Below are 72,089 nucleotides of genomic sequence, written 5' to 3'. Positions count from 1 at the left end.
GTCCTTGCTATTGTACGTAAGTCTTAAGGTCTTATTACCAAATGACTAATACTGGAGTTTATATAAGAATTGGGAATTAACTACGCTCCTGGTAACAGTTAAAGCAATTTTATTCTATATTTAATTGGAAATCTCAAGTGACAGTGTACTAAGAGCGAATTTTACTTAAAGCATGAAAATATTGATTGCATTTATGCAATCAGTTTTAATAAATTGTGAGTGAACCGAAAAGGATAATAATATACGAATGTCCCTGTAAACAATGACATCTCCTATTAAAATATGATCTTGGAGTACTTCTTAGAACATTATTTTTATTCGTAATTTTATCAAGTCATTCAATTTTAATGAAATTGCCTCCATTATTTGTAACTCTATGTAATAATAAGCACAATATACTCGTTGATAGCAATCATTTACTGATGTTTCAAGAATTAGTAGGAATTATTTTGTGAAGCCTAATCATCTAGTCATCATAGTTTTAAAAAGATTAAAATACTTTAATATGATGCACTTGGCCAACTAGTGTTGAGTGGAATGTTGGAAATAGATTGATCTTTTTGATATATTTTATTCATTCATATAAATAAACATTTTTCAATCGATATCTTTTATTTTAATAAAAAAACATGTAATTAAGAAATTTTTTCTCTCATTTTTTGTGAAGAGTTTTTTTATATTTTTAAAGCTCAAAAACTAAAGCTTCTATTAAGTTTGGTAGCTATGACCCTATTTAAATAGTTGATAATTTCTACTAAAGGCTGTATAAAGCTCCAGTTCATTATGCAGCGTTTTTCTTATAATTTTTTCTAGGAAGTTAGTACTGGTATATCCAATGGAAAATAAAAATTTCCCAATAGTAATATTTTGTCAATTTTAATAAATTTCTCCATTGATTGTTTTTAGAGAAATCTCAAGGTAGAGAGGGAGTCGAATGATGCTTCCAATGATAGTGATGGGGGCATTGCAAATTTGCAGGTGGTCACTAGAGCATCAAGCATTCTAGGAGAAAAGCACATTCCAAGATTAAACAATGTAAGTACTCATTGAAATTCTAAAATTGATACCTTTATGTTCTGGAAACTATGGAAATGAATTTTGATAACAATTTTGAATAAATCCATAAAATTGAGGAATTAACTTTTTATTCAGTGACTAAAGAGAAACTGAGTGTTATCTGATTCCTTCATACATGTCAATAATGGTCTGATATTATGTATCTAATCTCTTAAAATTCTCGGTTTTAATGCTGAAATCAGCTATCAGGTGGTGTGGTTTTGCATTTTCTAATCATATCCTTTAATATCTGCTTTTGCTGTCATATCTTGCTGTGCTTCAGATATAAATTATCCCCCCACAGATTAACATTGTTACTCTCATATCATATCCATAAGATATCCAGAAAAAAGCACTGGTGTGTAATTTTGAATTACATTCATGCAAAGGAAATATATATGCATAAACATGAAATGGAAAATGTTTATCAAGAATTTAAAATTCAATTTTAATGTTCATTCTCTTTTTTAAATCTTTTTCATTGCTTATATTTTGAACAATTAGGTTCAGATCACAGTTAAAAGAGAAACTTCAGATTATGAAGATCAGGAAACTGTAGAAATGATGGCTAGGCTGAAAAAAGTGTACCATATTATGGGAAATCATGAAGAAGATTCTCATCAGGTAATGAAGAAATTGAAACAGGTTGACATTTCAATTTTTTCAGCTATTAGTTTAAGATATCAACAAAAAACCATGCTGATCCAAAGCTTTGGTAATTTAGATTAAACATATTCATCTTTATTTTAATATACTTTAGTCACTGATTTTTACTTAATTTAAAAGGTTTAACTGAATATAATTTTAAAACAATATCTGAAGTTTTTCTTGTTATTCTGAAATTTTCACTGTTTTGCCATTATTCAATTAACTTAGGAGATTATAGTGAAGACAGAGGAAATGGATGCTGAAGAGCAGGAGACCAATGAAATTCTAGCTAGCCAGGGATATGTGGACCATAATGTTAAGAATCTGGTGGGAACTACTCTTGAGGTAATTAATAAATTGAATCTGTGATATTAGTGCCGTTATGGCTCATGTTTCTTTTTTCAACTAATGAATACTTACAGTAGAAAGATTTCTACATGTCATCTTATAAAATACAATACTTTTACTAAATCTTTGATGTACAGATAGGTATTTATGGAAACCACTAATTTTTTTGGCTTGAATGGTTATCATGACCACACATCTGTGTAATTACCAGGGTCATCCGGAAAGTAGTACCCGTACGTGCCGCATGAAGTGCTGACGACGCGAGTAGCCGCTGGACGAGGTCAGATAGTTTCAGTGGCTTGTCTGCCTTCTCTGAGCCAAGTTGCGTGACGCTAGCATTGCCTGTGTTGTTTCTGTGATTGTTTACAATGTTTAAAAAAATTGAGAACGCCGCCAGTTGTGAAGTGAGGGCAGTGATTAAATTCCTCAATGCAAAAAACGTTCGCCCATGTGATATTCATCAAGACCAAATAGTTGTGTAATAACTTGCTAATCAAAAAGACAATAATGTTATATAATTGCTTATTATATAGAGGATGTGTTTGTATTGTATGTGATTTCTACGTATCTTGCAATGCAAGAAGGTATATCTAGGAATAAATATAGAAGTAAAATAATTAATGAAACGATTAATATGGTATGACATGGCATTAAAAAGGTTTTGTATAAAAGTTATCAGACCATATTGGTGGAAGTTTAAGTCAATGAGAGTTAAAATTTGCTTAAATGATAGTGTTTACCACATTGCCAATCTTCAAGTCCTCATAAGAAAAGCAGGCAAATTGCAAGAAAAAGGCATTCATAATATAAGTGATGTAATTACTTATTTAAATTCAAAAATAAATAACTTGATCTTCGGGAATCATTTGATGGAATTTTGATGATAATTCTGATTAAATTCATAATATAGAATAATTCTTGTTCAGTGATACTGTAGATTCTGACATTTATCTGATTCTTTCATGCATGCCAACTAATGGCCTGATATATTTATCTAAAATCTTTTATAATTCTCATTGTTAATGTTTAAATTATCTAACAAGAAGTTTATTTTTCATTTTAAATATGTTTCCATCATTTATTGGTTTTGTTTTGATACTTAGTGATGTTACGCATAAAAATAATTGCTTAAGGTAAATATTGAAAATTGAATACCAAATGCATCATATCTTAGGAAAAAGTTTTGAAATCCATTTATCCTAAGGAAATTCATAATTCCTTAAATTATACCTAAATTCATATATTTTTACTGTTTTCTCACTATTTAACTAACTTTGCGGATGATTGTAGAAATGGATAAAGTATCAGTTGAACAGCAGGGGACTGTTGAGATTCCAGCTGGGCATAGGGATATGGACAACCGTGAAGAGAATCAAGAAGGAAATTATTGTAAATGCTTCATTTTTTAACTCGTGAATACCCCAAAATAGAACAGATATTTGTTTGGCATTGAAGAACCCTATTAAAATGTCTTTTTAAGAGTTTAAATTTTGAAGGAATAGTAATAGGTGACATGGTAAGGCTAATCAGAGGTGTCATAAATGTTTTTTAATATAATTTCATGTATTTCCTTTGGTTATATTAACCTTGTTGACACTTTTTCTTAGCCCATTCAGCACTTAGGTAAAAAATATGAAATGCAGTTCCTTCCTCAGGTACAAAGTTCTGAATGATAATGTCCTAAGCATAAAATAAAATGACAGATCTTCCTTTCACTCTTAAATTGCCTGATGGAAATCTTTTTAATTAGGAAGAATATTCAATTATTTTACTTAATTTTCATGTTTTTCAATTACATTCTTAACTGTTATCCTCTTTTAAATGTTGCAGAAGGCCATAGCTGCAGACCTTACTCTGTTTATGTTGACCTTAAAACTTTCAAGACAAAACAATTACAGTCTTTGATGTAAGCAAATTTTTTAATAAAGGTCTGCACTGTCATATTGCCAACAAACATAACACTGCCATCAAATTGACCAGTACCTGTTGGTTCAGAATTCAGCATCTCACTAATTTTTTGCACATGGAAATAAGTTCCATGCCTTGATGATTTAAGATGAAAGAAAAATAGTGACCTTACCTTAGATGTGAATATTTCAAAACTGAAAGTTATATTTTTGATATATCATGTTAGAAAAAAGTCTTACAAGTCTGTAAACATTTAATTATCCAATGTTTACTTATATTCCCTTCCCATTAATGTTCTAGATTAATATAAAACCTTTAAGATAATTTGACAAATGGCCATACAATTGAAATGGCCATATTTCCTGGTTTTGATGGCCTAGCAAATATTTCTGAGAACCATTCAAAACTTGCTATTTCTGTGCAAACAAATGATGCAAAATTTCTCATTCAGAAAAAATATGTAACCTAGGGAAAGTATATTATCTTTTTTCAATATGATATGCCTATGAATGTTATAGTTTTAAGTAATGCCAATATAGGTCTTATTTTTAAGTGAACTTTATAATTACTTATCAAACATCTAGGTGTTGATTATGATTATTCATGTTTATTAAGGAGCTGTGTGTGCTCCCAAACCTTCAGAAGGATTCAGAGAGCCATGGTGTTGATTTGTTTAATGGTAAAAGAAGAAATTTTATGGTGTTGAGAAGTTCAATGAAAGCTATTAACCATTCAGTACAAAATTCATCAATTGAGGAAGAGGACAATTTTTCAGCCAACATTAATATGAATTTGATGGATGATGATAACTGTGAAGAAGTTGAGATTCAGTTAACGGAAGAAAGCTATTATGTTTTCATAACTAATCCCCTTTCATAACAATTTATATTATGGTATATCCTGAGTGCAGGGCTTTTCAATCATAGGTAATGTTATGAGATGAAATTGCCTGCTATGGGGTTCTGCATGGCTAAATCCTTCTTTAAATGAGGACTGACATAAAAAACTCTTTAATAACTTCATTGAATAATACTTTCATGGCATTCAAATATTAACAGTATCAAATGTTCTGTGTTTAAGAAAATGAAGGACTACCAAATGATTTAAGTATCAGAGTAACTTGAAGAAATTAGCTCCCAAGATGTTTTTTCCTGATAAAATTATTTTGAAAATTAGATCATCTGTCATAATAGATAAAAATGGATATCCTTGGCATTAGTATCATTATAGATAAGGAGAGCTTTAGATAGTGTTCTTTGGTGATAAATTGGGGCTTGCTAAGTTCAAAATGACCAGGTGGTATTCTTGAACAAGATCATGATTCCAATTAGACAATGTGATGACTTCTTATAGTTAAAGAAGCTTATTGCTCTGAGAAAAATAAGCCGCCAGACCTATTCTCCGTATTTCATATGTTATATAATTTAATTGGTGCACCAAAACTATTATTGATAATGTTGAGGCATTTTCTTGTTAACAGTATTTAAATATTTTCATTTTATATTTTTAATCCATGGATATCAAAGGTTTACTTATATTTTAACAGTAAGCTCTCCTATAATTTACATTCTCTAAACTTGAATTGAAACACTGGCAATATCATTTGATGTTAAATGTTAAATGATTAATATTAATGCTTTTGAAGAAATTAAGACAAATGTTCTGTATAAATGCACGCAAAAATTATTAATTTAAACTGAAATGTAAAATTTTAAACCTTGTGTAATTTTATACATTAGCTTTGAAAGTTTTTTGGGCATTTTATTAATGATTTACATGGATGCAATCTACATTGGTTATGTTGGTATTTTTCAGGATAATTCGGAAGACTTAGAATTGCATATATCCTCTGTAGAAGTAGACAATAAGGAAGAATGTGATGTTGATACTTTGCAGGAGATGGGTGAAGTTACATTGGAACAATTGAAGACACAAGGTGAGGGGAGCTGGAGGCTGTTGTCTTCCTTTTGCATTTTCAATATGTTGGAAATACCTAAAATGTCAAATACAATGTTATGACTAATTACAAAAATTGATGGGTTAATATTTAAAACAGAATAAATTTGTAACAGAATTATTATTATCAGGTAATATACCAGTCAAAGTAGGTTTATGGATAGACATAAATACTAATTAAATAATTTGTTACCCCTAGAAAAAACACAACATCCTACACTATATCAGGTCCCTCTTCAGCTCTGAGTACTGTCTTCCTCCCATCATCCAGTCTAACATCCCAATTCTGTTCCTTCACTTTCATCATTTGCCTAACATTCTACCCTCTATTAGTCTTCAACATCCGGCTGCAAGTCAATACCCCCTTCAGAAACATTTCCTGCCTCCATAAGATATCTCCCAGCAAATCTCTTTCTTTGCCCACTATACCAAGTACTTTCTCATTTGTTTTCTTCTCTGTCCATTTTACCTCCTCCATTCTTCTCCACACCCACATTTAAAAATCCTGCTGTCAATGTCTATCCTCCTGCTTCAATGACCAAGTTTCTGCACTGTATATAGCTATCCTCCATATCAAAGTTTCCTAAAGAGTCTTTTCATAATGTCCTTCCTCAACATTGCTTTGCCTAATGCAATTCGTATCCTTCTGTCCATACTACTTTAACTGTGTTGGTCCAATCAATAGTGAGATACATAAACTGTTTTTCCAGTTCTAGTTTTTGCCATCCTATTTTAATGTTAAGCTTAGCTTTTTTCATTCTAGAAAATTACATACCCTTTGTTTTATCAATATTGACTCATCCCATACCTGTTATACTGAATTGCAAATTCACTAAGCAATGCTTGCAGCCCATTGGCTGACTGACAAACTAAAGCTTGGTCATCAGCATACCTTACTTATTTTACAAAGTCCCCGCCCACTTTCATTCCTACCTCGAGTTCTTCCCATGCCTCTTTAATCACTTCCTCTGCATACAGGTTGAACAGCAACAGTGATAATGGGCAACCCTGCCTTACACCTCTTCTTAACACTGCCCATCTGGACTCCTCTTTCCCTACTTCCACCTGAGCAGTCTGAGATATGTACAGGTTACAGAGTAGCGTCATTTCCCTCCAATCTATTCCTTTTTTCTGCATTATACTCATTACTTTTTCCCGATTCACTCTATCTAATGCTCTTTCAAAATCTAATAAACAGGCAAATATATCCTGGATATGTTCTATATTCCTTTTGATTAATAATCTCATTATTGCAATGGGATCACATGTATCTCCCCCCTTCCTATGCCCAAACTGATCATCCTCTAAGTAATTGATTGCCTTACTCGCCATCCTTTTGTTTATGATCCCAAGAACAACTGCAACAGAAGATGTTGCAAAATAAAATGCTCTCTTTCAGGCATTGGCAGGGCAAAAATCCTAAAAATAAACAAAATAAAATGCATATAATAGATTTTATTTCACTGCCGCAGGTGGTTATTTTCTAAGTCCCTCTTGTTTTCAAACTTAAAGACTTAAAGTACCAATCTGATACATATGTTGAAATACAATTCCATGGTTGTCTTTTTTACATTTCATACTAACAGTTAAGGATCTTTTCTCCTTTCAGCCAAGATTGTAATTGAAATTGTTGAATATTCTTGCTCAGTTTGGAAGTTTCCCTTGTCAAGGTTTTAGTGCACTAATCAATTTAACTCCAGGTGTATTTACTATGGTCTTAACTTCTAGAATGGTTTGTTCAAAAAGTATTCCAACTTTTTTGTTTTGAATATTTAACCCTTAATTATTCTCTTTAAGGATTTTGGGTATAAAATTAAGCAGGATCCATACAATTACTATCAATGTTGGCTCTAAAAATCAAAAGCCAATGCAGTTATCCTCACAGCTACCTAAATAAATTGAAAACCTTTTCATCTTGCATCAATATACCTAGTTGGTTTATCTCCCACTTGTCAAAAGTCCACTGGAAATCATTTTCCTGCCTGTCCTCATCACTTGATCTGTCTCATTGGAGTAATATTGACATCTTTTCAGCTTCCTTTAATCTCAAAAACAAGACAAGGGGAAGAAGATCCATGTTAAGGCTTACAGTAGCATTTCTATGGCAAATTTTGTCAGCAGTTTCTTTCTATTTTCTTCCTTGCTCAAGACTTTTGTCACCAACTTGGCAGATACCTCCCATGATACAAGATTCTCATTAAATTGTTAACATTGGTTCTACCCAAATGGCTGGATTCTCTACTAATAAAAAAGGTTTTTAATGCATATCAGAGTGAAAAACACAGTTACATCTTTGGCACCTGAGAGTCAGTTGGACTGCTCATCAGGTAACTTACGTGGCCTTTATCTTTTATAAGTAATCACTCTTCCTTTAATATTTTGTGACACTCAAAAACTACTCTGGCTAAAGGCATTATCTGCATAAGCCTGTTTAATTAGTTCCAGGTCCCCAAATTTAAGATCTGGAACTAGAGAATTTCCTACATTTGCACTCATTGCTTGCATGAAAAGAAAAAAAAATCAGTCATAACTAATATCCAGCATCTTTCCCAATACATGCACAGAGCCAAATAAACTAATTTATATTATTTTTTGGGAAAACGTCTACTAAGCCAATCAGTAAGACATCTATCTAATGCTCTATTTAGGCTACAGCAAGCCAGTCCTGATACCTATTATACTGACCCTGTAAGTGCATTCACACGAAAAATTCATCATTTTCCATAAAAAGAGTCTAAAGCCTTTTGTTTAAGTAGAGCCTTATTATCATGCCATAGTTGTCAATGCTATTTAATTGCTAATTTATTAATTGTACAGATCCAAAATTTGCACTTTCAGTATTTTCTTAGTTTTGTTTATAATTCCTTAATAATGCAATTTTTTCTTGTAAATAAAACAATAGTTTCAGATATTGTCCTTTTATAGAAATGGCTTACATTCTTAATTTTATATATCCAATTGCTTATTTAGTTTCTAGTTTTTTTTGGAAAATAACCCCGTAGTCCCTATCAAAGTCCCTGTGAGAAATAATTACCTTTTAAAAAGTTAGCACCTTAATATATTATATTTCATTTCTTGAATTCAGGAGATAGGTCATCCTGGAATTAGTTCAAATCTATCCATAGTTCCTAATTTCATAATTGAACCAGAAAGCCAAATAATAATGTAACATGATGTCACAAAAAATCAAAAATATTATCCCTACTGTTGTAATGTTTGTGTGATAAATATTATTGCTGCTAAAAGTTGGTTTAGTAGCTACTAAAATATTATTAATTCTAAGGTCCTAATGAGTTATTTTGGCATGGTTTAATATACACTGAGCTTGGTCACTTTAAGGTTGTAATTTTGCCAATTGGTCCTATATTTAATTCATTGCTAGGTGGTAAAGTTTTAAAAATATCAAGAAAAAGAATATTAAATCAAATGTAAATTATTCTTTAGAATTATTTTAGTACATGTTATTGAGTCAGAATCATCTGTCTATGATTAAAACCAGATCATAATCTTTAATTCTTATTTTTTATTAAAGTACAATTAATGCTGGCATTTGAAATAGTCATGACACAGCTGTGCCTAATAATTGATCTTGTAAAAAGCTAGCAAGCAGCTAGCAATAGCTGTTCAGCATAACTTTTTGTGACAGATTGATTTCTCTTAAACCCAAAAAAATTGTCACATATTATACCATGATACTTTTCTTTTGTTTAAAAGAAGCATTATAAAATTTGTTTAAAAATTTCCTTTTTAAGTGATAAATATGTTTTTAAATCAGATCGTTTAAATCAGTCAGCAATAAGGTGCTCATGGAATGTGCAAGCTTGTTGAAACAAGCCATCATTTTAGTAAATTGGTGAACTCTTGTCCAAGGGTCACAATTTTAATTGCTTGGTGTTAAAAGTTTTTAATCATCATTTGGATTAAATAATTTTAATGGAATGTGAAAATAATTGTTAAAAATGATTTAATAAAATCAGGGAATGGAGCAACAACTATCTGTATTTTAGATTTGTTTATTTTAAATAGAACTTCAATTGATGATTTGATTGTAAAAACTCAAGGCAACAATTTCCTGGCCAAATTCTTCTGAAAAAGGTATTATGGAAGCCAATTAGTATTCTGCTAAAATTTTTGTATTGAGTACAAATATTTTCAGCAGACTTTCTGAGAAAAAAACTTAATACATTATTTGGGTCAGCATCAGATGATGACAGATGCTTTGCCCCTGGCTTTTTAGCTTAACTGAAGATGGCACTATGAATATCATCTGAAGTAAGCACACATGCCCTAGTACAATTATACTCTATGATTTATGTATGTACATAAATGTTTTAAATGTCATCTGGAGATAACAAATGTCTTGTCCATTACAGTTATATAATTTTTCATTGATAAGATTTCTTTTATTCAAATCTTTCAGATAATTACAAGAAACAAGATGGTGCAGGGAAGGATGCAGGAGGCACTCCATTGCATGCTTGTCAAATTTGCTACAAGGAATTTGCACAAAGGGACCTTCTCAAAGATCATGTCTTGTATGTGCATGTTAGGAAGGCAACACAATTCAAGTGTGACTCTTGCTCAAAAGCATTTGAGAGAAAAAATGACCTTGCAAATCACATCAACTTGGTGCACGTGGTGAAAAGGAAGTACCAACGTGAATTCTGCACCAAAAACTTCCTATTTTTGAGTAAACGCAAAATCCACAAGTCATCACATAATGCAGAAAGACCATTTAAATGTGCAATATGTTTGAAAGGTTTTGTCCAAAAGATGCATTTAAAGAGGCACATTTTCACACATACTGAAGAAAGACCACATAGATGTGAAATCTGCTCAAGAGCATTTGCACTGAATAGTAATCTAAAGAGGCACTTGTTGACGCACACTGGAGAAAAGAGCCACAAGTGCAAGATATGCTCAAGAGCATTTGCACTGAATAGTACTCTAAAGATGCACTTGTTGACACATACTGGTGAGAAGCCATACCAATGTGGGGTCTGTTCTAAAGGATTTACTTGGAACAGTTGTCTAAAAGTTCACTTGTTGACACACACTGGGGAAAAGAGGCACAAGTGTGGGATATGCTCAAGAGCATTCGCTCAGAAAGGTGATCTAAAAAGGCACATGATTACACACACTGGAGAAAAACCACACAGGTGCAACATCTGTTCTAAAGCATTTGCACAGAATTGTAATCTAAAGATGCATTTGTTGACACACATTTGAGAAAAGAGCCTCAGGTGCAACATATGCTCAAGAGCATTCGCTCAGAAAGGTGATCTAAAAAGGCACATGATGACACACACTTAAGAAAAACCACACATGTTCAACTTCTGTTCTAAAGCATTCATTCAGAACAAAAATCTCAAGTCACACATCGCAAAATGATCAGGGAGCAGTGTAAATTATATTCAATGAAATTCACTCATTCTCATAATTTATATCTTATTCACAGCCACATACTTTTGAAAACCCACATAAATGGGTTACATATTTTTCCGAATCTTAACAACAAAGCATCATCAATGAATAATGGCAGGCTTAGAACCAAGTAAAAAACTAAAGTGCTCTAATTAAACAAATCATTCTCTAAAGAAGTAGAGGCAATGTATGAATGACATGCATAATTTAGTTGATATGGATTATTTGCTGCTCATAAACTTCCAAATATTCATCATTACCAAAGATCAATATAGTACATTAATTTCAAGCTTGTAAAAATGTGACATCATTCTCCGGTTTTGTGTAATTTCTTTGATTAAAAATTACCAGTTATGAAAAATTTTCTTTGACTCTCATTCATTTGAATATTATTAAGTATAGCAATAATAATAAGTATGTTGCAATTTTCCACATTTAAAACTTTTTCAACCATAGTTTTAATACACTATGATTAGGTGAGGAAAAGTACAAGAGGAAGAAATATATATATATATATATATATATATCAAGCTACAAAAAGGGTAGGCAGGGGAGGAAAGAGCCGGGGGAAGGGAGGGTTTGTCATGAAGAGAAAGGCAGGGAAAACCAATGGAATGCCCAATGTGCAGGCGGCTCACTCTTGGTGGGGAGGAGGAGGGGGAAAGGTGTTGACATAAAGGGCACTAAGAGAAGTTAATGGACAAAAGTTGGGAGGGGCAAGAGAGGAAGTGAATGTCATTAAGGAGTTAACTCTTCCAAATACTTATATTACTACCAAGGGCCATCAATGCATTAATTTTAATTTTGTAAAAAGTGACATCATTCTCCTGTTTTGTGTGACTTCTTTGAATAAAAATTAACAGTAATGAAAATTTTCATTTGACTATCATTCATTACAATATTATTAAGTATAGCAACAATGGCTTATTATGTTCCAATAATTTGATGACCTATACATGAATCAAATTTAAGGCTTCTATAACTGTGAGTAAATATTAAGATATGTTTTTTTATATGGAAGAGGAATAGTGTAGGACATTATGAGAATATATTTTTTACTTGGGCTTATCAGTGAAGGTGGATTTTTCATTCAGAGTGCTCTCAAGTTTGGCAGTGCATCAACAACCCTGATGTGATGCAAAACCAAGTGTTGCATGACTTCATTGAAAGAAAGAAGATACTAAAGAGATCCATCTTCAATTGCACAGCATTTAATTAGGGTTGAGTAGAAATATCTATATATCTGCCTTTATATGTCAATGCTGAAATGCTGCAAGGGTATTCCCCAGCTCTTGGTGGACATTATGAGGATTGTATCCTTAACATTGTCTGGTGGGGAGAGTAAATTAGGATTTAAGGAGTTAGGAGTATGTTTCCATACAAAAATAGAGATAAGAAGTTTGCTACTTTCTGTGAAATGATCCTTCTGGATAAGGAGGTTTTGAGGTATTTCAGTCCAAAGTACCTTATGTTTATGTATTTAGGTCAATTGAGGGGTCAATAGTGAAAGCTTTTCTCATCCAAACATTTCCAGCTTGATTATCCTTAACACTCCCACTGCTATTGAAGAAATGTGACTCAATTGGGATTATAAATGAAGTTGTTTATACTTTGGGTTTTTAATGTATTGGTTTAGTTGTATTTCCACTTTGCCTAATCATATGTTGTCTTTGGGCAAGTGGGACAGGATGTTAGGATTTGTGAATATATGTTTCTATAAGAAAATAGATTTGAATGCAGGTACTTTCTGTGGAACTTTCCTTCTGGATAAGGAGGCGTTGAGATATTTCAGTCCAAAGCACATGGTTTAAGGAGGAGAAAAATTTTTCTTTTCAAAACATTTAAAACTTGATTAACCCAAATACCCTGTTATTAAACCATTTTTGTTCCACTTTGGTTACTTTGGCACTAAGCCACCTGATATTGTTTAGGTAACGTCTGGAATCTGTCAAAACATTGTTTGGGAAATTTCTTTCAAAGGGCTTTTAACAAATGCGGCACTCACTTTGCCAAGAGCCCACCCATCCATATTTCTTAGTGCAAGTTATTTTGCAACTTTTCTTTTGCTATCCTCATGGTCTTAGGTATCTCATGCCCCTTTAATCATCTAATGTGGTACCTGATATTTTGTATATTTTTTGATATTGTTCTGTATTGTAGCACTTGATGGCTCTCCTTCTTGTGGGTCATCTTGAAGGGATATTAGAACCCTGTTCAATTTCAGCATCTCAGTTTTTATCAGATGAAATTGAATGAGTCTCCCTAAACATTTATTAACTTCAAGTGAATTTCCTAAGGAATTAATTCATTTAAAAAGAAGAATTTCACTACTGCAAGAAATTCAAGTTTCTCCATTTTAATCAGAAACACAAAGGACATGTACTCGGACAATATGTTTAAAAAAACTATTTGAGAGAAAAATTTGGAACTTGCCTTTCAAACTAAACACACATGCATCCAGGAAGGAATCATAATTTGTAATCTTACAAAGGGTCCTGTAAGAAAAAAGACAAACATTTCACATGCAGTTTTTTCTAAACATTTCCATATGACTAAAAATATTAATGGAACAGTTTAAATTCTACAAACCACTACAGTAACGAGAACAATAGCAACTGCAGTCCTTATGGGTCACATTTAATGAAAATAAATTATAGATTTAAGAAAAAGTCAGGTTTAGGGAGATATTTCAATTTGAAATAGCAAATTGAATCCTTAAATATCACTGGTTTCAAAGCACAGATGGCAAATAATTCAAACTTAAAAATTCACACTCCCCAAATTGAAAATTTCTCCATTGCCAGTCAAAGTACAGTCAACTTTTGGAATTTATTTGACCTTTGACAAATCTACATATTTTAATAAAGCATCAAAGCATTAGCTAGAAGGGTCAATTTGGTCATTGACAATGATAAGGCAATCTCCATCATACACAGCACTGCTGTTAATATTTTTAGACATAATTCATTCCTTATCAGTCTCTCTTGTACTCCCTTGGAAACTAATGCAAAACATACACACTTTAGAATTCAATAAAGGCATGATGATAAACTCATTTGAGGGGTTGCAGTATAGCTGTTTTCCTTCTCAACTGTTGCTGGTCAATCTATATGATTAACAGATTCCAAAGAAGTACTGAATGCCTAATCTTGCATGAGGTGTCATCAACCATATGCCTTCCTTGCCTTTCTCCACCCTTGTTTCTTTGCTCAACACACTACTTCTTCCAAATAATGCAGTAAGCAACAGGGAGGTTGGTTAAGTAATTAATGTTAGAGTTAAACCATTACCAAGCCTTACACAGTGTGGGAGTGCTGGAAATGATTTTGGTACAGGCGGTGCTAGGAAATACTAATAAAGCATATATAAAGGGTTTGAATGAACAGCAGATTTAATTTGAGTTCTTTTGATAAAAGACCAAGGTCAACACGGTAAGTTATATGCCAAGGGTGTAATGTGCACAAGAGGGATGAATGCTTAGCTGGGGTTGAGATGTGACTGGGTCCATGTGGGTCAAAGTACCTCCTCGTGGATAGTGCCTAGGGTGACACCTCGTGGCACACTGCAGAATTGCATAAACAAATGAACCGCCACACCACCTCCCTTGGCAAATGCAAAAGATACTCTTGCAAAGAGGGAGAAATTCTAATTGGCACTTCACAAAGTGATTGTAAAATACAAAAAATATTAATCAATGAATGCCAGGTGCGTAATAGCACATAAAAAAAAACAAAAAACTGTTATGCAATACACAGCAGGAACTACAAAGTAACATCAGATAACATACGGGAGAGGGAATGAAATTTAAATGACCGTAAGTCCCAAAGTCAGTTAAATGTTTGGGAAAATGCACACTTCTCTGTGATTGTCCAGGTTGTGGTAATATGGGAGGCTGCTGAATAATGGCAGAATTAGTCGCCCTAGGTATGGTAACAGCAGGGCAATACTATGGCAGTAATCATGGAGTTTCATGAAAATGGGCACAAGAAATGTCATCATTAATGACATATGATGGTTTGACATGGTCAATTGCCACAGATACCTCTCTGCCCTGGATTTTCAGCTTGAATGTCTTGGGATCATGCTAGATTACTCAAAATAGCCCATTGTTAGAAGGATCCAACAATGGCTGGATCATGGAGTTTGATTAAACTCCATGATCCAGCCATTGTTGGCCATAAGGCGAGAATAAAAGGAGGCACCAGAGATAACTTACACTTGATCATTGCTGGGAGAGGCAATGGTGCCCTTAAACGATAAGGTCATCACATTTTCCACCAAATGTTTATGAGCAATACACACGAGGAGACCAAAATGGCAGAGAAAACTGCCCTTATTATTGGCTGCGGCACATTGGCGATGACAAACTTCAACAAAAATTCTCACCAGAGGCCAAGGGAAAGGGAGAGAGTGGCAGTTCCGTATGTGGTGATTACAGTGTCATTGGCAGAGTAAAGCTGAAGATCTGACTTCCCTCTATGCTCATGGAGCATGTGACTGGGTAGACACAGATATCAGCACCAATATCCATTAAGAATTGACACCAGACAAGGTGCCAATGACAAAAACATGGTTGGATAGCCAGGTAGGAGGTTCGGCCTTGGCTGAGGGAATGGGACTGTGAGTGCATACCATGGTCTTTGGCATGCACTCCCACTTGTTTAGAGAGGTTTTCTATCTTCTCTATCGGTGTACTAATAACTTGGTTAGGGGCCACTGCCACAAATAAATGAACAGCCACACACAGCATTATGTGAGGCAAGCATGCTTCTTTTTTCTGATTCTTTTCCTATGCTCACCCTAGGTTTTCCAGGTCAATATTTAGTATCCTTTTTAGGATCAGGCAGCTCAGATCAACAATAAAGGGGGACCAGAGAGGTGTGTGAAAAAAATCCAACCAAGGTTTTCTTGGTATGCAATCCTAATATCTACTACATGAGTCCTGGTTCTGCATTTATTAATTATTATTCCTTTACATCACATACATAAAGTAAATAAAATCCAAATTCATTATGTTTCATTCAATTTCTATTAATTCTTTGGAAAACCTTTGCCAGAAGACTAAGTTCTAGATAAACCCTTGCACTAAATAATACTTAAAGAAAAACTCTAAATGTTCTCGATAGTAGATCATTGCACACTTAGTTTGGCAAAAATATTATTGGAGATCTTAACTAAGCCATATTTAATATAGACCAATAATTGATAAAAAAAATGATAGTACAAGGACACATAAAAAACTTGCACTTTTATCATTGTCCATAATAATCGTTTCATGTTTAAAGAACATCAGAAATAGCTAAATATGATATTATTAATGAGCTATTCATTCATTTCGAAGATTCGAGTCAAAACGTACCTTGCTGTATTATTTACGATGTTAATATTAAAAAAAACCCATAAATATTTGGATGCATTAACAGTTATAGGTATACGGTTGTTAGAATATATTATCATTCAAGTAGGATGTGCTTCTATTGACATCCTTTTTAAATACAAGTCAAAATTATTCCTCCACCCTTTAGACACGACTGCTGCTATAAAATTTTATATATATATATATATATATATATATATATATATATATATATATATATATATATATATATATATATATATATATATAATTGAATGGTTTGAAGTTAACGAATGATCATTTTATTATTTATTTGTAATTTTGACCACCATTAATTGCCTTTGAACAAACATACAAATGTAAATTCTCTTTATGCATCCCAGTTATTTTGTCTCAGTTGGAAAGAAAATCTGTAATTTTGTAAAGTTCATTTTGAGAGTTTTACGCCGAAAAGAGTAATTACACAATTTTCACTTCCAGTAATTGTTCTTCGAAGAATAATTTATCCCGAGAAAATATCTATGTAAACATAAAATCACTTTAACGGGATTAAAATTGTTAGTTTACGTACAACATAAAATATACTCGGATTAGGTAATGTTGGAATTAATGCCTCGCATTTCAAAACAGAATCAATTTTTTAAAAATATATTGGTAGTGAAAAAGTATTATAAGTTCACTGAAATGACCACAATGTATTAAGTAGGAGTTTAAATAATTTTCGAATATGGAAAAATATTTAAATATGGTGATCACTTAGCGCCGAAATGAAACGAAATCGATTCTTGAACTCGCACTTAGTAATCGATTCAGGACGAACGACCCATCGATATGTAGTCGGCCATTTTGAAATTTACTGTTTTGGTGTAGTTAATGTTGACAGTGTGAAGTGCTCCAAAGATGCCTCGACACGAAAGTTTAAAGTGTAGATTATGTCTTAGCCGTGGTGGACGGTATACAAATATTTTTTATGAAAACAACGATGCTGAGAAATTGGTGCGGGAAGCAATAGAAGAGTTATTGGAATTGGAAGTAAGCTACCCGTAGTATGTTTACGTATTATTGATAATGATGCTTTTATAGTAAATTTACCACGAAATGTGCGACAATGCCCTATTTTAGCTTAAAATAGCCTTTAAGTTATTCGGATAATGATTCGAGCCCCATTGAGAGCGAATGTTTAAGGTTTAATACTTTGATAATTATGTTTATATAGGTAGTCAGGGAAAGGAGCAACCCGTGGTTGCTGTGCTACAAATGCTTTAAATTGCTGACGGATTTCTACATGTTTAAGCAGCAGTGCCATGAAAACCACCATCTATTGAACAGTCAAAGGACAAAGAAACACGCGGAGAGAAAAAACCACCGCACAACGGTGAGTCGAGCCCAACTATGGTTGGTATTTTGTAATGTTAACAGGAATGTTTTGGATAACGTTAAGCGTAAACGGAAGTTACTTAAATTGAATAATGAACATATTTATTTTTAATAAGTGTCCTCGCTATTGTACGTAAGTCTGAAGGACTTATTAGAAAATGATTAGTACTGGCGTTTATATAGAAATTTGGAATTAACTATGCTCCTGGTAACACATAAAGCAATTTTATTCTATATTTAATTGAAAATCTCAAGTAACAGAGTACTTGGAGTGAATTTTACTGAAAGTATGAAAATATTGAATGTATTTATGCTATCAGTTTTCATAAATTGTGAGTAAACCGAATAGGATTATCATATATGAATGTCCATGTACAGAATGACAGCTTGTATTAAAATATGATCTTGGAGTACTTCTTAGAACATTATTTTTATTCGTAATTTTATTAAGTCATTCCCGTTGAGGAAATTGACTGAATATTTGTAACTCTATGCAGTAATAAGCACAATATACTCGTTGATAGCAATTATTTAGTTATGTTAAAAGAATGAGTTGGATTTATTTTGTGAAGCCTAACAATCTAGTCATCATAGTTTTAAAACAATTAAAAAATAATGCACTTGGCACACTAGTGTTGAGTTGAAATAGATAAATAAATGAATTCCATTGTTAATTTATTTGTAGAGGAATCTAAAGGTAGAGCGGGAGTCAAATAATGCCTCCAGTGATAGTGACGTGGGAGTTGCCAATTTGCGGGTGGTCACTAGAGCATCAAGCATATTAGGAGAAAGATGCATTCCCAGTGTAAACAATGTAAGTACTCATTGAAATTCTAAAATTGATACCTTCATCCCCTGGACTCTTAATAAAGGAATTTTGATAACAATTTTGAATAAATCCATAAAATCAAAGAATTGATTGAAAGAATGAGAATCTGAGATTTATCTGAATCCTCCATACAGGTCGATAATGATTTGATATTTTGTATCTAATCTCTTAAATCAGCTATCAGGTGGTTTGGTTTGGCATTTCAAATTATATCCTTAAATAATTGCTTTTGCTGTTATATCTAGTTGTGCTTCAGATATAAAATATCCCCCCACAGGTGAACATTGATACTCTAATATCATGTCCATAAGATATTAAGAAAAAAGCACTGGTGTGTAATTTTGAATTGCATTAAGAATAGGAAATATATATGCAGAAAAATGAAATGGAAAGCATTTATCAATTATTTAAAATTCAATATTGATGTTCATCTGCTTTTTTTAAATGTTTTTCCATGCTTATATTTTGAATAATTAGGTGAAGATCACAGTTAAAAAAGAAACTTCAGATAATGAAGATCAGGAAACTGTTGAAATGACAGCTGGGCTGAAAAAAGTAGACCATATTATGGATAATTATGAAGAAGATTCTCTTCAGGTAAGGAAGAAATTGAAACAGGTTGATATATCAATTTTTTTAGCTATAAGTTTATGAAATCAATAAAAAACCTTGCTCATCCAAAGCTTTGGTAATTTAGAAAAAACATATTCATATTTATTTTAAAATACTTTGGTCACTGATTTCTACTTAATTTAAAAGGTTTAATTGCATATAATTTTAATACAATATCTGAATTTCCATATTTTCACTGTTTTGTCATTATTCAATTAACTTAGGAGATCATAGTGAAGACAGAGGGAATGGATGCTGAAGAGCAGGAGACCAATGAAATTCAGGCCAGCCAGGGAGATGTGGACCACAATGTTAAGAATCTGGTAAGAGCTTCTCTGGAAATAATTAATAAACTGAATCGTGATATTAGTGCCGTTATGGCTTATGTTTCTTTTTTCAACTCATGGATACCTACAGTAGAAAAGATTTCTGTATTTCATCTTATAAAATACAATACTCTATACTAAATCTTTGATGCACAGATAGCTATTTATGAAAACCACTAATTTTTTTGGCTTGAAGGATTATCATGACCACACAGCTGTGTAATTACTTGCTAATCAAAAAGACAATAATGTCATATTATTGGTTATTATACAGAGGATGTTTTTGAATTGTATGTGATTTCTACCTATCTTGCAATGCAAGAAGGTATATCTAGGATAAATAAAGAAGTAATATAATAAATGAAACGTTTGCTATGGTATGACCTGGCATTAAGAAGGTTTTGTATAAAAGTTATCAGACTATAGTGGTGGAAGTTTAAGGTAAAAAGAGTTGAAATTTGCTTAAATGATATTGATTAGGACATTGCCAATCTTAAAATCATCATAAGAAATGCAGGAAAATTGCAAGAAAAAGGCATTCATAATATAAGTGATGTTTAATTAAAAATAGCAATTTTCCACAAAAATAAAATTTAATGCGACCGGTTTCAATGTTACTACATCATCATCAGGTGATAGTTAAACCTCAGAGTCCAGTATATATATGATTAAAGGCAAGTAAGGGGAGGGTGGAGGAAAAGAGGGGGGAAGGTGGAAGGCAGAATGGGTGACTATGTGAGTGGGGTGGGGGGAAGAGGGTTGGGGAAGACAAGGTGCAAAGACCCTAGGAGTCCGGAGAGCGCGTCGTGGCCGAATGGAGGGGGGTGTCTCGTTGAGGGTGTCCCACGGTGCGCCGCAAAGCTCTTCGGGCCGCGGGGGAAGAGGACGGGATTGGGGGTTTTTCCCTATGGTCGTGGTCTGGGAACAAGGTATCAATACACAAATAAGCACTGAGTTGAAGGGTAAAGATTGGGATCACTGTATAGTTTTAAGGGGGCGCCCTAGCGAGGTTTTAGGGAAAGGGTGTAGGAGGGAATGTTATCACTAGCACATGCCGAATAGGGGGGGGGGTTGGATTGTCCCGCAGCGGTGAACCTTCCCTCCTCGTCCGTGAGGAAAGGGGTGGGGACTCGGGGTTTCCCACTTGTCCGGGAAAGCATGGTCTCCGTCTGCAGAGGGGGGGGGGGGAAAGGAAGGAAATATCCAATGAGAAGGGGCAAGGGATCACTGGTCACATGTACGTCTTGGGAAGGTGATGGAGAGGAGGGGGGAGGGTGAAGATAAAAATTGGACTTCGTTGATCAGCTCCAAGTCCTTGCGATGTAAGATTTCCAGCTGTTCCATGGCATCCAGCTTCCTTCCTTTTTCCAAATTGTGAAGCACTTTGAATTCGAAATTGCTGAAATGGTTAGAATCGAGAAGATGTTTGGCAAATAAAGAGTTGGTATGACCTGTTATGTAGCCTTTCCTATGTTCCCCGATACGTGTCGAAAAACTCCTGCCAGTCTGACCAATGTAAATGGCCCCACAATCACACCGAATTTCATATACACCACTTTTGGTGTTGCAGTCTATAGGATCTTTGTTTGAGCATAGGGCTTTATATAGAGTATTGGGGGTATAAAAAGAAATGCGGAATTTGTCTTTGGGAAACCTGTTCGCGATTTTATATGACACAGAGTTATGGAATGGAAGTTTGCACCATTTGCGCTCAGAGACTGTAGTGACTGCAAGGGAGATGTTTAATTTCAGGGCCTGTTTCTTAAGTTTTTCCTTCAGTATATTATCAATTATGCGGACATGGTAACCGTTCTTAAAGGCTATGTGCTTGATCGTATTGAGCTCTCGTTCGAAGTTGGATTTGGACAAGGGGATACTGATTAATCTGTGGATCATGGAATTGAAGCTGGCTAGTTTGTGGGTGAAGGGATGGCAGGAGTCTGAGGGTATCACTTGGTCTGTATACGTGGGTTTCCGAAATATTGAAAAATGATGTGTGCTTCTTTTTATTTCAATAGTGAGATCCAGGAAATTGATTTTATGGTCCACTGCCGATTCCATGGTGAAAGTTATAGATGGGTGGATGGAGTTTATGAAATGTAAGAAAAGGTCTAACTGTCTATCACTGCCTGTCCAGCAGCATAAGATATCGTCCACATATCTAAACCAGTATAAAATGTTATTCTTGAATCTATTTTCACTTAGGATCTTGTCCTCTAAATTATCCATAAAAACTTCTGCGAGGAGAGGGGAAAGGGGTGACCCCATAGCCAGACCATCCTTTTGTTTATAGTAGGTGCCACAGAATAAAAAATAATTTTGGTCTACACAAATTTTGAGAAGTGAACTTAATTCATTAATGTGATGTTGGTTCACATTAGCGTTGATTAATATATTTTCAGCGTAAATTAAAGTTTCATTCGACGGGATGCAGTTTTAGTGTCCTCGATGATCGTGTGAGGTCCCTCGCAGTGGCAGTTGCTGATAAAAAACGTGCAGTGATTAACCATAAGCTCCTTCGGCTCACTAGTGTTAGCCAAGAGTCTTCCGTCAGTGATCCATCCCCCCAAATTCATTGTGAACACCAATTCGCCACGAGAGTTGTAAATCTATCCAAGTGTGAAATTTCCCCTGACGCTCTTTCACTCCTTAATAAGGGACTGAAATTTGCACCGGCCATCCCGATTTCTTCCAAAGGTTATAAAAACTTGGCAACGGACTGCGAAGTTGCTCTATCCAATCAACCCCGTGGTATCAAGCATCTGGTCGCCGATACCATAATAACAGACATAAAGAACCACTCCATCCCTGCCCGAAGATCATCCGAAGGTGAGATCTTAAAGTCACTCCGAGATTTGAAGGCAGAAAACCAACTAGTGCTCAGTAAAGCTGACAAGGGAAACTGCACTGTCATCCTAGATAGGGACGATTATACCAGTAAGTGCCTAAAGTTCATATCCGCCAACGCCTTTGATGTACTCCCGAAAGATCCTACTCCCAATTATCAAAAGCGTGTCAAAGAGGCCATCGCTTCCTGCGTCCACATATTCAACGATAAAGAAAAATTCTTCTTAACCACCATGAACCCTTTACCCCCAAGACTTTATGGTCTACCTAAACTACATAAAAAAGACGTGCCCATTAGACCAGTCGTATCTAGTGTCAGTGCTCCAGTGCAAAAATTAGCAGCAAAATTAAACTCGATCTATCGACAACTCTCAGGCTTCAAACCCAGATTCTCAATAGAAAACTCCATTTCCTTAACTGAACGTCTTCTGCCCTTCACCTTACCACCCAACGCTAAGCTAGTATCGTTTGACGTGTGTAGTCTCTTTACTTCCATTCCGACGCATGAAACTTTAATTTACGCTGAAAATATATTAATCAACGCTAATGTGAACCAACATCACATTAATGAATTAAGTTCACTTCTCAAAATTTGTGTAGACCAAAATTATTTTTTATTCTGTGGCACCTACTATAAACAAAAGGATGGTCTGGCTATGGGGTCACCCCTTTCCCCTCTCCTCGCAGAAGTTTTTATGGATAATTTAGAGGACAAGATCCTAAGTGAAAATAGATTCAAGAATAACATTTTATACTGGTTTAGATATGTGGACGATATCTTATGCTGCTGGACAGGCAGTGATAGACAGTTAGACCTTTTCTTACATTTCATAAACTCCATCCACCCATCTATAACTTTCACCATGGAATCGGCAGTGGACCATAAAATCAATTTCCTGGATCTCACTATTGAAATAAAAAGAAGCACACATCATTTTTCAATATTTCGGAAACCCACGTATACAGACCAAGTGATACCCTCAGACTCCTGCCATCCCTTCACCCACAAACTAGCCAGCTTCAATTCCATGATCCACAGATTAATCAGTATCCCCTTGTCCAAATCCAACTTCGAACGAGAGCTCAATACGATCAAGCACATAGCCTTTAAGAATGGTTACCATGTCCGCATAATTGATAATATACTGAAGGAAAAACTTAAGAAACAGGCCCTGAAATTAAACATCTCCCTTGCAGTCACTACAGTCTCTGAGCGCAAATGGTGCAAACTTCCATTCCATAACTCTGTGTCATATAAAATCGCGAACAGGTTTCCCAAAGACAAATTCCGCATTTCTTTTTATACCCCCAATACTCTATATAAAGCCCTATGCTCAAACAAAGATCCTATAGACTGCAACACCAAAAGTGGTGTATATGAAATTCGGTGTGATTGTGGGGCCATTTACATTGGTCAGACTGGCAGGAGTTTTTCGACACGTATCGGGGAACATAGGAAAGGCTACATAACAGGTCATACCAACTCTTTATTTGCCAAACATCTTCTCGATTCTAACCATTTCAGCAATTTCGAATTCAAAGTGCTTCACAATTTGGAAAAAGGAAGGAAGCTGGATGCCATGGAACAGCTGGAAATCTTACATCGCAAGGACTTGGAGCTGATCAACGAAGTCCAATTTTTATCTTCACCCTCCCCCCTCCTCTCCATCACCTTCCCAAGACGTACATGTGACCAGTGATCCCTTGCCCCTTCTCATTGGATATTTCCTTCCTTTCCCCCCCCCCCCTCTGCAGACGGAGACCATGCTTTCCCGGACAAGTGGGAAACCCCGAGTCCCCACCCCTTTCCTCACGGACGAGGAGGGAAGGTTCACCGCTGCGGGACAATCCAACCCCCCCCCCTATTCGGCATGTGCTAGTGATAACATTCCCTCCTACACCCTTTCCCTAAAACCTCGCTAGGGCGCCCCCTTAAAACTATACAGTGATCCCAATCTTTACCCTTCAACTCAGTGCTTATTTGTGTATTGATACCTTGTTCCCAGACCACGACCATAGGGAAAAACCCCCAATCCCGTCCTCTTCCCCCGCGGCCCGAAGAGCTTTGCGGCGCACCGTGGGACACCCTCAACGAGACACCCCCCTCCATTCGGCCACGACGCGCTCTCCGGACTCCTAGGGTCTTTGCACCTTGTCTTCCCCAACCCTCTTCCCCCCACCCCACTCACATAGTCACCCATTCTGCCTTCCACCTTCCCCCCTCTTTTCCTCCACCCTCCCCTTACTTGCCTTTAATCATATATATACTGGACTCTGAGGTTTAACTATCACCTGATGATGATGTAGTAACATTGAAACCGGTCGCATTAAATTTTATTTTTGTGGAAAATTGCTATTTTTAATTAATCATGATATTCCACCATATCACGCCTGAAACGTCTCTTTTTATATAAGTGATGTAATTACTCATTTAAATTCTTAAATAAATAACTTGATCTTTGGGAATCATGTGATGGAATTTTGATTGTAATTCCGATTAAATTCATAATATAGAATAATCCTAATTCCGTGATTGTATGGGATCCATTATTTATCTGAATCTTTTATTTATGTAAACTAAAGGCCTGATATAATTTATCTAATCTCATCTGTAATTCTCATTTCTAATGTTGCAATTGGAAAACAAGAAGTGTTTTTTTCATTTTAAATATGTTTCCATCATTTATTGGTTTTGCTTTGATACCTAGTGCTGTTATACAAATAATTGCTTACGTTAAATATTGAAAATTCAATACCAAATGCATCATATTTTACGAAAAAAGCACTTTTAATTAATTTTGAATTCCATCTATACTAAGAAAATTCATAAATATTAAAAATTATACCTAAAATCATTTATTTCTTCTGTTTTCTCACTATTTAACTAACTTTGCAGACAATTGTAGACATGGATAAAATATCAGTTGAACAGCAGGAGACTGTTGAAATTCCAGCTAGGCATAGGGATATGGACAACAACGTGAAAAATCAAGAAGGGACTTCTGAGGTATTTAAGAAACATTCTAACCATAATGCCACAAATATAACTAAATTATTTTGGTGATATATGTGCTGTTATTGTAAATGCTTTATTTTTCAACTCATTTATACCCCAAAATAGAACAGATTTTTGTTTTGCATTGAACACCCCTATTAATATGTCTTTTTAAGAGTTTTCATTTCAAAGTAACGGTAAAAGGTGGCATGGTAAGGCTAATTGAAGGTGAAATAAATGTTTTTTTATATAATTTCATGTATTTTCTGTTGGTTGTAATAACCTTGTTGACACTTTTTCTTAGCCCATTCAGCACTTAGGCAAAAAAATATGAAATGCAGTTCCTTCCTCAGGTGCAAAGTTTTAATTGACCACATCGTAAGCATGAAATAAAATGACAGATACTTCTTTCACTCTTAAATTGCCTGATGGAAATCTTTTTAATTAGGAAGAATATTAAATTATTTTCCTTAATTTACATGTTTTTCAATTGCATTCCTAATGGATATTTTCTTTTAAATGTTGCAGAAGGCCATATCTGCAGACCATACTCTTTTTATGTTAACCTATTAAATATTCCAGATAAAACTATTAGTCTTTGATGTTAGCAATTTTTTTAATAAAGGTTTGCACTGTAATATTGCCAACCAACATAACCTGCCATCAAATTGACCAGTACCTGTTGGATCAGAATTCAGCAGCTCACTAATATTTTGCACATGGAAATAAGTTCCATGCCTTGATGATTTAAGATGAAGGAAAAACAGTGACTTTATCTTAGATGTGAATATCTCAAACCTTAAAGGTATATTTTTGATAAATCCTGTTAGAAAAAAGTCTTATAGGTCTATAATCGTTTTAGTTATCCAATTTTTGCTTATATTCCCTTTTCATTAATGTTAAAGATTTATATAAAACTTCAATATAATTTGACAAATGGCCATACAGTTAAAATGGCCAAATTTCCTGGTATTAATGGCCTAGCAAATACTTCCAAGTACCATTCAAAATTTGATATATCTCTGCAAACATAAATGATGCACAAAATTTCTCCTTCAAAAATAATATGTAACCTAGGGAAAGTATATTATCTTTTCTCTCTATGATATGCCTATGAATATTATAATTTTAAGTAATGCCAATATAGGGCTTATTTTTAGGTGAACTATATTTACCTATCCAATATCTTAGGGTTGATTATGATTATTTATGTTTATTAAGGAGCTGTGTGTACTCCCAAGCCTTCAAAAGGACTCAGAGAGTAATGGTGTTGATTTGATGAATGGTAAAAGAAGAAATTTGATGGTGTTGAGAAGTTCAATGAAAGCTATTAACCATTCAGTACAAAAGTCATCAATTGCAGAAGAGGACAATTGTTCAGCCAACACTAATGTGAATTTGATGGATGATGATAACTGTGAAGAATTGGAGATTCAGGTAAGGAAAGAAAGCTGTTATGCATTGATTTCATAACCAACACTCTCTCATAACAATATGCATTCTGTTATATCCTGAGTGCAGGGCTTTTCAATCTTAGGTAATTTTATGAGATGAAATGGCCTCCCATGTGGTTCTGCATGGCTAAATCCTTCTTGAAATGAGGCCTGACATAAAAAAATCTTTAATAACTTTATTGAATAATACTTTCATGCAATACAACTATTAACATTATCAAATGTTCTGTGTTTAAGAAATGAAGGACTACCAAATGATTCAAGTGCCAGTGTAACTTGAAGAAATTAGCTCCCAAGATTTATGTTCTGGATTAAATTATTTTGAAATTTGGACCATCTGTCATAATAGATAAAAATTGATATCCTTGGCATTAATATCATGATAGATGATGAGAGCTTTAGATAGTGTTCTTTGGTGATATATTGGGGCTGGCAATGCTCAAAATGACCAGGTTATATTCTTGCAGAAGATCATGATTCCAATTAGACAATGTGATGACTTCTTATAATTTGTTAAAGAAGTTATTGCTATAAGAACAGTAAGCCGCCGGACCTATTCTGTGTATTTCATATATATTTAATTTCATTGCAGGGCCAGAACTATTATTCACAATGTTCAGGTATTTTCTTGTTAACAGTATTTAAATATTGTCATTTTATATTTTTAATCAATGGACATCAAAGGTTTACTTATATTTTAACAGTAAGCTCTCCTATAATTTACATTCTCTAAACTTGAATTGAAACACTGGCAATATCATTAGGTATTAGAAGGTTCAATGAAAGATGTTAATGCTTTTGAAGAAATTAAGACTAATGTTCTGTATAAATGCATGCTTAAATTATTAATTTAAATTAAAATGTAAAATTTTAAACCTTGTATAATTTTTATAGATTAGGTTTGAAAGTTTTTTGGGCATATTATTAATGTTTTACATGGATGCAATCTACATTTGGTTATGTTGGTATATTTAGGATGATTTAGAAGATTTAGAATTGCATTTATCCTCTGATGAAGAAATAGAGAATAAGGAAGGATATGACGACAATACTTTACAGGAGATGGTAGGAGATACATTGGAACTGTTGAAGACACAAGGTGAGGGAAGCTGGAGACTCAGTTGTCTTCCTTTTGTGTTTGAGTATTTTAGAAATACCTAAAAATGTCAGAAACAATGTTATGGACTATTTTAAAAAAATTGATTGGAAAATATTTTAAAAACAGAATAAATTTGTAACAGAATTATTATTATCAGGTAATCTACCGGTCAAGGTCGGTTTATGGATAGACATAAATACTAATGAAATAACGTGTCCTAATTAAATAATGACCCCTAGCCAAAACACAACATCCTATGCTATATCAGGTCCCTCTTCAGCTATGAGTACCTTCCTTCTCCCATCATCCTGTGTAACATCCCTATTCTGTTCCTTCCCTTTCCTTATTTGCCTAACATTGTACCCTCCATTAGGCTTCAACATCTGGCTGCAAGTCAATACCCCTTCAGCAGCATTTCCTGCCTCCATAAGATGTCTCTCAGTAAACCTCTTTCTTTGTCCATTATACGGAGTGCTTCCTCATTTATCTTCTCTGTCCATTTTACTTTCTCCATTCTTTTCGACTCGTACATTTAAAAATCCTTCAGTCAATGTCTATCCTCGTGCTTAAATGACCACATTTCTGCGCTATATATAGCTATCCTCCATATCTAAGTTTCCTAAAGAGTCTTTTCATGTCCTTGCTTAGCATCCCTTCACCTAATGCAATTCTTATCCTTATGTCCCTATTTTACTGTGTTGGTCCAATCAATACTGAGATACTTAAACTGTTTTTCCAGCTCTAGTTTTTGCCATCCTATTTTAATGTTAAGCTTAGCCTTTTTCATTCTAGAAAATTGCATATTCTTTGTTTTATCAATATTGATTCTCATCCCATACTTGTTGCACTGAATTGTTAATTTACTAAGCAATGCTTGAAGCCCATTGGCTTACTGACAAACTAAAGCTTGGTCATCAGCAAACTTAACTGATTTTATGAATTCCCCGCCCATTTTCATTCCTATCTTCTGTTCTTACTATGTCTCTTTATTCATTTCCTCTGCATACATGTTGAACAGCAACGGTGATAATGAGCAACCCTATCTTACACCTCTTCCTAACACTGCTCATCCTGACTTCCCGTATTCCACCCATACCTGAGCAGTCTGAGACATGTACAGGTTGTGGATTAGCCTCATTTCCCTCCAATCTTTTCCTAGTTTCTGCATTATACCTTGTGGTAATGTTCTTTATTACTTTTGATTACAAATTTCATTACTGCAATGGCATCATATGTACCTCCTCCCTTCCTATACCCAAACTGATCATCCATAAAGTAGAAGCCTTACTCTCTATCCTTTTGTTTATGATCCCGAGAACAACTGCAACAGAAGATGTTGCAAAAAAATGCTCTCTTTCAGACATTGGCAGGGCAAAAATCCACCATAGAGTCAGTTAGAGTGGTCATCAGATAACTTACGTGGCCTTTATCTTTTACAAGTTGTCACCCTTCTTTTAATATTTTGTGCCACTGAAAAATTTCTCTGGTGTAAGACATTATCTGGATATGCCTGTTTTATGAGTTCCATGTCTCCCAATTAGAGACCTGGAACTAGAGCATTGCTCCCATATACACTAATTGCTTTCAATGAAACCAAACAAAATCAGTCATTACTAATATCCACCATCTCTCTCAATAAATGCAAAGAGCCAACAAAACTAATATTTATTATTTTATGGAGATGTCCTCTACTAAGCCAACAAGTCAGACACCTATCCACTGCTCTACTTGGGCTATAGCAAGCCAGTCCTGATACCTATCATACTAACCCTGCAAAAGCATTCACAAGAAAAATCCACCATTGTCCATAAAAGAAGTCTGAATCCTTTTGTTCAAGAAGAAGCTTGTTATGATGCCATAGTTGTCAATGCCATTTATTTATTAATTGTGCTGATCCAAAATTGGCAGAATCAGTATTTTCTTAGTTTTGTCTACAATGCCTTTATAATTTAATTTTTTCTTGTGTATAAAACCATAGTTTCAGTAATTGTCGTTTTATATAAATAGCTTACATTCTTAATTTTATATATCCTCTTTGCTTATTTCATTTCTAGTTTTTTTGGGAATTAACCTCCTAGTCCTTATCAAAGTCTTTGTGAGATATAATTACATTTTAAATAGTTAGTACCTTAATATGTTATATTTCATTTCTTGTATTTATGAGATATTTTAGCCTGGAATTAGTACAAATCTTTCCATAGTTTCCTAATTTCATAATTGAACCAGAAAGCCAAATAATAATGTAACATGAAGTCACAAAAAATCAAAAATATTATCCCTACTGTGAAAGATATTATTGTAGTTAAAAGTAAGTTTAGTAGCTACTAACATATTATTAAATCTAAGGTCCAAATGAGTTTTTTTAGCATGGTCCTCTTGGAGTGGCGTGCTGATATATTGGCTTTTGTATCTCTGGCAAAAATTGCAGCAGGTTCATATATTGGCTCTTGCATAGGCTTTTGTTTAAATTGTTGTAACTTATGGTTTTTTCTTTAATAATTTATGGTTTTTGTGCTATCAATAGGTTGAATTCCATAGAATTATGTTACTATTTTTTAAAATTTTTATTAGCAATTTTAAATGCTTTTAAAAAAGTATAATTCTTACCATAATTTTTCATTCAGTTTTGTACATTTCGGGAAGCTCTGCGTAATTGTTTGCTCGTTTTTTTTCTGAGTAGTCTTTCTACTATGAAAAACCACTGAAAGGCTACTAATTAATCTGTGTTCATCTGTAATCTCTTGAATGTGTTGTGGTGTTGTGGTGTTGATATATAACTGATTATTCAGACTTTGTTAAGATGGTGGAAATGAGAGCACTGCTTTGTATTCATTTTGGTTTCTCTCTCCATTCGTCGTATCTAATCAATTGCGCCCTGTGTAATGGATTAAAATGTCAGCAGTTCTCTAGGAGTTAGAAATTGGTTTTTTTCTGCCTTTAGATTGTAAGCACATAGCCGCAGTCTCAAGGAAAGGGGAAAAGTCCCAATTTGACTCAATGAGATCAGCATTTTCAACAAAATCGAACTATGCAGGGGCTGACAAAAAAATTTCCAATTCACTTTTTTCTCTTTATCTAAAATATTTTCTACACGTCTCTCGTGTAGAAAACATTATAGATAAAGATTTTAGATACAACATTTCTTTTTGATTCTTTATTATATTTAAATATCATAGTGTAATTGAAAAATGTCTTTAAAAAATATTAGTTTTGTGCCTAAATATCGAAATATTATTGCTAAAAAATTGTCTCCAAATTTATAATACTGTAATAATTACATTCATTATTCAGATGATGTAAATGCATTACATTATTATTAACTAAAATATTATATTTAAAAATAAAAAAAAACTGCATATGGATATCTAAACAAATATCTTCATTATGTTTTTTTCCTAAGGTTATACATTTTCTTAAATTACAACTCCCACTTCTCCCTAGTACCCCTGAAATCCCAGCCGCACTAAGAGGTTTAATATCCACTTAGCTTGGTCACTTTGAGGTTGTAATTTTGCCAATTGGTCCTATATTTATTTCATTGCTAGGTGGTGAAATTTTAAAAATATCAAGAAAAAGAATATTATAGTAAATGTATTTTATTCTTTAGAATTATTTTTGTAACCAATGTAATTGAGTCAGAATTATCTGCCCATGATTTAAACAAGATCATAATCTTTAATTCTTATTTTTTACTAAAACACAATTAATGCTGGCATTTGAAATAGTCATGATACAGAAGTGCCTCACAATTGATCTTGCCAAAAGCTAGCAAGCAGCTGGCAATAGCTGTTCAGCATAATTTTTTGTGACATTTAAATTTGGTAATAATAACTTGTTTCATTATAATTTTCTCTTAACCCAAAAGAATTGTCACATATTATACGCTGATATTTTCTTTTGTTTAAAAGAAGCACCATAAAATTTGTTTTTTGACCATAAACCTAACAATAAATTTCCTTTTTTAGTGATAAATATGTTTTTAAATGGTTTTATTGATATAAAAGTTAAAGGAGGGGTTTTATTTTCTTTCTTAAATTTCCCGTGTAAAATATATTTGTTGTTAAAAGACCTAGCAATCTAAAGGACCACTGTAGGAAAAGTTATGTTAGAAAATGTGAAAGGTCTTTTTAGATAAATTGTAACAAAATAATGAATAAAAGTAATTTTAAGGGTACCATATGTGTCAGTTGGAAATCCGAGATTGCCATACTAAAAGTAGTTTTAGAAAATTAAATAGAAGTAATAAATAAATTTAGTACTAAACATAAATTATTTGAGGTGAGTGACTCTATCCCCCACTAAATTGATCATTTTACCTGATAAGTACTTTGTCCTTAAATGAATTGATGAATTAATCAATCAATAAATATTGTCATTCTCTTCATTCTTGTCATTCATTTAAAATTGCTAATAAAAATTTTAAAAAATAGTAACATAATTCTATGGAATTCAACCTATTGATAGCACAAAAACCATAAAATATTAAAGAAAAAACCATAAATTATTAAAGAAAAAACCATAAGTTACAACAATTTAAACAAAAGCCTATGCAAGAGCCAATATATGAACCTGCTGCAATTTTTGCCAGAGATACAAAAGCCAATATATCAGCACGCTGCACCAAGAGGACCATGCTAAAAAAACTCATTTCGACCTTAGATTTAATAATATGTTAGTAGCTACTAAACTTACTTTTAACTGCAATAATATCTTTCACAGTAGGGAATATATTTTTGATTTTTTGTGACTTCATGTTACATTATTATTTGGCTTTCTGGTTCAATTATGAAATTAGGAAACTATGGAAAGATTTCTACTAATTCCAGGCTAAAATATCTCATAAATACAAGAAATGAAAGATAGTCATACTCTTCGTTCCCATCTTACATTTTGTAATTTTGGTATTTTATTGTTGGACTTTGTGCTTTTGATAAAAAACAGCCACACATAGTTAATTCAATTTAATTATCTATTCCCTAGGAAAAGAATTTCCTTTCTTTATAAATTTGTCTTTTCTCATATTCCATTCTTTCATGACAGGAAATATTCTTATTTCTTCTCAAAATCCTTTTACAAATTGAATTTTCTAGGCATTTTTGCATGCCAAGTAAACATTTGTAGAAATGTATTGCATAATGGCATTGAACCCTTCCCCATGATAATTTTTTATGCAAATTAGTGAATTTACCACAAATTGGAGATAACAACCTTTTTCATTGCAGGTATATAATTTTTCATTGATAAGATTCCTTTTCTTCAAATCTTTCAGATAATTGCAGGAAACAAGATGCTACGGGGAAGGATGCTGGAGGCATTTTATTGCATTCTTGTCAAATTTGCTACAAGGAATTTGCACAGAGGAACCTTCTCAAAGTTCATGTCTTGCATATGCATGTTAGGAAGGCAACACAATTCAATTGTGACTCTTGCTCAAAAGCATTTGACAGGAAAAATGACCTTGTAAGGCACATCAACTTGGTACATCCTGCAAAAAATAAGTACCAATGTGAATTCTGCACCAAAAACTTTCTATTTTTGAGTAAACTCAGAGTCCACAAGTCATCACATACTGCGGAAAGACCTTTTAAATGTGAAATATGTTTGAAAGGTTTTGTTAAAAAGCAGCATCTAATGAGGCACATTTTGACACATACTGAAGAGAAGCCACACAGATGCGAAATGTGCTCAAGAGCATTTACCCAGAATAGTAATCTAAAGAGGCACATGTTGACACATACTGGTGAGGGAAGCCACAGGTGCGAGATATGCTCAAGAGCATTTGCTCATAATATTGGTCTGAAAAGGCACCTGTTGACGCATACTGGAGAAAAGAGCCACAAGTGCAAGATATGCTCAAGGGCATTTGCACTGAATGCTAATCTAAGGAGACACTTGTTGACACATACTGGAGAGAAGCCACACCAGTGCAAGATCTGTTCTAAAGCATTTGCACAAAGTAACAATTTAAAGGTGCACTTGTTGACACACACTGGAGAAAGGAGCCACAAGTGCCAGATATGCTCAAGGGCATTTGCACTGAATATTAATCTAAAGAGACACTTGTTGAGACATACTGGTGAGAAGCCACACCAGTGCAAGATCTGTTCTAAGGCATTTGCACAGAGTAGCAATTTAAAGGTGCACTTATTGACACACACTGGAGAAAGAGCCTCAAGTGAGACATATGCTCGGATAGGTGATCAAAAAGCTAAGATCAATTGCTCGGATAGGTGATCTGAAAAGGCATAAAATAACACACACTGGAGAAAACCACACAGGTTCAACGTCTGTTCTAAAGCATTCATTCGGAACAATGATCTCAAGTCACGCATGAAGGGACACTACTAAATGATCAGAGAGCAGAGTAAATTGTATTCAATTTCATGCACTCATGCTCATAACTGGAGCCTTTTTCTCAGCCACTTGCATTTGAAAGCAGAAATGAGTGGGACATGTTTGTCAGAATTTTAAAAACAAAGAATCATCATTAAACATAGGAAGGCTTAGAAACTAGTGAAAAACTAAAATGCTCGAATTAAACAAATCCTTCTCCCAATAATTACAGTGGCAATGTATGAATGACATGCATAATTTTGGTAATGACGATTATTTAATGATCATACACTCTTCCAAATAATTATATCACTACCATGGACCATCGTAATACATTTATTTCAAGTTTTTAAAAAAGTGTCAACTTTGTTTTGTGTAACTTCTTTAAAAGAAAATTAACAGATTTGAAAAATTGTATTTCACTATCTTTAATTTGAATGTCATTAAACCTACTAAGAACCCATTATCAATTGCATAATATTTCGTTCGAATGAAATTAAGGTATATCTCCATAGGTTCCTTTGTTGTTTATTGCTAAAAAGCAGCAAGGGATTTCCCTAGTTCTAAGTGATCATTATTGGGATTCTATTGCAGATGTTGTCTTTGAGACAGTTAATTGGGAAGTTAAGAGTTTTAAGTATTTGTTTCTAAATAAAAAAAGATTGGAATGCTGTCACCATTTGTGGTATTTTCCTTCCAGATAAGGAGATTTTAATGTATTTCAGTCAAAAGCACAGTTTAATGAGCATAATAAGGGGTCTACGAAGAAAGTTTTACTCATCCAACCATTTCAAACTTAATCATCTCAAATACTCTTGCTTCTTTTGGGGAAATGCCACTTAGTTGGGAATATAAATGAAATTGTTGGTATTCTGGGATTAAAATGCATGGGTTTGGATATGTTTGCAATTTGCCAAAACATATGCTTTTCACTTTGGTTTCTTTGATACTGAGTGGCAAGGTTGAATGTTTTGGTAACTTCTGGAATCTACGGAACTTTGCTGGGAAAATTGCTTTTATAGGGTTTTTAAGAAATGCAGCACTCACCTTGCCCAGAGCTTACCCATCCATATTCCTTACTGCAAGTTATTTTGCCACTTTTCTTTTGCTATCCTCATGGTCTAAGGTATCTCATGTCTCTTTGGTGGCTTAATGTCATACATGATATTTTGTATCTTTTTGATATTTTTCTGTATCGTAGCACTTGATGGCTATCCTTCTGGGAGGTCATCTTCAAGGGATTTTGGTCCCTGTTGAAAATTCAGCAACTCAGTTTTGGTTGGCCGAAATTAAATGAGTCCCTCTCTACTTTTGTAAACTTCATATGAATTTCCTATTAATCCCTCTATGATGAGGAATTTTATTACAGAAATAAATTCAACTTCTTCATTTTAATCAGAAATCATGTACTGCCTTAATTTGTTTAAAGAAACTATTTAACAGAACCATTTGGAACTCTGCTTACAAATTAAACACACCTTTACCCAGGCTAGAATCATAAATATCTCTCTGATTGGAATACCATTCCTGTGTCAAGTTGAGAAATTTTGAAGTTATCCCTTTTTATTATCATGCCTTTTCATTCTCTCAGGAGAATTTTCATCTTAATGAGGATTTTCCTCATTAAAGGAACTGGATTCTTTCACCATCAATGAAACAACTTCAACTTCTATTCATCAACTCTTTAAATCACTGAAATTTGATAGCAGCATAAGGTTTAACTTTTCTTGCTGTAGCCCAACAATATGTTTTTGTCAAAGATACTCCTCAAATATACTGGATGAATGCAATGACTTAAAAAATATGCATGCATATTAAGAAAAAAGGTGACTTCCAAATATTACAAGGAATGGTTATAAAGGGCATTTTGAATGTGGTCTACAGACATGTATGCATTAATTTGTAACCTCTTCTCATGTATCTAATTATAAATGCACCTAAAGATATTTAAAAATCCACCAGGAATAAATTTATAATGAGAACACTTTATTAGAGTGTTTTACCAATTGAAAACTTTTAATTTTTAGACATCTATCATATAAAAACGTTTTTTCAGGTCGAGTCGTTTCTCCAAAAACCTCAATTTTTTAAAACAACTGTAACTGTAACAAACTTCAGCATTTCATTATGATAACAACATTCTTACCTTTTTCAATTAATAAATATTATACATTAACAAGTGTAAAAATCTATCAAACCTTTTCCTTCTTAATCAGAACATTCCTATGCTAGGGGTTAGACATAGGTATACTCATTCTTTTCTTAAATCGGTTTTTGAACAGAGTAACCTTGAAAAAGAAGCCTTTGAGACAATAAAAAAAGTTTTTAACTAGATAAAATAGAAATTAAAATGTTTGGTGTAAAAACGACCACTCTGGTAATGGCAGATGGAATTTATTTATTCTGATATTTATTGAATTTTATTATCTTTTATGTTTTTGTTCAACATCAGTCGCTGAGTTTTGAATTAAAGTTTAGCAAGTTATTAAGATATTTGCCTGTTACCCAAGCCTGTTTTTTAAATGGCACTTGATAAATTCTCTCAAATCTCTAGAAGCATTTATTAAAGCTTAAAAGGAGCTTAATGGTGAATTTTTACACTATTATCATTCATATTTTTTTGTATAAAAATGGTAGGCTACCTCTCTTTTGCTCATATTTTAAACCTAATTAAATATTCAGGTTTGGAAATTATTGGCTTAATTAAGTATTAATTGTATCTATGTGGAGTGGCAAAATCTTCAATAGTATAGAGAAGGTTGCACCCAAAAGTGGAAGGACTGATTTTGTAGAAGAATTTTATTGACGATATACTTACATCAGCTTAATAATCCTCAAAGTATGCTCCTTGAGCTGCTTCACACTATGTATAACATTGCTCCCATTCCACATATGTCCATTGGCATTGATGACCCTTAGAAGCCTCTTGAAGGTCTTTATTGAGTCTAAACGTCATCCCCTGAGCTGTCTTTTAATCATGGGGAAGAAGAAGACTGGTGGTACCAGATGGGGAGAATACGGCGGGTGCAACAATGTGGCAATGTGGTGTTGCCCCGGAGCTGTCTGATGACAAGTGTGCCATGGAAGAATTTTCAGCACCATCATGGCACACGCCTTGTGCATTGCCAAATCCTGTGAAATAATGCATTGGACGTTGGATGCAGACAGACCCAACTCGTTTGCAATTCTTTCACTGGTTCTGGTTAAGCATTGGTCTGTGTTCAGCAGTGTCCTCACTCTGTCCACATTCGTCTCAGTTGTCGCATTTGACAGCCGTCCGTAATGATGGTTGTCTTCAATGAGATCCCCACCCTCGTTAAATGACTTGTGCCACTCAAATACAGTGGAATGGCTTAAGGCAGTGACCGCATAAGCCTGCTTGATCATATCGCGGGTCTTAGTTACCATCTTTCCAAGTTTTGCACAAAACTTTACAGAATAATGTTGCTCTAAATTCAGAAACAATTTCTTTTTTAACTTGAACAAAAAATTTGCTTCACTAAAAATGGTTTCCTCACTCAATCAAGCAAATGAGGTTTTTGTTGGTCTATTACTTTTAGCCCCTTCCATCTTACCCTGCCAGGCAGACCCCCCTCCACCCCTTCATTCCTGCCAGAGAAAATCAGTCCTACCACTTTTGGATGCAATACTGAATATATTGCAGTTTGCTGCTGCGTGTAATATTAAAACAGAGATGCAATGATAACCTGGATTTATACACATGTTTTCTTTTAAAACTAAGGTTAAAAGAACTAAGTATTTAAAGTTTAAATTCCTAAGCCATGTTTATTTATGTAAATGAATCCTCTTCTTTTTACCTCCCTTTACTGATTTTCAGCCATAGGTAGTGTTTGTCCCTGATGGAAGTGAATGTTTAATGGTTATCTTATAATTATTTATTGGTATCAGGTTAATATTCAAGTACACTTTCAAGGCAGGATCTAACAGGTCAATTCAATAAGTACCCAGGTTAGAAATAAAGAAACTATTTTTTCAAAAAATTTTTATTTTATTTTTCAACATGGTTTCCTTTTAGAAAAATAGAGTTCTCTCATCAACCTTGCAATTTTTTAACCCCCTCAAAGAAAAGGATTTGCCCAACTCCCTCAATTATACCCCTGTCTTGGCAATAACTTCCTTGTAGGAGCTATTTTTTTCAATGAATGGTGAATGGCAGCAATTCATAATGTAGTTCATGCAGTTGGGTGGTAACATTTCCAGATGAATATGTTTGTGCATTATTGGTGTGTAAAATCACCTTCTTCTTTTCCAAATGTAGCCATGTCTCCAATTTTTTGTAAAAGTAGTCCAATTACTCACTGTAGTATTTCCCAGTAATCATTCTTCCTTTTTCTAAATGATCCACCAGGTTGATGCCTTTTGCATCCCAAAAACCATCCGGATGAATCCAGGTTTCATCAACATTGATAATTTAACACAAAAACACCTTTGGATCTTGCTTTAATTGCTGCAAAAAATGTTTCTAAGTTGACAGGTGAATCAGCTTATTGTCAACCATGAGCAATTGCAGCATCCATTGGGGTTACAATTTTTTGATGATATGTATTCTAATATAAACAAAGCTTCATGAGGTCTTACCTCTATATTGGTGGCTCAATTGGGATTCTAGGATGGTAATAGAAGATCACTGGTCCAAGAAATGGTTGTTTGGTTGTAAAGAGATTGGAAAAAAAGAGAGGAAGGTGGAATTACAGAGTTTGTTTATTTGATTGAATAAGTTGGTAATGCATTCCCTTGCGTAAAATGAAGAGCATGACAACAAGTTCTTGACAATCACAATATTTTTGCTCTCTCACTTTCTGCAGTCCACCGATTTATAACATCACAGTCACCCTCAGCAAACATCCCATAATCTATTCAATATACTCCATAGAAAGGTATACCCAAAAAATCTCAAAGAGAATAAAATAAACCATTTCACCCAGCATAACAAATTACAGAAAAAAGCCACTCATCTAAAATAGGATTCAATCTTTTCTATCACCTTTTTCCTGGGATCCAATAGACTTAAATCCTTTCTGAAAGATCTATTGCCTATTTCACACCGTAATGATGGTACCTCATTTTTAAAGCTCCCATGTTCATCTCTCACCTATAGATGACCTGCCAATTAAAAAGCCTTGAGAGATCAACTAATCTGTTTGCCTGCTCCTCCCCTAATAAAAATATAAATATAAAGAGTTTGAATGAACAGCAGAAATAATTTCAGTTCTTCAGTTAGATAAAAGACCAAGGTCAGCACGGTAAGATGTATGGTAACAGCAGGTCTAGGTATGGTAAAAGCAGGACAATATGGCAGTAATCATGGAGTTTCATCTAACTGGGCACAAGAAACATCATCATTAATGACATATTCTGGTTTGACATGGTCAATTGCCACCGATACCTCTCTGCCCTGAATTTTCAGCTTGAACGTCTTGGGATCATGCCGGATTACTCAAAATGGCCCATCATAAGGAGAAACCAACAATGGATGGAGCCTATCATTTCTCTAAAATACATGGGAAAGAGTTTCCAGGTCTTTAAACATGAAAATGTTGCGGGCTCCATGTCGAGAGACTGGCTGTGGCTAGAGTTGGTGGAGGCCCTGCCACAGGGTGGTGACAAAATCTTCAGTAGCAGCAATAGCACTTGTGGAAGTGGAAAATAATTCTCCAGGAAGCCAAAGTGTTTGGTAATTAATTACCTCTGCAGGCATTGCCAAAATATCTTCTTTAAATGTGGACCTCAGACCCATGAGAATCACAGGCAGGACATTGGTCCATTGGTTACCCTAATGCAATGGCAATGGATAGCTGCCTTCAACTGGTGGTGAAGGCATTCCACCACCTTATTGGCTACAGGTTGATGGGCTGATGTCTACAGGTGCTTTGCGTCCATCAACTGAATTAGCTGCCGGAAAAAATTACTCTGAAATTACCGCCCCTGGTCAGTGATGATGCAAATGGGAGTTCCAAAACACAAAATCCTCTCCTGGAAAAGGGTCTTTCTGGCAGTTTCTGCAGTGATGTCTTGAATTGGGAAAGTTTCAGGCCACTGGCTGAAGTGGTCAATACATGTCATTATGTAGCAAAAACCATGGCTGCCTGGAAGAGGCCCAACAAAAACCATGTGAATATGCATAAGTTAAATACTGGCAATGAGAAAAGCACCAATGGGGGACAAAACATGTCTGGTGATTTTACTCCTCCTTTGTCAACATGAGCGTGCATGGCAGTCTCTCCTCATGGAAGGCCAAACAAAGTGCCCAGCTGCTACTAGATGGGTTGTCTGTCAAATGCCAGGGTGTGATAATCAATGCATGCTGAGGAATACTTGTTTATGGAAAGGCTTAGTGACTACTGGCCTGGCTAAGAAAGTGGACATATCACATACATGAGGATTTGATGAACTAGGAAAAAAACTTTTTTCAGAATTAATGAGGAATTCTGAAGGGAATTGACAAGGTCATGATCAGACTCTGGAGACGCAGCTAGTGCAGAGTAATCTATAGGGGCAGAAATGCTTTGAATGCCAGACATGGTGTCTGCTACAATATTATCTTTACCTGCTACATACATGATGTCTGTGGTAAATATGCTTGTTAAGTCTGAAGGCCTAAAGTGCTGGGAAGAACACTTCTAATGCCTCTGGGAAAATGTAAAAGAAAGGGGTTTATGGTTGGTGTAGATTCTTCCTTCCTCCATATGCCGGAACTGGATCACTGCTGTATATACTGCTAAAAGTTCCCTGTAATAAGCGCTATAAGGCCTTTCAGCATCACTCAGTTTCTTGGTCCAGAAACCAAGAGGCTGATATCCTTTGGAAGTGAGTTGTTGAAGGACAGCCCCCACCTAAAGCTCCAAAGTGTCTCTGAAAAGGGTCAGAGGAAAGACACGTTTGGATGAGCTAAAACGGAGGTATTGCACAGAGCCACTTTGCAGTCTAGGAATGAAGTCTCTGATGCTGGTGTCCCACTGATGGAGTCCTTGCTGTTTACCTTACCCACCAGAAGGTTGCTAAGTGGCTCCTGGCTATTTATGGCATAAGGGATAAAATGGTGGTAATAATTTACTACCCCTAACAATTGCCACAGCTGGTGTATGGGAGCCGGTGGGGGATCATGCAGAGAAATGAACCTTCTCGGTGAGTGGTTAAGTTCCTTCCTCCATTACCGTACATCATAGAAACTATATCTCATTCACACTGAAAGAAGACTTTGAGGGATTAATAACCATGCCGTGATTCTTCAAGCGGCCAAATATTGTCCGCAGATGCTGCTCATGCTCCAAAGAATTGCGTGATGCAACAAGGATATCATCTATGTATGCATATGCATAAGGGAATCCCTTTAACATGTCATCTATAAACATAAGAAAGGTCTGCACAGTGTTTCAAAGGCCGAGTGTTATAAATGGAAACTCAAAAAGGCCAACAGGCATTATTATTGCAGTTTTGGGAATATCTGCAGGGTTGACAGGTATTGGTTGAACACACAAACTAAATCAATTTTTGAAAAATGGTACAGCCACATAACCCCTGTGCAAAATCCATGATAAGTGGTACTGGGTAATGATCTGGCACGGTTCTGTAATTCAGCAAGTGGTAATTGCAACACAGGGGCTACTTGGTGCTCTTCTTTGGCACCAGGTGTATGGCAGATGACCAAAAGCTACATGACCTCTGTGCAGAACCCGTCTGAAGCATCAGCTCAAAGTCTTAATTGGCAAAAGCAAGCTCATCTGTTGCTGGGGCCTAGATGAAACTGGAGGGTCAATGATGGTCTCTATAAAATGAACCATGAAGTGCTTGACTCCCCAGGATGCTCCTGATGTTTTTTAATCTCTGGGATTTGGCCATAAGGTGAGAATAATTGAAGGCACCAGAGATAACTTACACTTGACCATTGCTGGGATAGGCGATGGTGCCCTCAAACGATAAGGTCATCACATGGTCCACCAAATGTTTATGAGCAATACCCACAAGGAGACCAAACTGGCAGAGAAAATCTGCCCTTATTATTGACTGCGGCACATTGGCGATGACAAACTTCAACAAAAATTCTCGCCAGAGGCAGGGGGAAAAGAAGAGAGTGGCATATCGGTATGTGATGATGGCAGTGTCGTTGGCTGAGGAAAGCTGAAGATCTGACTTCCCTCTATGCTCTTGGAGCCATGTGACTGGGTAGAGACAGATATCAGCACCAATATCTATAAAGATTTGACACCGGACAAGGTGCCAATGACAAAAACATGGTTGGATAGGTCTAAGAAGTAACCTGCTGCCTACAAGGACTGCCCAATATGTTTCCCTGCATCATACAAACAGGGAAGGGTAGACTTAGTGGCATTAGGGGTAGGGTAGTGACATTAAGGGTAGACTCCCTGGCGGTGGTACCAGCAGATGCCTTGATTGGAATGAATTGAGGGCTGGAGCCAGGTAAGAGGTTTTGCCATGGCTGAGGGAATGGGGATGTGAGTGCATACCATGCCCTTTGACATGCACTGCGACTTGTTTAGAGAGGTTTTCAATCTTTTCTATCAGTGTACTAATAACTTGGTTAGGGGCAACTGCCACATATAAATGAATAGTCACTTTCAGCATTATGTGATATAAGCACGGTTCTTTTTTCTGGATCTTTTCCTATGCCCACCTTTAGTTCCCCAAGACAACATCTGGTATCTTGCTAAGAATCAGGCAGCTCAGGTCACCAGTAAAGGGGGACCAGAGAGGTGTGTGATTGAAAAAAATCAATACCCAGGTTTCTCTGTATGTAATCCCAATTTCTACTACTTGAGTCCTTGATCCTCATTCATTAATTATTATTCCTTTACATCACATGCATAAAGAAAATAAAATCCACTTTCATAATGTTTCATTAAATTTTTATTAATTCATTTGAAAAACCTTTTCTAGAAGGCTAAGTCCTAGATAAGCCCTGGCACTATATAATACAGAAAGAAAAACTCTGAATGTTTTAGATACAAGATCTTTGCACACTCAGGTAGGCAGAAATATTAATTGAAGATGTCAACTAAGCCATAGTTAATATAGACCAATGGATTGATTAAAAAAATGTTAATGAAAGGACACATAAAAAACTTGCACCTTTATCATTGTCCAGAATAATCGTTTCATGTTGAAAGAACATCAGAAAAAGCTCAATATGATTTCGATAATGTGCTGTTCATTTGTTTCGAAGATTCGGGTAAAAAGATTAATTGCTGTATTATTTACGATGTTAATAGTATAAATTAACCATAGATATTGGGATGGATTAACTGTCGTAGGTATAGGGTAGTCAGAATATATTATAATTCTAGTATTATGTGCTTCTATTGACATTCTTTTTATGTACACGTCAAAATTATTCCTTCACCCTTTAGACACGACTGCTGCTATGAAATTTTGAAATGTGAAAATGTATATCATTGAATGTTTTGAAGTTAACATTGATCACTTTCCTATTCATTTGTAAATTTGACCACCATTCCGTGCCTTTGAACAAACATACAAATGTAAATTATCTCCCTGAGTCTCAGTTATTTTGTCATAGTTGGAAAGAAAATCTGTAATTTGGAATTAATCCACTTTTAATGCCCGTATCAAAATGTGGAAGGTCTGATTTTCGGAGTTCCTCTCATAATACTCAAAGAATTTAGTATATAGAACACATAGGGTTCATTTTCAGATTTATACGCCAACAAACGTAATTACACAAGTTCCAGTAATCATTTTTCTACGGTATATTTATCCCGAGAACATATTTAGGTAAACATAAAATCAATTAAACAGGATTACAATGTTTAATTTAGGTACGTAATTAAATATACACAATAAGGTAATGTTGAAATTAATGTGTCTGATTTCAAAACAGAAGTAATTTTTTTAAACTTCCTGGCAATTCAAAAGTGTTATAAATTCACATGAATAACAACATTCTATTAAAGTGAGGGTTTAAATAATTTTAAAATATGGAAAAATATTTAAATATTTAAATATCACTTAGCGCCGAAATAAAACGAAATCGATTCTCGAACTCGCCTTAGTAATCGATTCAGAACGAACGACCTATCGAAATGTAGTCGGCCATTTAGAAAGTCACTGTTTTGGTGTAGTCAATGTTGACAGTGTGAAGTGCTCCAAACATGTCTCGACACGAAAGTTTAAAGTGTAGATTATGTCTAAGCCATGGTGGACGGTACACAAATATTTTTTATGAAAACAACGATGCTGAGAAATTGGTGCGGGAAGCAATAGAAGAGTTGTTGGAATTGAAAGTAAGCTACCCGTTGTATGTTTACGTATTATTGATAATGATGCTTTTATAGTAAATTTACCACGAAATGTGCGATAGTGCCCTATTTTAGCTTAAAATAGCCTTTAAGTTATTCGGATAATGATTTTAGCCCCATTTAGAGTGAAAGTTTAGGATTTATTGCTTTGATAATCTTGTTGTATAGGTAGTCAGGGAAAGGAACAACCCATGGTTACTGTGCTATAAATGCTTTAAATTGCTGACGGATTTCTACATGTTTAAACAGCAGTGCCATAAAAACCACCATCTATTGAACAGTCAAAGGACAAGGAAACACGCGGAGAGAAAAAACCCTCGCACTACGGTGAGTCGAGGCCAACCAATTATGGTTGGTACTTTGTAATGTTATGAGCAATGTTTGTGGATAACGTTATGCCTCAACGGAAATAACATAAATTGAATAATGAACATATTTATTTTTAATAAGTGTCCTCCCTATTGAACGTAAGTTTTAAGGTCTTATTGCCAAATGACTAAAACTGGCGTTTTTATAAAAATTTGGAATTAACTACGCTCCTAGTAACAGTTAAAGCAATTATCTTCTATATTTAATTTGAAATCTCAAGTAACAGTGTACTAAGAGAGAATTTTACTAAAAGTGTGAAAATATTGAATGCATTTATGCAATCACTTTTCATAAATTGTGAGTGAACCAAAAAGGATGATAATATACGAATGTCCAAGTAAACAATGACAGCTCATATTAAAATATGATCATGGAGTACTCCCTTGAATATTCTATTGATTCGTAATTTTATCAAGTCATTCAATTTTAATGATATTGCCTCTAATATTTGTAACTATGAAATAATGAGCACAATATACTCGTTGATAGCAATCATTTAGTGATGTAAAAAGAATAAGTAGGAATTATTTGTGAAGCCTAATCATCTAGTCATCATAGTTTTAAAAAGATTAAAAAATAATGCACTTGGCAAACTAGTGTTGAGGGGAATGTTGGAAATAAATTGATCCTTTGGATATATTTTATTAATTCATATAAATAAACATTTTTCAATCAATATCTTCTATTTTAATAAATAACATATGTAATTTAGAAAAAATATTCTGCAATTTTTTTGTGAACATATCTTTAATATTATTAAAACTCAAAAACTAAAGCTTCTATTAACTTTGGAAGCTAATACCCTATTTAAATACTTATCAATTTCTAGGAAAGGCTGTATAATGCTCCATTTCATCATACAACGTTTTGCTTATAATTTTTTCCAGGATTTTAGTACTGGTATATCCACTGGAAAATAAAAATTTCCCAATAGTAATATTTTGTCAATTTTAATAAATTTCGCCATTGATTGTTTTTAGAGGAATCTAAAGGTAGAGAGGGAGTCAAATGATGCTTCCAATGATAATGATGGGGGCATTGCCAATTTGCAGGTGATCACTAGAGCATCAAGCATTTTACAAGAAAGGCACATTTCAAGTTTAAACAATGTAAGTACTCATTGAAATTCTAAAATTGATACCTTTATCTTCTGGAAACTATGGAAATGAATTTTGATAACAATTTTGAATAAATCCATAAAATTGAGGAATTAACTTCTTATTCAGTGAGTAAAGAGTAAAGTGAGTAGACTGAGTGTTATCTGATTCCTTCATACATGTCAATAATGGTCTGATATGACAGTTTTAATGCTGAAATCAGCTATCAGGTGGTGTGGTTTTGCATTTTCCAATCATATCCTTTAATATCTGCTTTTGCTGTCATATCTTCCTGTGCTTCAGATATGAATTATCCTCCCACAGGTTAACATTATTACTCTCATATCATTACATTAGATATTAAGAAAAAAGCACTGCTGTGTAATTTTGAATTGCATTCATGCATGGAATATATATATGCATAAAAATGAAATGGAAAATGTTTATCAAGAATTTAAAATTCAATTTCAATGTTCATCCTCTTTTTTCAAATTTTTTCCATATTTATATTTGGAACAATCAGGTTCAGATCACAGTTAAAAGAGAAATTTCAGATAATGATGATCAGGAAACTGTTGATATGACAGCTAGGCTGAAAAAAGTAGACCATATTATGGATAATCATGAAGAAGATTCTCATCAGGTAATGAAGAAATTGTAACAGGTTGACATTTCAATTTTTTTAGCTATAAGTTTAAGATATCAACAAAAAACCTTGCTCATCCAAAGCTTTCATAATTTAACAAATACATATTCATCTTTATTTTAAAATACTTAAGGCACTGATTTTTACTTAATTTAAATGGTTTTATTACATATAATTTTTATAACAATATCTGAAGTTCCATATTTCCACTGTTTTGTCATTATTCAATTAACTTAGGAGATCAGAGTGAAGAGAGAGGAAATGGATGCTGGAGAGCAGGAGACCAATGAATTTCCAGCTAGCCAGGAAGATGTGGTCCACAATGTTAAGAATCTGGTAGGAACATCTCTGGAGGTAATTAATAAATTGAATCTTTTATGATTGCCATTATAACTCATGTTTCTTTTTTCAACTTATGAATAACTACCGTGAAAAAGATTTCTACAAAGATTTCATCTTATAAAATAAAATGCTTTATACTAAATCTCTGATGCATAGATATGAAAATTAATTAATTTTTTTTGGCTTGAATGATTATCATGACCACAGCTGTGTATTTATTTGCTAATCAAAAAGACAATAATGTTATATTAATGCTTACTATATAGAGGATGTGTTTTTATTGTATGTGATTTGTACATATCTTGCAATGCAAGAAGGTACATCTAGGAATAAATATAAAAGTAAAATAATAAATGAAACAATTACTATGGTATGACATGGCATTGAGAAAGTTTTATATAAAAGTTATCAGACCATAGTGGCGGAAGTTTAAGGTAAAGAGAGTTGAAATTTGCTTAAATAATAGTGATTAGGACACATCCAATCATCATGTCATCATAAGAAATGCAGGCAAATTGCAAGAAAAAGGCATTCATAGTATAGGTAATGTAATTACTCATTTAAATTCTAAACTAAATACCATCATCTTCAGGAATCATCTGATGCAATTTTGATGATAACTCTGATTAAATCCATAGTATAAAATAATCCTTATTCAGTGATTGTATAGAATCTGACATTTATCTGAATCTTTCATGCATGTCAACTAAATCCTGATATGAATACCTATTCTCATCTATAATTCTCTTTTTCAATGTTGCAATTGGATAACAAGAAGTATATTTTTATTTTAAATGTGTTTCCATCATTTATTGGTTTTGCTTTGATACCTAGTGATGTTATACTTAAAAAATAATTGCTTACGTAATTTATTGAAAATTTATTACCAAATGCATAATATTTTAGGAAAAAAGCACTTTATTAATTTTGAATTCCATTTATGCTTAGAATATTCTTAAATCTTTAAAATTATTCCTAAAATCATATATTTTTACTGTTTTCTCACTATTTAACTAACTTTACAGACCAATGTTGACATGGATAAAATAGCAGTTGAACAGCAGGAGACTGTTGAAATTCCAGCTAGGCATAGGGATATGGACAGCAATATGGAGAATGAAGAAGAGACTTCTGAGGTATTCAAGAAACATTCTAACGATAATGGCATTAATATAACCAAATTTTTTTGGCAATATTTGTGCTGTGATTGTAAATGCTTCATTTTTCAACTTGTGAATATCCCAAAATAGAACAGATTTTTGTTTTGCATTGAAGAACCCTATTAAAATTTCTTTTTAAGAGTTTTCATTTTGAAGGAACAGTAATAGGTTACATGGTAAGGCTATTAAGAGGTGTCATAGAATGTCATTAATGTTTTTTTAATATAATTTCATGTATTTTATGTTGGTTGTAATAACTTTGTTGACCCCTTTTCTTAGCCCATTCAGCACTTTAAGGTTGAAAACATAAAATGCAGTTGATTCCTCAGGTTCAAAGTTCTGATTGACCACATCGTAAGCATAAAAAAAAATGACAAGCACTTCTTACACTTTTGAATTGCCTGATGGAAATCTTTTTAATTAGGAAGATATTCAATCATTTTACTTAATTTTCACGTTTTTTAATTGCATTCTTAACTGTTATCTTCTTTTTAATGTTGCAGAAAGCCATAGCTGCAGACCTTAATCTCTTTATGCTAACCTTTAAAAATTATTATCTGTTACACTCTTTGATATTAGCAAATTTTTTAATAAATATGTGCAATGTCATATTTGCCAACCAACATAACCTGCTGTCAAATTAACCAGTCCCTGTTGGTTCAGAACTCAGCAGCTCACTAATATTTTGCACATTGAAATAAATTCCATGCCTGGACAAATTAAGATGAAGGAAAAATACTGACTTTATCTTAGATGTGAATATCTCAAACCTGAAAGTTATATTTTTGATATATAAAGTTAGAAAAAAGTCTTATATATCTGTAATAATTTTAAATATACAATTTTTGCTTATATTCCTTTCACATTAATGGTAAAGATTAATATATAACCTTTAGGATAATCTGATAAATGGCCATATAGTTGAAATGGCCATATTGCCTGGTTGTGATGGCCTAGGAAATATTCGAAATATTGCCTAGTACCATTCAAAATTTGCTATTTCTGTGTAAACTTAAATGATGCACAACATTTCTCATTCAGAAATAATATGTAACCTGGGGAAAGTATATTATCTTTTCTCTCTGATATATGCGTATGAATATTATAATTTTAAGTAATGCCAATATAGGGCTTATTGTTAGGTGAACTTTATATTTACTTATCAAACATCTTGGTGTTAATTATGATTATTTATGTTTATTAAGGAGCTGTGTGTGCTCCCAAGCCTTCAGAAGGATTCAGAGAGTCATGGTGTTGATTTGGTGAATGGTAAAAGAAGAAATTTGATGGTTTTGAGAAGTTCAATGAAAGCTTTTAACCATTCAGTACAAAAGTCATCAATTGAGGAAGAAGACAATTACTCAGCCAACAGTAATGTGAATTTGATGGATGATGATAACTGTGAAGAAGTTGATATTCAGGTAAGGAAAGAAAGCTATTATGCATTGCTTTCATAACCAATGCTCTTTCATAACAATAAACATTATGTTATATCCTGAGTGCAGGGCTTTTTAATCTTAGGTAGTTTTAGGAGATGAAATGGCCTTCCATGTGGTTCTGCATGGCTAAATCCTTCTTTAAATGAGGACTGGCATAAATAAATCTTTAATAACTTCATTGAATAATACTTTCATGCAATTCAACTATTAACACTATCAAATGTTCTGTGTTTAAGAAAATGAGGACTACCAAATGATTCAAGTACCAGAGTAATTTGAAGAAATTATGTCCCAAGATGTTTGTTCCTGATTAAATTATTTTGAAATTTTGACCATCTGACATAATAGATAAGAATGGGTATTCTAAGCATTAATATCATGATGTATGAAGGGAGCTTTAAGTAGTATTTTTCAGTGATAAATTGGGGATATCAATGTTCAAAATGACAAGGTTATGTTCTTGAAGAAGATCATGATTCTAATTAGACAATATGATTGCTCTTATATTTTGTTAAAGAAGCTTATTGTTATGAGAACAATAAGCCACCAGACCTATTCTCTGTATTTCATATGTTTCTTAATTTAATTGGAGGACCAAAACTATTATTCACAATGTTGAGGCATTTTCTTGAAAACAGCATTTAAAAATTTTAATTTTTTATTTTTAATCGATGAATTTCAAAGGTTTACTTATATTTTAATAGTAAGATCAATAGTAAGCTAAATTACCTTCCTTAAACTTGAATACATTGGCAATATCATTACTGGCAATTACACTGGCAATATCATTTGATTTTAGAATGTTCAATGAACAAAGTTAATGATTTTGAAGAAATTAAGACAAATGTTCTATAAAAATGCATGTTAAAATTATTAATTTAAATCAATATGTAAAATGTTTTAACCTAGCATATTTTTATAGAATGGGTTTGAAAGTTTTTTGGGCATTTTATTAATGCTTTACATAGATGCAATCTGCATTGGTTATGTTGGTATTTTTCAGGATGATTTAGAAGATTTAGAATTGCATTTATCCTCTGATGAAGAAGTGGACAATAAGGAAGAATGTGATGATGATACTTTGCAGGAGATGGATGGAATTATATCGGAACAGTTGAAGACACAAGGTGAGGGGACCTGGAGACTCTGCTGTCTTCCTTTTGCATTTTGAATATTTTAGAAATACCTTAAATGTCAAATACAATGTTATGACAAATTACAAAAATTGATTGGAAAATATTTAAATCAGAATAAATTTGTATCAGAATTATTAATATCAGGTAATCTACTGGTCAATGTAGGTTTATGGATAGACATAAATACTAATATAATAATTTGTGACCCCTAGCAAAACACAACATCCTATGCTATTTCAGGTCCCTCTTCAGCTCTGAGTTCTTTCTTCCTCCCATCATCCAGTCGAACATCCCTATTCTGTTCCTTCACTTTCCTCATTTGCCTAATATTCTACCCTCCATTAGTCTTCAACATCTGGCTGCAAGTCAATACCCCCTTCAGAAAAATTTCCTTCCTCCATGAGATATCTCCAAGCTAACCTCTTTCTTTGCCCACTATACCAAGTACTTCCTCATTTGTTTTCTTTTCTGACCATTTTACCTCCTTCATTCTTCTCCACACCCACATTTAAAAATCCTTCTGTCAATGTCTATCCTCCTGCTTCAATGACCACGTTTCTGCAATGTATATAGCTATCCTCCATATCAAAGTTTCCTAAAGATTCTTTTCATAATGTCCCTGCTCAACATCCCTTTGCCTAAAGCAATTCCTATCCTTATGTCCCTATTACTTTTACTGAGTTGGTCCAATCAATACTGAGATACATAAACTGTTTTTCCAGCTCTAGTTTTGCCTTCTTATTTTAATGTTAACCTAAGCTTTTTCATCCTAGAAAATTGTATATTCTTTGTTTTATCAATATTGATTCTCATCCCATACCTGTTGTACTGAATGGCCAATTTACTAAGCAATGCTTGCAACCCCTTGGCTGACTGACAAACTAAAGCTTGGTCATCAGCAATCCTAACTGATTTTAATAATTCCTTACCTACTTTCATTCCTACCTCCAGTTCTTCCCATGCCTCTTTATTCATTTCCTCTGCATACATGTTGAACAGCAATGGTGATAATGGACAACCATGCCTTACACCTCTTTCTAACACTGCCCATCTGGACTCCTTATTCCTTACTTGCAGCTGAGCAGTCTTGGACATGAACAGGTAGCAGATTAGCCTCATTTCCCTCTAATCTATTCCTATTTTTGGCACTATACCTCGTGGTCATGTTCTTAATTCCTTTTGAATAAAAATCTCATTGCTGCAATGGCATCACATGTACCTCCCCCCTTTCTATACCCAAACTGATCATCCTGTAAGTTATTGATTGCCCTACTCTCTTTCCTTTTGTTTATGATCCCAAGAACAAGAACAGAAGATGTTGCAAAATAAAATGCTCTCAGCCATTGGCAGGGCAAAAATCCTAAAAATAAACAAAATAAAATGCATATAATAGATTTCCTTTCACTGTCAACTTTAATAATTTAAGTACCAATCTTATACATATGTTGAACCACAAATATGCCATGGTTGCCTTTTTTCCATTTTATACTAACAGTTAAGGATCCTTACCCCTTTTGGCCATGATTATAAATGAAATTGTTGAATATTTTTCCTCAGTTTTGAAGTTTCCCTCGTCTAGGTTTTAGTACACTGATCAATTTAACTCCAGGTTTATTTAATATGGTCTTAATTTGTAGAAAAGTTTTTTAAAAGGTATTCCAACTTTTTTTTTTTAATATTTAACCTTTAATTATTCTCTTTAGGGATTTTGGGTATAAAATTAAGCAGGATCCATACAATAGGTATTATGATTGGCTCAAAAAATCAAAAACCAATGATGTTATCCCCACAACTACCTAAATAAATTGAAAATATGCTCATCCTGCATCAATATACCTAGTTGGTTTATCCGCCACTCATCAAAAGTCCACTGAAAATCAAAAATATTGTTTTCAAGAGCATTGCAATGGCAAATTATGTCAGAAGCTTCCTTCCATTTTTGTTCCTTGCTGAAGATTTTTGCCACCAACTTTGCACATACCTCCTTTAATACAAGATTTTCATTAAACTGTTAATGTTGGTACCACCCAAAAGCTGGATTCTTTAATAATAAGGGAGGTTATTAAATGCATATCAGAGTGAAAAGCAGTTTAAATTTGGCACCATAGAGTCAGTTAGATTGGTCATCAGGTAACTTTGGTGGCCTTTATCTTTTACAAGTTGTCCCACTTCATTTAATATTTTGTGCCACTCAAAAACTTCTCAGGCTTAAGACATCATCTGCATTAGTCTTTTTAATTGGTTCCAGGTCTCCAAATTTAACCCCTTGAACCAGAGCATTGCTCTCATATGCACTCATTGCTTGCATGAAAACAAAAAAATCAGTCATAACTAATATCCATCATCTTTCTCAATACATACACAGAGCCAACTAAACTAATATTTATTATTTTCGGGGATATCCTCTACTAAGCCAACAAGTCAGTTACCTATCCAATGCTCTATTTAGGCTACAGCAGGCCAGTCCTGATACCTATTATACTGACCCTGCAAGAGCATTCACACGAAAACTGCACCATTTTCCATAATATAAGTCTGAAGCCATTTGTTTAAGAAGAGCCTTATTATCATGACATAGTTGTCAATGCCATTTATTTATTAAGTGTACAGATCCAAAATTTGCAGTTTCAGCATTCTCTTAGTTTTAATTATAATTCCTTAATAATGTAATTTTTTCTTGTGTATAAAACGATAGTTTCATATATTGTCCTTTTATAGAAATGGCTTACGTTCTTAATTTTATATATATTCTCTTTGCTATTTAGTTTCTAGTTATGTTTTGCGAAAAACCCCCTAGTCCTTATCAAAGTCCTTGTGGGAAATAATTACCTTTTAAAAATTTAGTACCTTATTATTTTATATTTCATTTCCTGTATGCAAGAGATATTTCAGCCTGGAATTAGTCAAAATCTTTCCATGGTTCCTTATATCATAATTTACCAGAAAGCTAAATAATAATGTAACATGAAGTCTCAAAAAATCAAAAATATTATCCCTACTGTTATAATGTTTGTGTGATAGATATTATTGCAGCTAAAAGTAGGTTTAGTAGCTACTAGCATATAATTAATTCTAAGGTCCTAATGAGTTATTTTGGCATGGTTTAATGTACACTTAGCTTGGTCACTTTGAGGTGGTAATTTTGCAAATTGGTCTTATTTTCACTTTATTGCTAGGTGATGAAATTAAAAATATAAGGAAAAAGAATATTATAGTAAATGTAAATTATTCTTCAGAATTATTTTAGAACATGTAATTGAGTCAGAATAATCTGCCCATGATTGAAGCAAGATTATACTCTATAATTCTTATTTTTTATTAAAGCACAATTGATTCTGGCATTTGGAATAGTCATGACATAGAAGTGCCTCACAATTGATCTTGCCAAAAGCTAGCAAGCAGCTAGCAATAGCTGTTCAGCATAGCTTTTTGTGACACTTAAATTTGGTAATAAAAACTTGTTTCATTATAGTTTTCTCTGAAACCCAAAAGAATTGTCACATATTATACACTGATATTTTCTTTTGTTTAAAAGAAGCAACATAAAATTTGTTTTCTGACCATATACCTGGAAAAAAAATTCTTTTTTAAGTGATAAATGTTTTTAAATTGTTTTATTGACGGAAAAGTTAAAGTAGGGGTTTTATTTTCTTTCTTCAATTTCCCATGTAAAATATATTTGCCATTAAAGGTCCTAGCAATCTAATGGACCGCTATAGGAAAAGTTATGCCTGAAAATGTAAAAGACCTTTCTTAGATAAATTGTATCAAAATTATGAATTAAGTATTTTTAAGGGCACTGAATGTGTGAGTTGGAAATCAGGGATTGCTTTACTAATAGTAGTTTCACATAAGTAAATAGAAGTAATAAATAAACTTAGTATTTAACATAAATTATTTGAGGTGAATGACTTTATCACTCACTAAATTGACCATTTTACCTGATTAGTAGATTATCAATGAATTTATTTTTTGATTTTATTAATCAATAAATATTCTGATTCTCGTAGTCCCCATCTTACATTTTTTAATTTTGTTATTTTAACTTATATTGTTGGACTGTATGCTTTTGGTAAAAAACAACCAAACAGTCTTAATTTCATTTAATTTTCTGTTCCCCAGGAAATGAATTTATTTTCTTTAGTAGTCTTTTCTCATATTCTATTCTTTTAAAACAGGAAATATTCCTATTCCTTCTCAGAATCTAGCTTAATTGAAGATGGCACAATGAAAACCATCTGAAGTTAGCACACATGCCCTAGTTCAATTATACTATAAGAGTGATTTATGTACATAAATGTTTAAATATCATCTGGAGATAACAAACTTGTTAATTGCAGGTATATAATTTTTCATTGATACGATTCCTTTTCTTCAAATCTTTCAGATAATTACAAGAAACAAGATGGTGCAGGGAAGGATGCAGGAGGCATTTCTTGTCAAATTTGCTACAAGGAATTTGCACAAAGGAACCTTCTCAAAGATCATGTCTTTGAGGTGCATGTTAGGAAGGCAACACAATTCAATTGTGAGTTTTGCTCAAAGGCATTCAAGAGAAAAAATGACCTTGCAAGGCACATCAACTTGGTGCACTTGGTGAAAAGGAAGTACCAATGTGAATTCTGCACCAAAAACTTCGTAATTTTGAGTAAACTCAAAATCCACATGTCATCGCATACTGCAGAAAGACCATTTAAATGTGCAATATGTTTGAAAGGTTTTGTCCAAAAGATGTATTTAAAGAGGCACATGTTGACACATACTGAAGAAAAGCCACATAGATGTAAAGTATGCTCAAGAGCATTTACTCGGAAAGGTAATCTAAAGATGCACTTGTTGGCACATACGGGTGAGAAGCCATACCAGTGCATGATCTGTTCTAAAGGATTTACTCAGAAAGGTGATCTTAAAAGGCACTTTTTCACACATACTGGTGAAAAGAGATACATGTGTGAGATATGCTCAAGAGCATTTACTCGGAATAGTGATCTAAAGAGGCACTTTTCAATACACACTGGTGAAAAGAGGCACAAGTGCGACATATGCTCAAGAGCATTTGCTCAGAAAGGAAATCTAAAAAGGCATATAATGACACACTAGAGAATTGGACACCGTGCAACATCTGTTCAAAAGCATTCATTCAGGACAAAAGTCTTAAGTCACACATTAAGGCACACACTGCAAAATGATCAGGGAGCAATGTAAATAATATTCAATATCATTCACTCATGTTCACAACTGGAGCCTTATTATCAGGCCTCATACTTTTGAAAGCCCACGTAAATTAGTTACATGTTTGTCAGAATTTTACCGGCCAAGCATCATCATTGTACAGGAAGGCTTAGTAACAAGTAACACAAACTAAAGTGCTCTAATTAAACAAATCCTTCTCTAAAGAAGTAGAGGCAATGTATGAATGACATGCATAATTTAGTTATAAGAGAATTATTTGCTGATCATGAGCTCTTCCAAATATTTATCACTACCAAGATTACAATAATTTCAAGCTTGTAAACATGTGACATCATCTCTGGGTTTGTGTAATTTATTTGAATAAAAATTACCACTTATGAAAAATTTCAATTCACTATCATTCATTTGAATATTATTAAGTATAGCAATAATAAAAGGTTTGTTGCAATTCTCTACTTTTAAAAATTTTTTTCAACTATGGTTTTGTAACACTATCATCTGATGAGGAAAAGTACAAGATAAGGAATATATATAATTATCAAGCTCCAAGAAGGAATGGCAGGGGAGGAAAGGGGAGGTGTGTCATGATGAGAAAGGCAGGAAAAACCAATGGAATGTCCATAGTGCAGGTCACTATGTGGGGAGGAGTGGGGGAAAGGTGTTGACATAAAGGGCACTAAGGGAAGTTAATGGACAAAGAGGGGAACTGAATGTCATTAAGGAGTAAACTCTTCCAAATACTTATATTACTACCAAGGACCATCATAATGCATTAATATCAAGTTCGTAAAAAGTGAAATCTTTCTCCTGTTATGTGTAACTTCTTTGAATAAAAATTAACAGTTATGAAAATTTTCAATTGACTATCATTCATTTGAATATTATTATGTACAGCAACAGTATGTTGCAATGTTCCACATTTAAATTTTTTTCAACCATGGTTTTGATACACTATCATCAGGGGAGGAAAAGTACAAGGGGAAGGAATATTTATATTTACCAAGCTACGAGAAGGGTAGGCAGGGTAGGAAAGAGCTGGGGGAAGGGGAGATTTTTCATGAAGAGAAAGGCAGGAAAAACCAATGGAATGCCCAAAGTGCAGGCTGCTCACTCTTTGGGGTGAGAAGGGGGGGAAGGTGTTGACATTAAGGGCACTAAGGGAAGTTAATGGACAAAAGTGGGGAGGGGCAAGAGAGGAACTGAATGTCATTAAGGAATAACCTATTCCAAATACTTATATTACTACCAAGGACCACCATAATGCATTAATTTCAAGTTTGTAAACAGTGACATCATTCTCCTGTATTGTGTAACATCTTTGAATAAAAATTAACAGTTATGAAAATTTTCATTTGACTATCATTCATTTGAATATAATTTAGTATAGCAGCAATGGCTTATTATGTTCCAATCATTTGGTGACAAGGCTTCTATAACTGTGTGTAAATATTAAGATACGTTTTTTTATATGGAAGAGGAATAGTGTAGGACATTATGAGAATATATTTTCTACTTCGGCATATCACTGAAGGTGGACACGTGCCTGGACAATAGCAAGTACCTGGATTTTATTGTATACTACATGTTTTACTGGGCCCAGGAGCATCATTATATTGGCCACAATGGCTACCATTACATGAAACTTATGGAGGTCATGCTGGGCCAGGTTAGATGAACTCCTGCCGTCTTTATCTTGATAGCACATGGTGAAGACCTCATTGTTGTCCTCTGGTGGGGTGATCCATGTGGCTGGGCTTGCGGAGCATAGTGCCACAAACATCTTCTCCAGTGCCATCCTTGGTGCTGGTGGTGTTACTGGTCTTGCTGACTGACCAGGCTATTTGCGATTGCTTAATGGTCTGCATCTCTTGGGACAAGGACTCAAATTGTGTCTGCAGGGCTGGAGCCCATGTAGGTGGCTCCTTATATTGCTTCTGTTGAAATGAATTAACTTTGATTTCTTGCAGCCTCAGAATTATTCATTATGGATGCATTATTCTCTGAGGAAATTAATCCAAAGTTAATTAAATTTACAGGGACTCTAGTTCTTCAATATCAACCATTAAAAACTAGGAAGCTTAATTAAAACATTATCTTATATCCCTTGGAAATAATCCACCTGAAGAATGGCCATAAATTAAAGCAACACATTAAACATCGAATGGCCACAAGTTTATTATACGAATAAGGAGCAAAATTACTTTTACAAGGAATTAGGGATAGGAAATATCTGGGCAAGGTGAATCATGCATTTGCTGAAAGCCATTTACCAACAAATGTCCAAACAAATTTTAGCAATGTTTCAAACAAGTCAAGAGGAAACTGATCCATTTTTTGCCATGAATTATCAGAATTAATGAGACATGGCTCCTAACACTACCAGCAAGAAACAAAATATCCATCAAAGCCTTCCTTGAAAGCCAGAATCTTAGTGCCAAAGATACCCAAGTAGAACCATATAATTTGGCAAAGAGCCTTGATATGCAAACCCATCCAGAACCTAAAGTTCTAAATGTCTAGATAAGTGAATCTTCTAGGTAGTCTCCCCTATTTCCCTGTCTTCCATCAAGAGATGGTCCTCATGAATGAATTACTTCAATGCTAATTTATCCTAAAGGCTGCTTCCACAAGAGGTAACAGCAATCCAAACCTATTTTTGTGCAGAGCCTGATACTTCAAACTCCAAACATCCCAACCCAGATTCTTTAAGATGAAGTCAGCAATACAATCCCCAGAGTTGTAAACACTTTGTTGAGACAATGAAAATGAGAGCACTGCTTTGTAATCATTTTTGTTTCTCTTGCCGTCCATCCTATCTAATGAATTACGCCCTGTGTAATGGATTGCATTGTCAGCAGTTCTCTGTGAGTTAGAAATGGGTTTTTTGCTGCCTTTAGATTGTAAGCACATTGCCACAGCCTCAAGGAAGGGGCAAAGTCCCAATTTGACTAAGTGAGATCAGCCTTTTCAACAAAATCGAACTATGCAGAGTCTGACAAAAAAAATTTGCAATTCACAGGTTTTTATTTAATTATTTATAATATTTTCTACATGTCTTTTTGATTTTTGATTATGTTTAAATATCGTAGTTTAATTGAAAAATGTTTTTACAAAAACTTTAGTTTTGTGTCTAAAAATCGAAATATTATTGCTAAAAAAATATTCTTCAAATTTATGATACTGTAATAATTACATTTGTTACTCAGATGATGTAAATGTATTACAACATTATTAACTACATTATTATATTTTAAAATAAAAAAAACTGCATAAGGATATCTAAACAAATAATTTCATGTTTTTTTTCTAAGGTGATACATTTTCTTAAATTACCCTTCGCACTTCTCACTAAGTACCCCTGAGATCCCCGCCGCACTAAGACGGTTAAATATCGTTATCATGATATACATAATTATGCTGAGATTTGTCACTTTATCAATTATTTTTTATTTGAAGAAATGACATAAAACAGGATAATAATGTCACTTTGTTACAAAGTTGCAATTAAAGTTTTACAATCCATTCTATAGAGAGAAATAAGCTCTAGGATCTTACATTTTAATGATCATTTTGCAGAGTGTGTCATCATGTGTGTGATAAGGTGAGTACGCTGTATGAATGCTTTTGAACAGACATTGCACTTTTATGGTCTTTCACCAGAGTGTGTCTTCATGTGTCTCTTTAGAAGATTACCCATTGCAAAAGCTTTCAAACAAATGCCACACTTGTGTGGCTTTTCACCAGTGTGGGTCAGCATATGTGCCTTTAGTTCACAGCTCTGGATAAAAGCTTTTGGACAGATGTCACACTTGTGTGGCCTTTCGTCAGTGTGTGTCATTATGTGTGTCTTTAAATGACTTCTCATAGCAAATGCCTTTGCACAAATGTCGCACTTGTGCGGTTTTTCACCAGTGTGTGTCAGAATGTGGCCTATTAAAGAAGCTTTTGTTGCAAATGGTTTGGAACAAATATGACACTTATGTGGTGTTTCACCAGTGTGTGTAATCATGTGTGACTTCAGATGACTTCTCTGAGTGAATGCTTTTGAACAGATGTTGCACTTCTGTGGTCTTTGACCAGTATGTGTCAACATGTGATCCTTTAGAAAACATTTATAAGGAAATGCTTTTAAACACACATCACATTTGTACCTCTTTCCGTCAGTATGTGTCAACATGTGCCTCTTTAAGCTACTATTAAGAGAAAATCCTTTGCTACACATTTCACACCTGTGTGGCCTTTCTCCAGTGTGTGTTAACATGTGCGTCTGTAAATTTATATTTTTAGCAAAACCTTTTAAACATAATGCACATTGAAATAGCCTTTCCGCAGTATGTGTTGACATGTGCCTTTTGAGTTTACTTAAATTTAGAAAGTTTTTGGAGCAGAATTCACATTGGTGCTTCTTCTTAAGAGCATGGCCCAATTTCATATGACTTTCAAGGTGTTTCATTCTCTTAAATACCTCCAAACAAACATCACATTTGAATTGCATCACCTTGTTAAGGTGCACATGCATTACATGATCTTTGAGAAGGTCCCTTTGTTATAATACCTTGTTGCAAATTTTACACACATTCAGTTGAGTGGCTGAAGCATTTTCTTCTGCATTATCTTGTTTTTGGTATTCATCTGAAACATTTGAAGGATAAGGTAAGGTTGATATTCATTTAATAATATATTCCTGCAATGAAAAAAATTGTTTAAACCAGTTTGGATAAACGTATTATTATAAATTAATTATTATAGGTATGCATGTACACATCTTTTCCTGTAAAAAGTCATTTGTCTATGTATGTATGTTAGCAACCTCAGCTGTGCTGAAATCCCAGGAACAAAGCATCTGTCATTAACTAAAGCTGACCTGAATTATGCCTGTGTATAAGGGCTTCTCTGGTTTTGCACCAGTTCAAGTTTTGGTAGCACCAATGTTTCGACAGCTAATTCTGCCATCGTCTTTAGGGTGAAGTGACATTGCCGGGATTGTGCCCAGTATTTATATGTTTGGCGTGGAGTTTGCTGTCTTGTGATTGCCAGAGCCTACATCCCATTTTTGTCCACCATATTGAAAAAGATTGGCAGGATCCTTAAGAAACATATGGTTGAGACAATACATAAATCTCAGAGCCAGTTGAAATCCTTCTTATCCACCGTGAAGGATGACTGGAATCTAAAAAGAGCTGGAGTTTACGAATTCCCCAGCGAGTGTGGGAAATCATACATTGGGGAAACTAGGAGAAATGTGGAAAAGCAACTCATTGAACACAAGAGATGTATCAAACTCTGCTACCCCAAGAAATTGGTGGTGGAAGAACATTGCATCAAAAAGGAACATAGAATAGAATTCTCCAAGACAAAGGTCCTTTGTCGGGCCAATGGATACTGGGAACGGATTGTCAAAGAAGGAGTCCACATAAGATTGAACAAGAACCTGGTAAATTGAGACAACGGATTCCAGATTAGTAATGCATGGAAACCTGTACTCAAAAAGATCACAGAATCGAGAGAACAAGCATCTTAAGCAATCACGAGTCGGCAGACTGAACAGCAAATATAAATACTGGGCACATTCCTGGCAATGTCAATTCACCCTGAAGACGGGGCAAAGTTAGCTGTCGAAACATTGGTGCTACCAAACCTGACCTGGTGCAAAACCTGAGAAGCCTCAGATCATTCTGAATTATGCCTTCTAGCACATTTTGTTTTACCTTCGTCAGAGTCAATCTGCTTTTCTCAGGGTAGGGGGAGTGGAGAAATGATGTCATGCTATTATTTTTCAAAAACTGCATCACAAATAGAAGGGTATGAGCCCAATTTGGCCGCAATAAGGTATGAAAATCTTTCTTTTCATATGCACATCTTCAGAAAAAATCCACCAAAAAGAAACGCAAGGAAATTCCAGACATCTTACAGAGTTGATCAAAGGTTCTGTGATGATCTTCACCAATGAGTGCATTGATTTTGTCAATATTTTCATCAGCTACTGATGTTGAAGGGTAGCCTGACTGTGATTGGTCTATTGAATTGAATTGGTTCTCAAAAGTATAGATCACTTGTAGACTCTGGGTTTCCTTAAAAGAGTTTTGCATAACAAGTCTTGAGAAATACAAATGTTTCCGCTGCAAATTCATCCAACAGGAAATAAAATTATACTGCAGTATTTTACTCTGAATAGTCCACCATCATGTTTTCTGCCAAAACGAAAAAAAATTGTTCCACTGAAACAGCTCTTATTGACTACTGCATCCCAATTTATGTTACCTTTGGATCCTCGTTTGTGTATCTGCAAAATTTTACCCTTTCTGTTGTTATGTCAATTGCTTATTTCATCCATCATGCTTAATCAAGAAGCACCTTATCCTTTGTAAGTACATAAAGTATGTACTAGAAGTCACTCACAATATCTTCAATATCTACCCAATAAATGAGAGATACAAACTAGGTTATTTTGCTTGGTAATATTTTATTGATTAGATTTAAACTGATATTGCTGAGCAAAAAAAGGAATATAGCATGGCCTTGAAGTAAAATGAACTCAGGTTTTTTATTGCAAACACACAACCAATAAAGGAAAATAGCTAATAAAAGGGGTCATAATTGTCTCACATAACTGTTCTGCATGGGTTTACTTAGTGTTACCCTGATACCAAAACCATTATTTTTTAAACAGGGACTTCAAGAAAGATCAAGAAGAACATTTCTGAAGTATTTAATAGCACACAGGAAAGGAAATATATCATTTAAAGAATGATATATTTTTCTCTGTGAAAAGAATTTTTAAAATCAGGGAAATTTCATATTGCTGCATTTAATATAATAAAGAAAATAAATCAATAACAATGGATATGACATAATTAAGAAAAAAGTAAGATTAGGACTAGGAAAATGTGAGTATGCAGCAGGTAACATTAAATAGTGCAATTAATTAGTTTTATTTATCGTACATATCTTAGGGTTTCCAGATGATTTCAACTGTTTAATTATTGTGTTGGGAACATAAATTGTATCTTTCTTGGCTAAAATATAATGAATTACTTAGTGGCAAATTATTTTTGCAACTTATTATGATGAATTATAATTAACTCTATATGCATTTTCAGGAGATATTTATTTAAAATTATTTTTAGATTCATGAAAAAACTAATTAATCAAATTTTCACACTAAAATTTTGCAGCACTAAATGTATCCTGTATATGTCTTAGCCTATCTTGGTAACTTATTGACAAGATCAATGGTGAGGCACTGCTGTGTAATGACCTTCTTAAATTAAATTAATTCAAAAAATCGATTTTCCTTACTTTTGATTTGATTTCATTGAATGAATTGTATATACTTTTATTGGCTAAAATAAAAAATATCAACTTTCAGCTAAATTTAATCAAGTTATCCAAGCAAATTGTCTATTTTGCAATACCAAAATATCCCATGAGGACCTTAGGGTAAAATTAAAAGGCACTAAACTAACTCACATCTTAGGATCATAGATTTCTGTGGCATTCAGATGAAAGACTTCCCATTCTCAGGATATCACCATGCAGGTTATTTCTCTGACAACAGTTTAGCCTGTGTTTCAATGAGCAACTTCAGGTTTAAGTAAACCAGATCAGGTAACTTTGCCATGAAGATGCTCATTGAAACACAGGCAAAACTGTTGTAAGAAAAAAAACCTATTCGAGGACATCCCGAGATGGAGTCTTAATCCCATCTTAATTTTTCATTAAAAGAATTGTGCAGACATTACAAATACATCAAAAAATTTTGCATGTCAATTTTTTAATAAGCTTAATATTTCTCACAAATGCTTTGGTGAAAGGTGAAAACCAGATATTGAAATGGGGAAATGGTTGTTTTGGGTTTTTTAAGATATCATTCTTTACTGATAAAATCTAAAATAATAATCCTTTATCAAAACAAAAGAAAAAAGCTTAAAAACAGAGCAAGATTAATAAAAGATCTTGTCTGAGTTGCTAAATAAATAATATAATATACATTAATAAATAATTCTAAAAGCAATGATAATATAAATATCTTTTTTGCAAATTATCAAACTATTTTAAATGGCCTTTCTGTTATTTTAAAAACAATTTTATAAAATTAACCCAGTTTTTCCAAAAAACCTTAGTAGTACTGCAAGAGTTAATTTCCAATGGTTATATTACACCAGACAGTAGAAAAAGTGATGTGTCAGCACAGTCCTTAGCTCTCCTTACCTTGTTCCTGCAACATTTTTCCTCCCAGTCTTACTTCCATCTGAGGAATATCAGCATCACAATCATCCTTAATATCAACTTCTTCTTCAGGGGATATATTTATTTCTGCATTTTCCAAAGGATCCTGCAAGATCAAAGAAAAAATATCACAGATTTTCAGGATATCATGAAAAATATTTTTGTTACACATGGTTTTTTTTAAATGAAGAAAAAAATTGTTCACTTGCTTGCAAAATAATAAATATTTTAGCTGATAGCTCATGAAAAAAATCCCCTAAGTAATTATTTTCTTGATTGTATCCTTTTGTTGACAAGCCAAAGAAGAACACTGTAGATGTACAGTATTTAACACTAATTGTTCTGTAGTCTTCACATGATATGACCTTTTACTTATTTGGAAAGGAACTAAAACTTATCACATAAATTTTTCTGGCCAGATTCCATCCTTACATTTATTAACCAGTCTATATACTCTTTTCTCATATTTTCCAAAACCTTTTGGTAATTCTGCAAACATTGTCTACCCCTACCACCTTATCAACTTAATTGGCTTTAATGCCCCTTCTATGCCAACATCGGATATGCCTGGACCTTAGCTATCTTCCTCACTGTAAGCTTACTTTTTCATGCATAAACTTGGATACCTTAGGTCTTAACCATTCAGTTTTTTTTTATATTCTTTCCAAGTTTCTTGGATATTTTCCGTCTTAGCATTCTTTATCTGATCCAAGTTCTCTTACTGTGTAATGATGTTGGCCTAAGTTCTTTAATAGAATGTTTTTCACATTATTCATTTCAATTCTCTTGGATCTTTTTTTTAAGCTATTTTCATACTTAATTTATCTCTGATTGTTAGAATAGATCTGTCCTTCTTACTTTTCGATAATGATTTAACCATGCTGAATAGTACTCAAATTTGGCCCATCTTCTGAAGAATTATCATATACTTGCATAATCCTGAGAACCCTCATTTTATAAGCTACCAAAAATTCAGAAAACCAATAACCTCCAAAAAGAATGTGAAGAGTCAACACCAGCCGAACTTATATAAATGGGCAAAGGATGGATGAGGGAAATTAGAGAAGATATAAAGGAGGAGGGAGTTGATGAGAGGGACTTTGAGTAAGGATGTTAAGAAAAGACTCGTAAAAACTTTGATATGGAGCGTAGCTATGTACGGAGCGGAAGCGTGGTCATTGAAGCAAGAGGATAGACGTAGATTGGAGGCTTTTGAAATGTGGGTGTGGAGAAGAATGGAGAAGGTGAAATGGACAGAGAAGAAAACAAATGAGGAAGTACTTGGTATGGTGGGCGAAGAGAGGGGTTTGTTGGGAGCAATCCTATGGAGCCAGGAAAAGTGGATGAAGGGGGTTTTGACTGGCAGTGGGATGTTGAAGACTGTGATAGAGGGTAGAATGTTGGGCAAAAGAGGAAAGGGAAGGAACAGGATAGGGTTGTTGGACGGGATGAAGGAAGGAAGAAAGTACTCAGAGGTGAAGACCTGATATAGAGTAGGATGATGGATTTTGTGTTTTGTTTAGTTACGAGTAATGAAATATTTGTTGGTAGTTGTGTCCATCCAAAAAACCTACCTTAACCGCTAGATTTCTTACAAAAAATAATAATTTGCATTGACTGGCATTCGAACCCAGATCCCTCATTATCCGGTCGAGTGCTTTAGCCACTTAAGCTACTGAGGCATCCTCTTAAACTCAGAATTTTGGGCTTTTAAAGGAACATGATCTTGTGATGAATTAGCATACATACAATGTCACAGGCATTGGTATTTGTGCACAAGGCGCCACAGCCCTCGAGGTTAAAGCCAACTTTAAACACTTATGGTGTTTATACTTTTACATATTCTAACGACACTGCCGGGGTTGCCACTACAATCTGAAATTGTTGCATTGAAATGCACATTAGGAGATGGCTCAGTTAAAAGTTACTGTTGCGGCATCTCCTGCAGTTTCTTTGGAATAAAACTTTCCTGTGTATTTTGCACAAAACCCTCTTTTATCTTGATGGTTGCACGTGGGTGTTTGTCATCCTTTCATTCCTGTTTATGTTTTTTGACCATTAGGCAATTCAATTCCTATTCTCCTTTTTGCAGAAGTTATTAGGAGAATATTAATACTTCCATTAGTCATTATTGTTCTCTGAAAACACATCTCTCTCTGTAATGAGATCTTACTTTATCTGTAATGTTCGTCTTTCAGGACCCATTGGAAGATAGAGATATTTCATTATCCTTTAATTAGGAAGTAGATATTAAAGAAGACTGTCATTTTGACATTCCTCAGGACCCATTGGAAGATGGAGGTGTTTCATTATCCTTTAATAAGGAAGTGGATGTTAAGGAAGACTTTCATTTCGACATTCCTCAGGACCCATTGGAAGATGGAGATGTTTCATTATTCATAAATGAGGAAGTGGATATTAAGGAAGACTGTCATTTTGACATATGAATTGCAGTTCCTATTCTTCTGCCTGCGGAAGTTGTTGGTAGAATATAACCACATCCATTAGTCATTATTAATCTATGAAAACACATCAACATGACTGTATCTGTGATGTTTGTCCTTCAGGACCCATTGGAAGATACAGATGTTTCATTATCCTTAAATGAGGAAGTTGATATTAAGGAAGACTGTCATTTTGACATTTCTCAGGAGGAAAAATGCCTGGGAATTGATCTGTTGCAGGAAAAGGGTAAGGTCCCATGACTATTAGTTTTTCACTTTGCTTTAGGCAAATCTCTTTCATCACCCTCAGTGTTTCCTATTCAGTGAGATAGAACTGTTATTGGGTATACCAACAGTATGTGTCAAAACCATATTTCAAGGAACTTGTTAATGATCCTTATTTGTAAAAGCCATAGCAATACCTTTGATAAATGTTTATTCTCTTTTTTAACATTTTTTGCGGTATAAGGGAAGTTTATTTTTCAAGATGTAGTCTGCATGCATGCCAATTTGCAAGTGCTATGGACTAATACCATTGGATGAGGAGCACTCTGAATCCTTCAGTCCTGCTTCCTTTGGGTTTTTCCTAACAGTCCACTTTCTCTCCATCTTCTTTCTGTCCACTCCACCTTCTTTTCCAAACCTTCATTTCAAGAGCAATTAAATCTTGCATCTCCTCTTGTTTCAATGACTGTTTCCAAGCCACACAGAGTCAGATTTGAATTGATCCATTCATCAAAATATAAAAGGTTTCAATTCCCTAATACATTCATTCCCTAGCACATACCCTAGGATGGTACCAGGGGATTTCATGAATCAGGGAGACCGATCAATCATTAAAGATCTCTAGCCTATCCTCAAACATGATAGTTCCTTCACCAATCTTTTTCCTGAATGCTCCTAGTTAACTTTCAAATGCCTTACCAACTTATCACACCTCAAATCAAACAATCCCATCCTTAATGTCTAAACCTCTTCCAATAATAACTCACATTTTCTGCAATAAAATTATATGTATAATATTTGTTTTAAAAACCAGAATCTCACTTCTATCCCATACAGTTTTTAACTCTCTCACCAATTACCTTCTTAGCATGACCTCCAATAATGTAGTTTATCTTCTGAATCACCAACTTTGCCATTCCCTCTAATTTTGGACAGTGTGTCACATCCCTCAATATTAGAATTAATAATCATGTCTGGCCTCATGCAAGGTATATACACTCATAGAGATGTTCCAGAACCTATATTTTACTCTTCTGTACATATACAACTGAACAACAAAGAGCAATACTTACATTGTAACAGTTGCTATCCATATCAAACCAAATGGTCCATTCCTTATTACCTGTCCATAAAAAGATAAAATCTGTAATTACCCTGACCATTTAGATAGTTTCCTTTCAAATCTCAGCTATGTCCTTTTCATAAGGACTTCTCTCCACCAAATCCTCAGATTTATACAGAATAATAAATATTCCATATATAATCATTACTTCTGGAAACAAAAGTTAAATGGTGTTTTTTTTCCATTTCACAGATCCTTCACAAATGATAATCCCCTCCACTCCCAACATCTTACATGTTATTCCCACCCTTTTAGAAATCCATCATCCAATTTTTACTTTTGCATATCTCACCATACCTATCCCTTCCATCCAGCATTCTCAGACCCTTCTGTTAAAATGATTTCCTTAGTGCCTTCCGTTCCTTCCTTAAAAAAGTTTCTTGAAACTTCTCTTCATGTACAAGGGTAGTTCAATAAGTATCCATGTTAGAAATGAAGATACCACATTTCAAAAATATTTTTTTATTTTTCAACATAGTCCTTTAGAAATATACACATCTCCCAACATTGCGGCAATTTTTTAACCCCTCCAAAAAGTAGGATTTGTAACATCTCCAAAATATGCCCATGTCTTAGCGATAACTTTCTCGTTTGAGCTGAATTTTTCTCTTGCAAGGCATTTCTTCATGTTAGGAAATATAAAGAAGGCACAGGTAGCCAGATCAGGTGAATAAGAGGGATTTGCCAGGAGTTCATAATGTAGCTCATGCAGTTTGGTGGCGACAACTCCAGATCAGCTAGTTGTCCACAATGGGCAATTTCAGAAACCATTGTGTCAAGAATTTTTTCATCCCCTACTTATCATGTGAAATATTGCCATTCTGGTCAACGCACCTATGGCCTCTGCTATTTTGTGCACTATGAAGAGCCATGGTGTGGACTTTTTGAATGATTTTCTGGGTAGCCATGTCTGCTGGGTGTCCTGGTCACTTCTCATCAAAAACAGATGTTTGTCCACATTAAAATTCATTCAACCGATATTTAACTGTGATCATGGTTGGCAAAATTACTTCATAAACAGCAACTATCTTTGCTTTTATCTCCTTGCATTTCTATCCATCCAAAAACAAAAAGTGAACTACTGAGTAATACTACTCTCTTTCCATCTCATTAAACATCACAAAACAAGTCTTTTTCAAATCCAAACTAGCCTTTAAATCAGTCTGAAATTCATTTTCCCATAATTTGATAGATGGCAGCACACAATGAAAACATAAACTTTGCTCAGAAAGGCCCTTTGTTGTAAAACACGGGTACTTATTGAACTGCCCTCAATCAGGGGGTATATATGTATATGTACCTATATGTATGTGGCTAAGCAGTAAATACATATATATATATATATATATATATATATATATATATATATATATATATATATATATATATATATATATATATATATATATATATATATATATATATATATATATATGTATTCATACATTCAAGTATTCATACATATATATAGCATATATAAACATGTAGCCAAGTGGTTATGAGGTCAATCTGTAAACTGTAATCAACATGAAAGTTTGTTTGTTTGCTGGGTAGCAGTAGATTTCATCCAGTACTAAGCCTGACTGTGAAATTCACACATCAGGGTAAGGGAGCCGGTCCCTTTCCCTGTTCCAGAGAAAAGACTTGGCAAGCCAAGACAAAATTACAGTTATTTAATAGAAAAAACAATCTGTATGCACCATAAAATATGCCATTGCCAAAACTAGTGAATAACATAACCCTAAGTTCACCGACAAATGTGTTGCCATATCAATGGTTATTGATTTATTTTTTGCTTTTGATTAATAGCAGCAGCATGACCATGAAAGTTGTACTTTGACCTTTGGAACAATTCCTTTCATAATTTAATTTTTTCATTGTTCTCCTTATATTTTTAAAGTTCAGGGATGGCTCTTTTTTCCTTCCTAAAGTTCCTGTCAAAAATATATTTTCTTGAAAAAAAAAAATATCCTATAAAATTAAAACTTTTAGAAAATTTATCCAAGACAACATGGAAACCCCTTTTTTTAAATAATTCCTTTTCATCATTTTTTGCTAAACAAAAAGTAATCAATATAATAAGTGTCCCATATGTTTCATTGGGAAATCATGTGGCACAGGATAAGGATATGACCCGTTAATAATACTGCGCTTATAATTGGTTTCACATAATTATATATAAGGCTTGGTTGTTAGGAGAATTAAACCATCACTAACTAAAATGAACATTTTTTTCATTAATTAATTGGTCATGATTGAACTCATGATATTATTCATCGCTAAGTTTTGTCATTTTCATAGATCCCATTTTACTTTTTTTAGTTGAACCTTTTCAATGACTGTTGTTTTACTTTGTTCCATTTGTTGAAAGCAGTAGAATGTTATGTTTTTAATTTAATTTTCTGTTCTTTATGTTAAAGAATTTCCTTCTCTATGTGCTATTTTCTTTTCCTACTTGCTTTTCTTTTAAAGCATAGGAAATATAATTATCCCTTCTGAACATTAATCAACCCTATCCCTTCTTGACTTTTAATACCTACTTGTTTTAAGTGAACAAAAAGGTGTATGTAGGGTTAAAAAGTCCATTGACATAGTCAACAATAGGTTGAAATTTTGCACAAGGGTCATAGTTTCATTCAATGGCAGTTAAAGTTTTAAATTATCAACGAGAGAAAATAATTGCAAAAGAATTTAAAAATTATTCTTTGATATGATTTCATAAAACCACAGAATTGAGCAAAAAGTAACTGTTCACTTAAATTGTCCCAAATGTCATGCCATTTCCTGACAATATACTTAATAGAAAGCTATATATAGAGGCTAAGAAGTATTAACCCTATCTTTTTGTTTTGAGTACAAGTATTTTCAGTGGACATTATGGGAAACACTCATTACAGTAACAGGATGCATTATGTGATAACAGCTGCCTTTTTCCTGAAATTTTAGCATTATCACAGTTGATAGGATACACAGATAGCCCAATGAATTTGTATGAAGGAAGACCTTCAAACATTTGATTGTAAACCTACATTCATTACTATATTAAGAATGAATAGAAGTATTTTTAAATATTATTAATTATGTACAGAAATATGAATATCCCTACTTGAGTAGAAAAACTTGTTAATAACTATTTATTGGTTATCTTCTTTTTCTTAAAATATTAAGGGAATGACCAGAAGCAAGATGGTACAGGGAAAGATGCTGAAAGTAACCTACTGCACTCTTGTCAATTTGGTGTGCACCTTAAGAAAGGGATAAAATTCTTATGTTATATTTGCTCAGACGTATTTAAGTGTAAAAATGAAATTGCAAGACATATCAAAGTGATGCACCCTCTGGAGAAATATCATCTATGCCAACAGTGCACCAGAAACTTCGAAAGAATGAGTCAACCCAAAAGCCACATGTTAACACATGCTGAAGAAAAGCCATTTAAATGTGGAACATGTTAGAAAACGTTTTCTTGAAGGTGGATCTTAAAGAGACACCTGTTCACACATTCTAAGGAGAGATGAGAGAGATAAGGATGATTCACACACATCTTACATTCTCACAAATGTAAGATGTGTGCGAATTCTTTTAAGGAGAACTGCCTCCTTGGGAATCATGTGCTGACACATTCAGATGAAAGGCAGCATAAGTGTGATATATTTTCAAGAGTATTCTCAATCAAAGGATCCCTAAGACAACACATCCTGACACACGCTGCTGAAATGAGGCACAAATGTAATATATGTTCTAAAGAATTTCTCTCAATGGTAATCTGAAGGCGCATATGAAGACGCATGCTAATGTAAGACCATACAAGTGTGATATATGC

General features: G+C 34.0%; 1 protein-coding gene across 1 annotated transcript; it reads left to right on the top strand.

Moving 5' to 3' along the window:
• The first annotated feature begins 19,436 nt into the window (after positions 1 to 19,436).
• Positions 19,437 to 58,077, top strand: LOC139691677 (zinc finger protein 431-like). Its single transcript, XM_071589521.1, has 11 exons — positions 19,437 to 19,499; positions 19,739 to 19,837; positions 22,243 to 22,777; positions 33,844 to 34,161; positions 43,228 to 43,337; positions 46,213 to 46,341; positions 46,853 to 46,972; positions 51,004 to 51,043; positions 55,770 to 56,003; positions 57,140 to 57,144; positions 57,946 to 58,077. The coding sequence occupies exons 1-11, from the start codon at positions 19,437 to 19,439 to the stop codon at positions 58,075 to 58,077; spliced, it is 1,785 nt and encodes a 594-aa protein (XP_071445622.1).
• The last annotated feature ends 14,012 nt before the right edge of the window (positions 58,078 to 72,089 follow it).

This window comes from Hetaerina americana, unplaced genomic scaffold, assembly GCF_022747635.1.
Source record: "Hetaerina americana unplaced genomic scaffold, ioHetAmer1.1.p SCAF_39, whole genome shotgun sequence".
NCBI classification, from domain to species: domain Eukaryota; kingdom Metazoa; phylum Arthropoda; class Insecta; order Odonata; family Calopterygidae; genus Hetaerina; species Hetaerina americana.
Note: the sequence above shows the minus strand (reverse complement) of the source record. Positions and strands in the feature narration are given on the sequence as shown.

Coding starts and splice junctions, on each gene's coding strand:
- LOC139691677 (XM_071589521.1), top strand. CDS start 19,437: ATGACAGCTGGGCTGAAAAAAGTAGACCATATTATGGATAATTATGAA. Junction 19,838..22,242: donor ACCACAATGTTAAGAATCTG/GTAAGAGCTTCT, acceptor ATATATTTTCAG/CGTAAATTAAAGTTTCATTC. Junction 43,338..46,212: donor ATCAATACCCAGGTTTCTCT/GTATGTAATCCC, acceptor GATTGTTTTTAG/AGGAATCTAAAGGTAGAGAG.